This window comes from Hyperoodon ampullatus (assembly GCF_949752795.1).
Source record: "Hyperoodon ampullatus genome assembly, chromosome: 8".
NCBI lineage: Eukaryota > Metazoa > Chordata > Mammalia > Artiodactyla > Ziphiidae > Hyperoodon > Hyperoodon ampullatus.
The window spans coordinates 72,615,229-72,687,317 of record NC_136921.1 but is presented as its reverse complement, the minus strand read 5'-3'; the positions used below and the strand labels follow the sequence as shown (position 1 = coordinate 72,687,317).

General features: G+C 40.6%; 1 protein-coding gene across 1 annotated transcript; it reads left to right on the top strand.

Moving 5' to 3' along the window:
- Window positions 1–27,094: 27,094 nt before the first annotated feature.
- NR4A2 (nuclear receptor subfamily 4 group A member 2) lies at window positions 27,095–31,561 on the top strand (the record flags this gene model as incomplete). The annotated part of the gene is made up of 6 exons (XM_079709964.1): window positions 27,095–27,960; window positions 28,755–28,884; window positions 29,279–29,442; window positions 30,378–30,580; window positions 30,966–31,144; window positions 31,305–31,561. The coding sequence occupies exons 1-6, from the start codon at window positions 27,097–27,099 to the stop codon at window positions 31,559–31,561; spliced, it is 1,797 nt and encodes a 598-aa protein (XP_079566090.1). The 5' UTR covers window positions 27,095–27,096.
- Window positions 31,562–72,089: the final 40,528 nt, after the last annotated feature.

Genomic DNA, 72,089 nt, shown 5'->3' with positions numbered 1-72,089 from the left:
AACCTTTACTATTTCTCAGCATTATAGCAATAATTTTACATGCATTCATTTATTTACTTCTCACTACAACCCTATAGGGTGGATAATGGTATCCCATCTTAAAGATAAGTAAATTGTGACCAACAGCTAGTAAGTGTCAGAGTTGAGTTTCAAACTAGATCCATTTGACTGCAAAGCCCTTGATCTTAATCTGTATCTCATTTTGCTTCCGAAACACACATTTTAAGCTGGGTAGAATCAATAAGTAAAAGCCTGTTATTGTTGGATATGGATTTTTGCCACTTTTGCCAGACAGAAAGATATGACATTTCTACTGCTGGCAATAGGTTTTCAAGAGTTCCTCTTAAAAATGCAAATCTGGGCTTCCCTGGTGGCGCAGTGGTTGAGAGTCCGCCTGCCGATGCAGGGAACACGGGTTCGTGCCCTGGTCCGGGAAGATCCCACATGCTGTGGAGCGGCTGGGCCCGTGAGCCATGGCTGCTGAGTCTGTACATCCCGAGCCTGTGCTCTGCAACGGGAGAGGCCACAACAGTGAGAGGCCCGCATACCGCAAAAAAAAAAAAAAACAAAAAACAAATCTGTACTATTAGAATAACATATTAAAAAAATAAACATTCTTAAGCTCTTAACACGTGTCCTTGCAAAATCATAAAGGAATGGGACAAGGGCAGATAATTTTGATAAGGTTAAGGAGTGATAGGTATAGAGTAAGGGAGGAGCAACCCCAAGCAGGGGTAGCGAGCACTACCTCCAGGAAATAGGCAGCATGAAAGAACTGGCTATGTATGGTAGGACTCCTAACAAGGGACAAGATGAGAGAACATCTAAGACAAGATTTTATAGCTCCATAATTTGCACAAGGCCAATATTGCTGCTTCTATTAAAATATTCAATGGTATGCCATTAGCAAGTATGATAAAATTGATTTGTATGAATTCAAAAACTATAGTAGCTGCTCTAAGCAATGACTGAGTTATAATCGCTATTGTCAAAGAGCTTATAATCAAAGAAGCATTTTTTCCCTCTTTCACACCTATTTGCTCCACCATTCTTTACACAATGTCAGATTTTACCCATGATCTCTTGCAACATGATTCTGAATTAGCCTTATACCCAGAACAGGGATGCTAAGAGAATTGATTGCTAATTAGTTCTGCTGCTCCTTTTCATTGCAGTTACATTCTTAAGTTACTATACTCGTCGATATATGACTCATTCGCAAAACTTAACTGCGATTTTAGTTAAATACTTAGTTACCATCATTGTAATGCTAATAATTATAAGGATGATGATGATGACAATAATAATAAAATGAAGTGGCTTTAGGGTTAGAAATGTGAGTCTAAAAATGCTATCTTCATGATCTGTGTTTATCCTACATCAATAATTTTGCATCAAATTTGCTCAATTTACAAATCAAAAATAGATTTTTCTGTCAGCAAAGACTAGTCTTGTATCTGAAAATCAAGCACAGCTTGTACATCATCATTAACCATAAAGGCTCTGAAATCAGAACTTAGCTGCCAATTTTGTTGATGATGCATAAGACGAAATCGAGTACAGCTGGCTCTTCTGTCCTATGCTAGCTCTGCAGTACTGACATTAGTGAAAAATCTGTTTGTTTTTTGTTTCAGGAAATTAAATAGCTATGACTAAAATGCAGCAGAGGGAACAGATATATCTGGGTAATAAACAGGTTCTATTTTTATTTTTATTTTTTTCCCTTGAAAATTCACTTCGATTACTGCAACACTAATTTGACCAACTGCAATGACCTCAAAGAAAACATGTGAAACTTAAAAAAAAAAAAAAAACAAAACCTAGAGGAACACTTTTTTTTAATAAATGGGACCAAATTACACAAATCATTTATAATTTAAAATCTGCTGAGTAAGTATAATTTTCTCAATGATTATTCCTCCTAATAGAGTGTCTATAGGAAGATTACACCTTTAAAAAAATAGATTTATTTGCTGACATGTCAACTGCCTTATCAGAATAGGCACTTCATATGATTTAGGCCCAACTTTAGCACCTTAGTGGTGAAGAAATAAACCAATTTCTAAATATTTCCTTAAAATGAGGAAATGAGAGAATTTTCAATAAGGCAATATTAAGTTAATGGCATAAAACTAAATTCTAGATCCCTAAATTTATTGGAAGTTGTTGAATCAAGGAGATCCTCCAGGCAAGCATTAAATATGCTGTGCCAGCGTGGGGTTGAAGGAAGGACTGAACACACACACGTTAACTGCCACTACTTCAGGAAATCCTGTGAAAGAAATCTTAAGGACATGTTTTTTAAGACACACACCCACAAAAAAAAAAAAAAAAAAAAAAGGAGGAAGATAGGAGATAACAGCAACATGCTTTTGAAAACTGGAAAATAAGTGAATGAAACCTGAGAGACTTAGCAGACCTCAGAGAGGGGAAACTAAGCTAGTAATGGGGAAAGCTGAGAAACATCTCCATTAATACAACAGAATTTTCCTAAGGTTCAGGAAATAATAGCCCAGGTACTTCCAAAACTGAAAGTGAAGGAGGGAAGGTCGGTGCTACAGGAGTATTCGGTGAAAGCTGACTGAGAAGCAATCATCTCCTTTGATCTCCTTCCCAGCCCGATGCCAGTGGGAGACTAACTCTCCTCACCTTGGAATAAGGCCCCGTGGTTATTTTGGACTAATAAAGGCCAGGCACAGTTGAAGACTTGAATATTCTATTGAAAACACCACCTCAAGCACCTTCCCCACTCAGCTCCCAGGACACTGGCAGCCAAATCTTGACCCTCCACGAAGGAGACAGGTGGACTTTTCTCTAGTACCTGGCCATGCCACCTAGGAAGACCTAAAAGTATTGCTAACGAGGATGCCCAAAAAACAGCCTTCCCAGATCACCTTGCAGTAAAGCTCAAGATCAGTGAGTTCCATATGCATGTATGCATTCAAAGCTCCCAATCAGCTTTTAGTTTTTCATTCTTAATCAAAAGCAGAAAATCAAGGATTATAAGACATCTGAGAAAACCTCTAATATGGAGGAGCTGGGGGCTTGGGGAAGGAAGGAATAGGAGTTGTTATTAAATGGATACATATTTTTAGTTTAGGAAGATGAAAAAGTTCTGGAGGTGGATGGTGGTGATGGCTGCACAACAGTGTAAACGTACTTAATGCCACTGCACTGTACATCTAAAATTGGTTAAAATAGAAAATTTATGTTATATATATTTTGCCACCATAAAAATAAATAGAAAAATAAAATATATAAGAATGTCAGTTGGAAAATAAAGGTGAGGAATTTTCTCAAAAAATATAGCAGAAACGAAATAAAAACAAGTAGAAAAGCAATAGAAAATTGAAGGACCAGTCCAGGATGTCTAATATATAATATATAATGAATATATCTTCAGAAATGGAGATAAAAGAAAGCATGCAAGAGGAAATCATTACTGAAATAATTCAAGAAAATTCTCCATAACTGTAAGACATTTTTTAATTTCCAAAATGAAAGGCCTATTCAGTGCTCAATATAATGGATGAAAATAAAATCACATCAGGGCATATCATTGGAAAATTTTAGAACAATGAGGACAAAGAGAAGATCACCAAAGTTTCCAGAGAGGAAAAAATTGGGTCAGAAATCACAATGGTACTGTATTTCTTAACAGTAAGACCGGAGCAATGTCTTTAAATGTCTGAAAAAAAGTATTTCCCACCTAAAACTGTATTATCAGCCAAACTGTTAATCAGATTAAAGAAGTAAAGAGATTTTCAGAAATGTAGGATCTTTAAAAACTTACCTCCTAGACACTCTTGTGCTGGAGCTATTGGGAGATATATTCTTTTTTTTTTTTTTTTTTTTTTGCGGTACGCGGGCCTCTCACTGTTGGGGCCCCTCCCATTGCGGAGCACAGGCTCCGGACGCGCAGGCTCAGCAGCCATGGCTCACGGGCCTGCCGCTCCGCGGCATGTGGGATCTTCCCGGACCGGGGCATGAACCCGTGTTTTCTGCATCGGCAGGCGGACCCTCAACTACTGCGCCACCAGGGAAGCCCAGAAGATATATTCTGAGAGAAAGAGAATGTGTGTTGGCAAGGAGGAGGAGTTGGGGGGAACACTAAGAAAAAGAGGATTACATGTGCCAGAGGGAACAGGGACTCCAACACAAGAGAAAGGGGAAGAGAAGCCCTAGATAAAGAGGACAGCATTACAGGCTAACTGTGGTTCACCTTGCATACAGGCCATAATGGACCTCCTTAGACAATTTTTGGTGAGGACAGGGCAAGGCTCTTTATCCACAGCCTTCCTTCCCTCCACACAGAACAGCTGTGCATAGAGAAAAGTGGTAGAATTACTTTAAATGATAATGGTATATGAGGCAATAAACGAGTATATTCCTGACTTAAATTGTTACACTGAATGCTGTCAGCCGTATTTGCAAGGGCCTTCTGATCCCTGCAGACTACAATGCAGAAGAAAATACAAATCTGCCTATATACATTAAATTTTCTCATATGAACATTCTCCTGCATAGGCGTCTGTACGTGTGTGTGCTTGGTGTGTGTGTAAAATCTCTGAAGGGATATACAGGAAGTTGATGACATATTTGCTTCTGGGAAAAAAAAGTGGGGGGCTGGGCAAAGGAGGATAAAGAAAGCTTACTTTTCAAGATATATCCTTTTGTTCCTTTTGAATTTTTATCACAATTCAAAGACGAATAAATTACATTCTTTAAAAAAGTATAGTTTTAAGCAAGAAATTCAATTTCTAGGAGTTTATACTAAAGAAATATCTATCCTTAAACCAAATGATGTAGGTGCAGGGATATCTTTGTGTTAGCAAAACTTTGGAAACAACTTAAATATTCATTCACTTGGTAATGATGAAATAAACTATGTATATCCCTGCAAGGGAACAGTATGCAACCAGAAAAAATAATTTAAAAGCGCTTTATGTACTGATACAAAACTGTCTCCGAAATAAGTGGTTAAGGAAAAATAGACAAGATACATACTTTAAAATGTGTGTGAGCTCACATTTGCTTGTATACATGTAGACTATCTCTGGGAGAAAATACAAACATTTTATAACATTAGTTTAGCCTGAACTGCATGGCAGGGGAACAGGGATATGACAGAAATTATTCTCTGTACACAATTTTGTACCTTTTGAACTTTGAGCCATTTTAATATGTTACCTTTGAAAACCAAATTGAATTACAATTTTGAAAATGTGGGGCATTTTTAAATAGCCTAGATTATTTTCATCTCGATTCTTTCTTTTTTCTTTCTTGCAAAACCAGTATGAGATCTTTCATCTAATGATAACACTCTGGTTGTAGTTCTGCAATGCTTAAGAAATAAAATCTGTTACTCCTGCTGGGATCAGATCAGAACAGTTGTCAGCATATGTGGGCAGCAGTGGGTGAAGAGCTTTTGGATTTAAGGCATATAAACGAAATACCAAAGTTGAATGTATTATAACAACATTGTTGATATAGGAGAAATTTTATACTAGTGTCACTTATGAAGACATCAATGATGCACTTCTCTATGATACAGATGAGGACAAGACTCTATATATCAGCTTCATGCTATCCATTCAATCAAGATAGACCAAAGAAATGAAAAGAGAGGGATAATGGGAGCTCCAGACTGGATTTCAAAGCTATGTCTGGGTCCCTTTTCAATAGCATGACTTACTGGGATAGAGGAGCATATTTTCTGTTTCCTCCTTTCTCTTCTACATATTTATAAACCATCACGCATATTAGAAATGTGGGTATGAACTTAACTCTATAGAAGACTTTTTAAAATGCTAAAAATAACTAACTTTCAGGAAATTAAGTGAGCTCTGTGTGTAAAAAAGCCCCCGGTGTAATGTGATAAAGATAAGGTGTAGTGGTAAAGATCCTTGCCCAAGAATTGGTCCATTTGAATCCAATGGTTCAGAGACCCCACCATGCTCTCTATCATATCCTATGTTACTCTCTCTGGATTCATCTAGGATCAGAAATATTTGATGAGATTACGGAATTATTAAAAAAGCATATCCCACAAGCCTTTGACTATATGAACATTTAATTTCCCAAACAAAACTGACAGATTTTCCAGGACATCACTGCTTCCACTGTGTTGCCAACTGTCTCAATACTGAAAACTTGAGTAATCTTTAAGTGGGTAAATCTTAAATGGAATCCCCTTAGCATGACAAATTACTTTAATGGCACCTCTTAATGACTTTAGTGGCACTTCTACTAGCTTTGAATACCTAGTCTTCAAATGAAAGGTGCAACTTTCGATAGAAATCCCAAGGACAGTAAACAAGCAGAAAGAAGGTTTTTACAGGAGGTTTTGGCCAAGCACTGGGGAAGGTCAAGGGCCAGAACTCTTTAGAAACACAACCATGGCAGTTGTGTGGAGTAGGGCCAGGCCAGGGCAAGGAAGCCACTGGTGACAGGAGATGACATAGTCAGCTGTTGCCAAAATCCAAGTAAAAAGTGACGAAAGGTGAAAGAAGAGCAAGGAAATAGATTGTGAGGGGAAGGGAGTGTGGGGATACAGTGTTTAGAGTTAAAATGGACAGGAAGCTCTGACACCTCTGGCAAAGAAAGTTTTTGCCCCACTCTCCTGAGTTACCTGCTCATCCATAGCTCCTTCTGGGCCTTGGTCTCCTCCACGAGGCTTCAGAGGCCACCACTCACTTCCCTGCTGCTTGTCAGAAGTAGGGACCACAACCCTGGTCTCAGGGAGGTGCCATGTGCAGAAGGTTATACTTCCCGATGCTGTCTTCTTTTCCTTGATTGTCCCATACACCCACCACTCAAGTCTGTGCAGGTGTTAATAACGACTGAAAGTTAGAAACAAATGAAGGAAATCACAACATAGAGGACATATTACAAACTGTTCACTAAATAAAACTTCCCAACCGGTCAAAGGAAAAGAGCAACAAAAAAACTTACTACTTACACAAAGATCCCCTTAAGAGCATATCCCGAACTCCTAGCCTTTCTTCCTTGTCTCAAGTCCCCCGTCTCAAGGTCCACTGGTATTGACTCTCCCCTTAGAAAATACCTTTCTTCATATCTCTACAGTACATATCTTTACCACCTTACGCCCTACTCATGGCGTTTAATCTCATGGAGGGTCCAGCCCCTTTCCCAGTCAGTGCAACCACAGGATATTATTTGTAGCAACACCTTTCCCAAAGCTTGAATTAGGCAGTATGAAATAATACTACAGAGGGTCTCTAACAGCACAGCCCCTGTGGAATTTGCATTTCAATCTGTACCTATTGGTAGCAGTGAAGATTTCGCACCTCGTTCTCCTTGCTCATCCACTGGATTCTACACATGCATATCTCCCAAAGGCAAATAATAATTATCAAAGACAATTCACATTAAGGAAGAGAAAAATTTTCCTAAAAACATAATCTGCACTGAGTCTACCCTAAATGGAGATAACTGGCTACATTTTTATTCAGAGTTATGTTGATTCTCACTTTGTTCATCCTCCTGCTTCTAACCTTGCCCAGATTCCTATAGGTCTGTAAGAAACAGGATGCATTACATAACCTTTTCAAGTGACAGCAACTCCCTTCCTACACAAAGATGTTGAATTCATGGAATTATTAAAGAGTATAGATATAAATGTCGTGTGTGTGTGTGCGTGTGTGTGTGTGTGTGTGTGTGTGTGTGTGTGTAAAGTTGGTGGAGGGTTTTTTTTCCAATTATAATTAGCTTGGCTCTTTCAAGCATCTGATTTCATTCGCTATTTGAACTCATATTCTGTAATCACAAATATTGCATAGTCCTGGGGAACAAACAGACTTGCACAGGAAATAAAATACTTAAAGGAAAAGAAGGTCTTAAATTTGAAAAAGAGAAATTTAAGGTAGCCAAATTAAAAAAATGAGAATTCTTAAACTTTGTAATATAAGGTTATAGTTTGTGCAAGAATAAAATAAAGAATGCTATCATATGATGCGTTCTGATAAAATTTAACCTTTCACTCTCTTAAAATTTATAACTTTGCTATTCCTGTTCCTGTGGTAAATATTTTAATTCACAAGGATTAGGTGGACTCTAATATTCCAGCTCTAAAAATGTATGACTCCTTCTGCTTCCACATTCATTTATTTCATGTATTCAATAATTTCCACTATTCACAAATAATTGTAGATAGCCTAATGGCCAGGTCCTAAAAATTCCAAGATAAATTAGAGAGAATTCTTGCCCTCATGGAGCTTGGTTTAATATGGGAGACAGAGAAATAAACAAAAACTTGCATATGGGTCACAACAGAAGGATGTACACAGTGTGACAAGTGATCAATTTTAGAGTTTGTGGGTGGGAGGTATAATAAGCAGGGTAGTGTTGGTGTCAGGCAAAATTTCACAGAAGCTAAAGCCCCTTAACTGGGAATTGAAAGGTAGACAGTATGGGAAGTTCATTCCAGCCTGAGGAAAGAGCTAGTGCAAAGGTACTAATACATGAAGCAACACAGGAAATTTGGGGTTAGTCTAACTAATCCTGTTAGTTGACTAGGAGTGGAAACTGAGGCTGAGTGAATCAAGAAATAAAGAGGTGAGAGATGTACAGGGCCCAAAAAGGCTGCTGTGTTTCATGTCTCCAGCTTTTATCACTAAGCTCTCTGTTGTGGTGGTAGAGGGTTTAATGTCTCTGTGGCAAGAAGAGTCTCATCCTCCCTGAAGGTTTAACCCAAAATGGGCATTCCCATTTGATTTTTTTTTTTTTTTTTTGCGGTACGCAGGCCTCTCACTGTTGTGGCCTCTCCCATTGCGGAGCACAGGCTCTGGACGTGCAGGCTCAGCGGCCATGGCTCACGGGCCCAGCCGCTCCGAGGCACGTGGGATCTTCCCGGACTGGGGCACGAACCCGTGTCGCCTGCATTGGCAGGAACCCGTGTCGCCTGCATTGGCAGGCGGACTCTCAACCACTGCGCCACCAGGGAAGCCCCTCCCATTTGATTTTGACATGCCACTTCCTATGTGATAATATGAAATGCTCTCTCCCCCTGCCCAGTAGCAGTAGCATAATAAATTATATCCTAAGTGTGTGCATCAGTATTAGTCTTCAGGTAAGTTCTGTACTTACTATGCCCCAGCACTAAGGCCTTGAACAGGTAGGTATTAGGGATAAATGTATCAATTAGGAGTCTTTCCAATGCAAATGCCAGAAAATTCAATCCCAATTGACTTTAGCTAAAAGAGAACTGATTTACTCACATAACTTGAGAGTCTGATAGGTCTCACTCCAGAAACAGCTTGATCCAGGCTCAAATGTCTTCAACACCCAATTCCCCTCCATCTCTTGGATCCATTTTCTCTGTGTTAGCTGCATTCTCTCGCAGACTCTTGCCTGTGGTGGCAGTTTACATCTTTCCATGCTCAAGCACAGAGAACAAAAAAAGGGAGAAATCGTTCCTGGTGGCTCCCACACATGTCCTGACCAGTCACTGTGGCTACTTGGGGCGCTGACTGGTCAATGGGTGGAAGAACTAATGTAATCGCTGGTACAGACGAATGAGGTCCAGGTAGCATTTGTGTGATGAGTAATCTGCCATGACACACCTGCATGCTAGAACCATGATCTCAGGGGACTCCTTTGCTAAGTCTACCCTGGATTCTGTACTTCAGCAACTCCTCCAGTATCAGCTCCCAGCTTCTTGCTTCTTCCTCAGGAATCATTGAACATGCACTGTTTCTCTCTCCCCTTCTGCGTGCCTGTGGGTATCCTCTTCTGAGATTCAGGAAAACCCTTTTCCCTCTGAAGGTCCTTCAAGATACTTAGTCTGTGTCCTGAAACTCTTTTCCCTGAGAATTCAGGATTCTATAAAACAAAGCCAGAAATACACATAGATTACTTTTGTTTGCCTTTCTTTTTGCCTTTTCTTGGGACAATGAATACCTAGCAGGAGACCTGCTTACAGAGGTGGGAAGGGAGGAGAGAAGCAATAGCAGAAAATACAGGGAGAAAAAAAAGTGCTGACATAATGTAGATTTCAAAATATTATCCCAAGGACTCACAAACATGGCATTTCAAATTGGTAATTCAGAAAGTTCCAGTTTTTCTTTTCTTCTCTATTTTCCCTTTCTCTCTCTCTCTCTCTCTCTCTCTCTCTCTCTCTTTGATATGAGAAAACAGAGAGACCACTGGCAAATAAGCTGGTGAATGAGTACCCCTTATACAAGATGTGTGATGTAATTGTCTTGACAAGTATTATATGCCACTCCTCTTTTTAGGATGGAATTTATATATCAGTCACAGCTAAGTATAGCCCTGTTCTGACTAATGAACAGTAAAGCTTATAATATTTTGTGTTTATAGTTTTGAATATTATGACCATGGAAAACTGATTTTTAAAAATGTGTTGGGTTTCTTTCTGCTTTTTTGAGGACTGAACCCTTTATTAGCACTTCTAAATAGCACATTTAAAAGTAAAGAATTTCTAGCAAAAGAAAATCAAGGAATAATAGAGTTTTCCATGTATATCATCCAATAATGCCTTTCAATAGGATGCACAGAGTCAGGCTCCAAACAGAAAAACAGAAAACTGCTCTAAGTAGTCAACAGAGGGGGAATTTAATTCGAGGAATTTGTAAAAGCAGGTGACAGAAGGGAGAAGAGAACCCCAAAAGAGGACAGTGATTCTGAATAGGATAAAGCCACTATGATTCTTAAGCAGGAGGAATAAAGGGAAAAGGCAACGTTACTGGAGCCCAGGGTCAAGTCACAGGGCATTTGGCAGGAGCTAGAGCAGGGAGGCTGAGTGAGGAATATCCTGACTTTGCCCCATCCTCCAGCTCTCTCCTTTCCTGCTCTTGCTTCCCACTGGTCACACCCAGCTGGCAGCCAGCTCCTAAGGGAAGGCAGGGCAACGCTGCTTGCAGGATCAGCTCCCCTGTGATATAGACCAGAAAGGGGGAGAGAAGAGCCAGGAATGGATCAGAGAGCAAACAGGCCTGGAATCCTGAAGCCTCACAAAGAATTTTTTTTTAATTCACTGTTAACAAATCCTGGTTTGATGTTATAATTTATACAGGAAGAACAAAGCTGTTTATAATGGATCTCATCAAGGAGTTACCAAAGGCTGTACAGCTTGGGGAATAAACCATTAAAATCAGGGAAAAAAAAATAGAGAGCCAGTTATGTATGTATGTTCATATTTTGAACTGATGTTGGAAGCCCTATTAATTTTGCCGAATTTAGTCAACCTTCCTTTTAAGAACACTGCCTGCCTTAATTTCTTGGCTTTTTAAATGCAGAAAGCTCCTAGCTCTAAAACTTTGGTTTCCCCTTTCTTTTCATTTGAAATACTGAGGATCCATTATCACTTTATCGGTAGCTTTCTGTTTATCTATTTAAAGATTACTGAATTTGCTTATACTATAACTTCAATGATATTTCCCAAATGAATTTTCTATCACCAAAACTATACTGCATAGGAAAGGGTAAATGTTTGTGCTCCTTTCTTTGAGGCCTCGACCTGGCTGGCACAACTCTCTAAACATAGATCAGGATTAAATGAGTAATAAGGCAAGAGTGCACAATAGTTTCTTGAATAAATTCTTCAATACTGTTACCGTAGAGGAGTCTTTTCAAAGGATTTAACTTCAGGTAGACAGAAACTTTGGAAATATTAAGAAATATCCACATTCTAAAACATTCACTGTTTAAAGAATTGTAACAAGTTTTATGGTGTCAAGGAGATCCAAATAAAAGTTTTCCATATTTTCAGTCTCCTATTTTCACAGATTTCAGCCTGATTGTTCTGGATTTTTTTTTTTTTTTTTTGCTTTTGCTCTGAGAAAACTGGTTGTTTCACTGTACTTCTACTGGTCCTAGAACTAAGCCTTCTTTCATCTCTCTAAAATTGGTCATGTTTCAATTTTAGCCTGGATACTCTAATTCTCATTCTGTTAAACTTTTAAGGGTAAGGATAATGGAGTATTGAACTGGTCACATGAAAAAAAGATAAGAAATAAGCAAAAGAGTTTCAATTTAAAACTATGTGACTTTATTCCTGTCCTGTGGCATGGACATATATACCCTACCAAATGTAAAACGATAGCTAGTGGGAAACAGCTGAATAGCACAGGGAGATCAGCTCTGCGCTTTGTGTCCACCTAGAGGGGTGGGATAGGGAGGGTGGGAGGGAGACGCAAGAGGGAGGAGATATGGGGCTATATGTATACATATAGCTAATTCACTTTGTTATACAGCAGAAACTAACACACCATTGTAAAGCAATTATATTCCAATAAAGATGTTAAAAAAAAAAAAACGATGTGAGAAGTTGGAAGTTTCAGGAAAGTAGCAGTGAAAGAAAAATACCTCTTTATAAGCTACAGAAGAAAGAACTTTAAGACAAAATTAAACTAAATCAGAGATACAGAACACTTTATGGGAAAGGGAGACAGATGTGTTTTTGGAACCGGGAAAATACTGGTTAACTTTTAGTTGTGATCACACTTTGGTGGTGTCTATGTGAAGCAAATGCTTTGGCTCTAAACTTGTTTCTGCCGCTTTTATGTTTTCTCCCTTCACCAACCTGGAGACAGGAGAATAAGGCAAATTCTGACTCTCTGGTGAGGGTCAATCAGATGACTTTTGCTTGTCTCATAAATACTGCTCACTGATAAACAATTTAGTGTCTTTCAATTGAAAACTTCCTCCTAAAGACCATACAAGACAGGTTTGGGGGCAAAATTGGAGAAAGTGGTCCTAGTACATTTTGCTACTCATAATTTATTCACTCACATGGTGAATATGATGTTGGAAAGGGCCTAAGACATTATCAGACTGTAATTGTGTTTGCTGTCATGTGAATGGAGCAAAAAGTGACAACTATTTTTCCCTCTTATTATAGTTGTAATCGTGCAGGTGAATTCATTCTTTTTCTGAAGTGGCCTCAATACATTTTCTTTCTGAAAAAATGTACAAAATAAGAAACTGAAAGAAGACTGAATTAATCATTCTACATTTGGTTATCCTTTTCCCATGAGACACTGGGTATTCACATTAGTAACTTTATACCTGAACACAGTTATATCCTTTAAGAGTCCTAGAATGCTAGTGTTGAGAGGGGCTTAGAAACCACTGGTCCTTCATTTTGAAGACGAGGAAACTGAAGCAGAGACAGACTGCGATTTCTGCAAGGTGGTACAGAGAGATACAATGAATATAGAATTAAAACCTGAAAACCGGCCCAGTGAACCCTTCATTACACTACTTTGTCTTGACTGTGAACCAAGAACCACTTCCTCAGCCCTTTTAACTCACTCTATCCGTGCCTGGTCACTTCAGAACTTTGCTTGCTTCTGCAAACTATGGATATCAGCATCCCAGAAAACGTGGAGTTCATATATGTGAGATCTTCTGCTCAAGAGGAACTCCTGTCTTACTAGTCCATTAATTGATGGTTCCGGGAAGACAGACTGCCTCCAGTTGTACATGGGCACCTTAATAGGGAGGAGTGTCCGGGTGTAGGACAGAACGGCCTAAATATGCAAGCAAGACAGAAAGTCCTCAGAAAAAAATTTACCTATAGAAAAAGCCCCTTTTAAATGGCAGCCTTGATGAAAGTCTAAGACGTTGAAATATTATAGACTTTGGAAAATTCAAATGTTCTACGTTCAAGGCCTATGGTATGTTCAAGGCCAAAAAGACATGCAAAAAGGCTCTGGGACTGAGAGCATGAGTCCTGGAACCCACGCCCAAGCTGCTTCTACTGGGCACCCTTTATACAACTCCCCAAATGAAAACAGTAACGTAGGCCTGGCCCGACAAAAACCTAGATAACTAATTCCGGCGGATTTTAGGAAAGGAAGGATATAATCCAGATACAGGGTAGGATGTAGGCAGAACCCTATGAGATGCAAACACAGGCATATACTTTAAAATACGCTAGATCAGAACGTTTAAGAGGGAAGTGTTGTGTTTTGTTTTGAAGTGAGGGTTTACTGCCATGAACACACCCGACCTGTATTAGAACGGGTGTGGGAAAGCGTCGGAGCAAGCATCAAGTTGTTTAAATCAGTCTGGGAGTAAGTAACACAGCGACCCATTCGCTAAACTCGTCGCCAAGTTCCCTCCCCCGGCCCGTTCCCCGGTGTGTAAGTAGCCGCCCTGCCGCCCCGGGGGAGAGCGATGGGTCCCAACCCCCGAGTCTCCTGGCGGGCTCGGGGGACGCAGGCTCTGCGAGGTCTTTCCCACACGCGCGCTCTGCTCCGGGCAGGGCGGGTCGGGGCGGGGACAGGGGAGCGCTGCGAGAAGCGCCCAGGGCGGCCTGGGAGGAGGGCGGCGGGCGGTTTCATTGTTTCCTTTCGCCCTCCTCCTCCCGCGCCTCGCCCCGGCGTCACTGGAAAGCCGCCCGAGCCGCCCGGCGGCGGGTTATTTATAGAGCGGGCTGCGCGCGCGTCACGGAGCCCGGCCCGGCTGACGGGGCCGCTGACGCGCTTGGCCGCGGGGCCGAGTCCGCGGGGCTGCACGCCGGGCGCCGGCGACAATGGGCTTCTGTGTGTGCAGCTGCCGTCGCCGCTGGGGGCCGGGGGGAGGGGGGCGGGCGGCCGCTCCCCGACCCCCCCTCTCTCTCGCCCGAGACCCCCGAAACGTAACCGGCCTCTTCTGCCGCTGGCCGGGCCCCGCCGGCTGCTGCTTTTTTCTTTTTTTAAAAAATTTTATCAGTCAGTTCTCCTTGCCCCAACCTCCGCTTCCACCTCCCCCGCTCCCCCTTCTTGGCCCCCAACATGACGAGAGAGTGGGATTTAGCCGGCCGGGGGAGACCACTTTGTGCGTCCCGGGGAGCGGGACCCGCCCAAGGCGCGCCCAGCGGGGGACGCGGTGACCGAGGGGCCGGGAGCGCCAGGCAGGTAACGTATCCTGGACCTGGAGTGGGGGCTTTGTTTGGGGTCGGGGGAGGGGACCTGGGGTGGGTGTGGATGCCGGGCAGCCCTTCCGGGTCTCCTGTCTCCTCCCCCGCTCTCCGGACCCCTGGCCTGCCCGCAGGAAGCCAACCTGGGTGTGTAGCGCGAAGAGCGAAAGAGAAACTTCTGCGTGACTAGCTGAGGCTCCTCCGGAGAGGCCCGGATACTAGAGGACCCCCGCCCCCCTCCGCGCAGGCCCCCCACTCCGCGCAGGCCCCCCCGTCCCCCCTCCCCCGCCCACTCCCACCCCTTGCTTCCCTCCCAACGCCGGGGACATCTGAGTCCTCCCCCCCACCCCCTCGCCGCGGGTTCGGTCCTCGCCCGCCCCCGCCCCGCCCCGCGGAAGGAGGGGCTGGCGAGGATTTTAGGGACTTCCTGGGATGCGGAGAGCAGCTCTGAACCGTCCCCTTTCAGCAGCCGGTAGCTGGGGAAGCTGGCTCCGGAGCCTCTCGCACGTGGCAGGCAGGCAGAGAACTTGCTGTGCCTTCTAGGAAATTGCAGTCGATTTGTAATGCAGTTTCGCTAATTGGGAGTTCAAAATTAAACTTTAATAAAGCATTTGTGTCGTCTCGTCTAATTGTGAAAGCTTCCATCCGTCCTGGTACATAGACTCTAAGTCTCAAGTTAATGGCGCTAAGCTAGATTTCCCCCCCAAGTACAATTCCGTCAGCCGGCGTCGGCGCAGCTGGATTTCAGTTAGGTACAGATGTTGCTAATGGCAGCTTAAGCACGGATGGGCAGATAGCATACGGAATGCAACATGTTGCCATATGTTTCCTTTAGCCTTTCACCTCCAGGGATATCAATCACGTATATTCTGGGAGGAACTTAATGACTCTCTGAATGGCAAAATGAATTACCTGGTACAATTTATATCCCTTGACCTGATACGTTATAACAACAGGAAGGTAGCATCTCACAGTTTCTGTGGTATAAATTGAACTACAGAGCTACGTTTCAGATTTGTAACATCTATTTGTAGTTTGAGGGGCTCTGTCACACCATGCTGGCTGTAAAATCCGTTTCTGTCTTGCCCCCTCCCCCCCACCTCTGGCTGATAGAAAGTTTATAAAGTTTAGCAAAACTGTTGTCTTGGTAACTGCCAATCAGCTGACCAAATACTAATCGATGAGGGTATGGAGAAATGGAAAATATGATTTCCAGAGCTAGGTACTTAAGAGCAGTCTTTAGGAATACCGTACTTTCTGAATCAGAAAATTAAAGGACTCCTAAGAAAATTATGTGTTCTGTGAGTCGTTTCAATATAACTCCTAAAGCCATTTATTAACTATTTGAAATTCTGTTTTTTTTATACTTCAGTCATTCTTAAACTTAGGAAAGTAAGTTATGGAAAAGTACTTAGAAATATGAAATATAAGAAAGATAAGAAGGACCTCCTTAGTAAACTAGTTTCTATACCCTTCCCTCCCTGCCTCCATGCCCTCAACTATGTGTGTACTTTCACTTGAATCCTGGATGTGGTAATACTGGTCGTTTGTTATTCCCCCACCCCCACCCCAAATGTCAGTGACAGCATACTGAGCTCACTGTCAGATCCTAGTGGAATGATTCTGTAATATTTCACAGGTCTTCTAAAAAAATACCCTGGTGATTAATAAAATATTTAATTGATTGGCTCTAATTTCAGATTATAAACATGGTTGTCTTTTACTGTATCCCTCCTTTTTCCTTCACTAATGAGGAGAGGCAACACTGAAAAACAAGAAATAAGGGTAAAAAAAAAAGTAAAATAATTTAAGATAACTTTGTTTTTAAACTTTTACCTATTAAGGGATATCTAAAAGCTATAGACATACTATCTTTTAAAAGATTTTGCATCCAGCAATATGTGAACCACATTAATTCATGTGAACTGATAAACTAGCGAAATACACAAAATGGACATAGTCTGAAAATATACATATTTTCAGTCATACAAGTTTCATATTCATTTTTAAATTACAAGATAATATTTCTCCTTTCTTTTCTCTTTTTGTAATGACTGATGATTTGTTACCTAGTGCTTGAGTTAGGGCAATAATTTTGATAATGATTATCAAATAATATAAGATCTTTTGTGTATGTAAATGGCAGAAAATTTTATACAGAACAAAATAAGATATATCTGAGTTATGGCAACCCTTACTGGAGACTGTTTTTGGCAGTCTTTTAGTGGCTGAGGTTGTATTTCTCTCTGTAGCGTCAGCATTCAATGAGTTTTAACCTTGATCAGTAGTGAGGTTGTCAGTAATGACTCCATCTCCATGACTTCTGAATAGACAGTGAATGTGTCCTTTAACCAGTCACACAGAACTCGCCTTATAAAGCTGTTATTGTCATGAGCAGATATTGCAGGCTTCTGTCAAGCCCCATGATTATTAACATGTTCTTCAAAAGCCAGGCTGAAAGTCCTGCTGTGCTTTATTTCAGAATTCAAGTCCATTAGTACATAAAATCCTAAGCAGCAATATTTGCTTTTCCTGAAGTTATATTACATACATTGTGAATAATTTCGGGCCCATTTGTAGACAAAAACTATGTATATTTGTTATACATATATAGTAGCAAAAGCAAGATATGTATCTTGCATCATGACTTATTTTAAACAAAGATTTGATGGTTGTCCATTGTTACTCTAGATGAGGTGGCTGGCTGCCAAGGGGATCCCTATAGCTGGAAAATAGTGGTATTGTTATTGTCTACCAGGGAATCACTTCCTGTTTTTTGAGCTCCCAACTTCACCTACCTCTTTCAATATGGCCCTTCCATATTGCTGATCTGAGAATTTGTTTGAATATGAAAACTTTTGAAAATGTGTTTGTATTGGCCAAGATTTTCACCAGAGTTTTTGGTTGCCTGCTGGTTTACAGTCTTAATCTTGAGCCGGCAGGTATATTTTAATTGAAAATTAAGAAATACTGTTAGGACAAGGTATATTGCCCATGCTCTAAGTAATTTTAATTGTGATGTAATCCTAGATGCTTTCTATTTTTTTTTAACCTATGAATGTATTTTAAAATATTTAAGATAGGACAGATTTATGCCTTTCTCAAGGTAATATAGGACAAGTTATGGATAGGCATTAGACCTCTAATGGTACACTTCATTTGAGTGAGTGAGTGTGGGGAGGAGAGCCATCAGGAAAGAGTATATAGTCCCACTGCACTGGCCCTGTTTGCTTTTCAAACTTAAAACCACATTGCTGCATTGGAAACTTGTTTCTCTCTTTTATAGCCTTTCATTTAAACATGTTTAAAAAAACTGTCAATCTGTAAATACTTAACCAGCCAAGCAGGAAACAATCTTTTATTCTCGACTATATGCAGCTTTGTTTTTACCTGGATTAGTGTGGTGGCCATGTAAATAACATAAAATTTTGATTTGGTGTTCCTTACTTTGAAGATGGACAGAGGCTTCTTTAATTAATCTTGCTCTATTTCATGTTCTGTATTCAGATATTGAAATACAGTATTTTTATACATTTATAAGATTGTGTTTGCATTTATTTAATTTATGTTTCTTTTTTTAAAGCGTGTAGCCTTGAATGTTTGTTCTACTTTTTTTTTTCTTCACATCATTACTGTGGTACTGCTTGATGTAACTTGATTAGCTCCCTCCCCAGTCATGATTGGTAATTAAAATAGGCATTAAAATTAGTCACTTAGCAATTTTGCTGTTCAATTGGCAATTAAATTACTTAATTGCAATTAAAGTCCTAATTTTAATTGGCAAAATGATAGATGTAGATTTAAGATAATATGTATAAATACTTTAATAAGTGTCTATATAAGGATTACTTAATTACTCAACTTCAAGTTTATGCTGTTAACTTTAGAACTTTTAAGTGAGCAATGAAATTTATATTACATCTATTCAAAGGATATGGTAATTAGATTTATTACTTATCACTATAAGGGTCCTTGCTATAAGTTACTTTTGTAGTGTTAAAATTGTAGGCTTGATAATTGCAGAATTATGATAAAAAAAGGGCATATATGTCTGTCATAATATATCAATAACATGTCTTCATTTTTTATTAAATTGAGAAGTTTCTATACGCCAGTTAGTCTGAGGAAAAAAAATCAAAAATGGTTATTTTATCATTAAAGCTAAAACAAAAACTAACCAGCTATGATATACATATGAAAACTATTGCAAAGTGTATGTATTTTATCTACTAAAAGAAAATTCTATGTAATACTGTGATGGTTACTAATGTTATCAGCTACTTCTAGAATTTCAAGTGTCTGAGATATATTCTTAGCATATAGCAACTTATTTTCAGAATCTTTAAAGTGTCTTTCAGGACTTTGTACATTTTAATGACTCCCATGTTTAGTGAAATCAGCAAGGAAATCTAAAACCAAAGTAACACTTCCTTGCTTAATCAAGAAGAATTCTTACATAAGAAAATATTGGTGATTGCCAGGGGCTGGGAGGAGGGGAGAATGGAGAGTTATTGTTTAATGGTTATAGAGTTAGAGTTTTATAAGATGAAGAGTTATGGGGGTGGATGGTGATGATTGGTGCACAACAGCATGACTGTATATAACATGACTGAACTGTACGCTTAACAAATGTAAGATGGTAAATTTTATGTTATGTGTCTTTTACCTAAACAACAACAAAAAGAAAATTTTAAGTGGTTAATTTAAAGTAAATATTTAGGAGATAGTTACTGAGAGTCAAGAATTAGAGAAAAGATGAAGGATTTTTATTATGCAAATACTTTTTGAGTGGCATGAGGTTTTACCATATGTTCAGTTTTAGAATTTTAATTTATAAGTAGATGCTTCTAGAAAAAAAGAGTGCTGTTTTCTTCTGCACATCTTTCCACATTTCTAGAACTGAGTACTGTATCAAAGCAAGAAACAATTTTTAAAGTCTTTGCATTAAGTGGTTTGGAGTGAAAAATGGGCTGGGTAAAACTGAGCAAAAGCCACAACTACCCAAAATGTGAATTACCAGCTGAGCATTTGACTTATTCTCTAGGCATCTCATAAAAGAGGAACAAATGATTGCTTGATTAGTATCTTATTAATGCAAGTGAAATGGCAAAGCAAATAACCAAAAACCTTCCATATTAAAAAACGATTTTGTATTTTCAGAAACTGAGTTTTTTTCAAAGTGAAAATTTCTTTCTTCTATCACTAATGTAAAACTTCCTGCTGAATGGCAACAAATGCCATGGAAATTGTCCAAATATAACTTAAAATATGTCTCACTTTATGCTTAGCATAGGCTCCATTAACTAATATTATTGTGAAATGTCTTCAAGTTACCTTGATTCTTATAGCATAACAGGTATATCTGTTTACTATATTTGAATTGTAAGAGCTAAGGGCTACTCTGAGTACATTTTGGGAGAATAGTGAAATATATCCCTAAAGACCCCTTTTCCATGCATTAAGATACAAAACCCTATGGAATTAAATCCATGTTTGCTTTCTAAATTATACCAAAATCTCAATTTTATTAAGTATAATCTGCCTAGCCTTGCATAAAATAAATACTTTGGTTTAGATGTGAGTATGCATTATTTACATTGTTTTTTTATGAAAATGTTTTTTCTATATATGTACCAATATATTCTGCTTAATATTGGCTAATATCATAAAAGATAACATAGTAACATTATTTTCCTATATGCTGTTTCTGAGGTCATCTAATACTGTATATTGATAGAAATAATACTTTTGTAATTTATTTTTAGTTGGTTTCAAAAGAAGGGCCTACTTATGGATAGGATCAATTTTATTCCCATTTATTGTAAATTGTTAAGAACACCGACCTTCATTTGGGGTAACTTTATGTATTTATACATGGCAATAATTTAAAGTTATATCAGACTCTGGGCCCTGAAAGAAACATTATTGTTTTTTAATCGAGTTATAAAATAGTTTATATTCAAGAATCTATTTATGTTCAAGAATCTTGCAGGATTGCAGTCATATAAATGCAGAATTTCAGTTTCTTTTAGCCTAGAGCATCATTTGAACATATTCTAAAAGGTTGTTCAATTCTACATTTTGATTCCATTATATGTGTAATTAAACCTCTATTCACAAAAGCATTCTCTTATGTACTAGCAAATACACCCACAGGAATCCTCTTCTAAACTATAATTTATTTAAACATGTAATCATAAGATTTTAAAACATGCTTTCATTTTTCCAAACTAAATGCCAAATTTGAACTGCTTGGTGATAAAATGAAAGATTTTATTACCATTTTGACTTTTTTTTCTCCCTGTGAGCTAACAGTGAGTTAAACATGGACAGGAGGAAATAAAGAAAATCTGTTGTGAACCTAATTCCAGTGTTAAACTGTTTCCCTTTTTGAGAAATACAGAATAAAATCAAAGATTTGTAGTTATTTATGAATTCCAGCAGAATATGAATATTTTGGCTTGCAGCAAGCTCTCCTGGGGCTTGGCCTAAGTAGTAAATAGCTAGTTGTGTGTGTATGTGCTTGTGCGTGTGTGTGTGTGTATGTGTGTGTGATGTATCTTCCTGAACGTTGTGGAGTCAGGCCCCCTACTGACAGGATCAGTCAATTACAGACATTGGCCCTTCTACTGAGGCTGTTCCATCAGAATCTGTGGGGACACAGGAGTCTGGAGCTTTGAGCATGGTCATTCTTTACACTTTCTAATGTCTGCTGGATCCTTTTCACCCCGAGCACATCTGAGCCCTACCAAAAATACCAACCCAAGAAATAGCTTACCCAATAATGGGTTTAAGTGAGTTTATCCGCCTTGCATCCAGTGTGTCTTCCCAAGAAGACACACGTCCTAGGAGCTAGAATAGGAATTTGAGGAGAGAGAAAATTCATATGGATTGTAGAATAGAAGGCAAAAAAAGCCACCTTTTTTTTCTCATTTTGATGTTGTATTTATTCAATCCATTTCCGGTTACTAATGATTGTTATAATAAGCTGCTGTGAAAACTGCGTCTCGATCTTGGGTGCCTTAAGACTTGAGCAAAAGCTCTGTTATCAAGAAGCCAGACTCGACAGGTTGCTGTTATAGAATAACCCATCACATTACAATGTTTGTCTTCCTTGGAGCTCACTTTAAGAACTCCAGCACATTTTCCCACTTACTGGGAGAGAATTTTCAAATTGCCCGCAGACTCAACCCAGGCTAAAGCCAAGTGTTTTTTTAAATGGTTTAAGGGAGGAGGAGCGTGTGGAGGGAATGTACCTACTTAGACGTGAGTATTGGTGTTTGGAGAATGATGGTTACAACCTTAAAGTTCTCCTGGCCCCCGCCTTCCTAGGAGTATATTAAAAAACAATAACTGCCACTCCAGCATGGCTGCGCTTGAATTTCCGACTGCCTGAAAATAGCTGCTGGGAGCCTGGCCCACCCCTGGGATCAAGGAAAGCTCCCCCAGGCCGCGCGTCCTGCTCCCTTGTGGAAGGGGAAGGGAACCCGGGAGGGCGCCACCGAGCTAGAGCTGCTGCTATTTTGGGCCCAGCCCGGCGGGTGCGTCAATGCCTGAGCCCCTGCGTCACCGCCACCCCCACCGCTTTCCTTCTCCCCTGCTCTCCAAACTCTCACTTTTTCCCTTTCGTTCGCGTGGAATCGTTTCTGCCCACAGGGCGCTGACGCTACCCAGCTCATGCTAATAGGCTATTCTTCGCCCTCCTCCTCTCATCCCCCTACTTACACACCTTCACCCGCCACCGCAACATTCCCCCCCGCCGCCACCCAACACACACACACACACACACACACACACACACACACACGCACACGCGCGCGCGCTCTCACACACACTTCCTGGTTTTATTTTTCCTCGCGCCCGCTAGGGCACCGCTGAGCCGCCGCGGTGGCTGCAGTAGCAGCAGCGGCAGTCGCAACATCTGGGGGAAACTTAAGGTGGTCACGTAGGTTTTCCCGAGGATGCGGTGCAGAAGAGCCTGCGGCTTCTTGGGGCAGCCTCGGGGCACCTGATGGCAACGCCTCTCCGGCCGCCGGGGAGCAGGAGGCGGCGGGAGAGGGCAAAGGCTGGGGTGCAGATTAGAGCTGAGCGGCACCGTAAGGCGGAGAGCTCCACGGCGATTTCGGCCCGCCTGTACTGGGAACACCAGGATGGGGGTGTGCAAAGGGGCCCCGAGCCTGGAAGCGAGCTACGCCGAGGGGGAGGGGCGGCTGGAAGTCTTCTTGGGCGGAGGAGGGGGACGCCTGCGAACCCTCCCTCCCCCTTTAACTCCCCAGCCCCATGGGAGAAGCCCCGAGGCCCGTCCAGCTCGAGCCCAGGAACCCGGAAGGGGGCTTGCTCCCGGGAGAAGCGGCGTTTCTTTGCTAGAAAGCGCCTTGAGCCCTCAGCTTGGAGGTGGATTGACTTGCGAAGCGGAGTCTGCGGCGGCTGGGGCGGCTGCGGGGGTGCGGCGAGCTCCGGTCGCCCGCCGGGCCCCACTCCTGGGAAGGCTGAACGCACACACCGTACGCCTCGCAGAGATCTAGAACCACCCCCCTCCCCGCCGCTTCCCCCATGTTTAGTCTTTCCCTCTTGGCTCTCAGACTGAAGCTTCGAGAGCCCTTGTGCTTCAGAGGAGGGTAGATTTATTTCCCTAAAACTCGTGGAAAGACACGAGTTGATGGGCACCCAGTAGTGTCAAAGTATGAGAGTTGGTAAAAGGTGAGGCTGGGGCACCTTTCTGCAGAACACACCTGTTGCCCGGCGCTCGGCTGCATTGTCTGAGAAAGGAAAGTGGGTGACGCCTCACTTTGACTTTGGGGGTCCCTGAAGGGCTGGGTCACTGGCTACCCTCTCCTTTCCGCTTCCCTCCCCACGCACCACGTCTTCCCTCGCACGTGAGCACTGCAAGGAAAGAAGGGAACATAGAAAATAGGCCATACCTACTCTCTTCCACCTTGGTGTGTGTGTGTGTGTGTGTGAGAGAGAGAGAGAGAGAGAGACAGAGACAGAGACAGAGAGAGACAGAGAGAGAGAGAGAGAGAGAGAGAGAGAGAGAGAGAGAGAGAGAGAGAGAGAGAGAGAGAGAGAATATGCTAGATGAGAAGGCCGGGGACAGGAAAAAAGAGAAAAGGGGGATGCACTGGACTAGGGAAATCCCACCCCAATTGCCTGAGCCCTCCGAGCGTCTCGTGTCATGGGACATCTGTACTCGCTTCCGCTAACGGGGGTGGCAATTGTGGGTGGGCGAGGTTAGAGTGCTGCCAGGCACGCCCCGTTCTCGTGCGATTCCAGGTGCTGGCTACCTGGCCCACGCCTGGGTCCCCTTCCGCTCGGGCTTTTGTTGCACCCTCCCCCACTTGTGAGCTGCCGGACCGCTGCGGCGGCGCGGGGATTGGCCGGGGGTGGGGTGGTGGGGAGGGGAGATGTCGAGGCTCTGTGGGCTGCGCGGACCTAAGTGGAGAGGTCACACCTCTTTCGGAAAAGGGAAAAAAAAAAAAAAAAAAAAACCTAGCTGGCTACCAAGGTGAACCCTGAACGGTTCCCACCTTAAAATCGGCCCTGCTCGTGACGTCAGGTCGGAAATATACCAAAGCGAGCGCCGGCCAGGAGTCTGGGGAGCGCGGCGGCTCGGCGATTGGGCGGCAGGCCGCTGACGCGCGCTGACGCGCGGAGACTTTAGGTGAATGTTGGCAGCGGCAGCGCGAGCCACATAAACAAAGGCACATTGGCGGCCAGGGCCAGTCCGCCCGGTGGCTCGCGCTAGGCTCCGCGGTCCCGCTCGCCTGCCCAGCCGCCGCCTTCCCCTGCTCCCTCCCCGCTCTCGGCGCCTCCGTTCCCTTCGCCCCTCTCGCCCACCCCTCCCCGACCCTGCCACCCCGACTCCCGGAGGGAACTACACTTTGGCCGAGTTGAATGAATGAAGAGAGACACGGAGAACTCCTAAGTGAGTAGGTGCAGCCCGTACAGCTCGCGTTCTTTTATCCTTCTTTCTGTTTTTGCACGTCTCTTCTTCCCGCTTGTGTGGTGCAGGTTCTCTGGAAGTGGGCGCCGAAGGCGCGGAGCGCGAGTGGGGCCGGAGGATGGGGAGTAGGTGTGCGCAGCTACAGAGGGCATTTGTCGGAACTCCTGCTTTGCCACCCAACAGAGGCTTCCAGGCTCCTCATTGGTGGACGTGAAAGGGAGGCTTGCACAGTTTCGGGAGCTGCGGACTTAACACGCGGAAATGTGCGCAAAGTTTGCTCTTGGTGCGGAATTGATTGTGGTCTTTGGACACGTAGACTCCAAGTCCTGTGTATACGAGGGACCTGGACGCTGCCCACAAAGTGACAGGGAGAGTGAAAGTTCTTCAGTTTATGTGTTGCTTGGGAACTGTATCACCGCGGCTGGCCAGCGTGCCCGTGTCTCTTGGGTATTGTTGAGTAAGGAGGGGCGGTTGGTAGAGTGACCTGTTACTAAGTTGCTTGAAATTTCTGGTTTTGACATATGCCGCGCTTGTGTTTGTGAGTTTGTCAGAGAGGCAGAGACAGAGAGACAGACTATTTAGAGTAGTTATGAAGCTGCGAAGTTACCAGAGGGTTAATATCCAGCACAGGCATATCTGTCAAGGGTCTCCTTTCTTTCTACTTTTTCTGGTTACCCTCCCTCCTCCATGAAGCAAGATTATGAAGGGGGGTGGGGGAGGAGAACAGAATTGGATGTTTGGCTTTCTTTTTCATTAGTAATACAATCGTCTATGCTCTAGAATGCCTTCCAAGTGGGAACATCTGAAAAGTACTAGGACACAAGAATGCCTTGTTCCAGCAAGTAAGCAGATTGTGGAAGGCTGGATAGGAAAGGTGCTCAGCTTGCTATGTTGAGAGGTGCTTCAAACACCGGTGCCACTATTGGATATGCAGCATTTCCCTCTCCCTGAAACTGACTAAGATGCTCCTGAAAAAATAGGGTCCCCTGTTTCCACCTCTTGGCCATTAAAGATGAAAGACAAATTTCCTGGAGAAGTGAATGCCCATTCACCTGTATCCCCAAACCCAGTACTCCATCAAAAGCTCTTAGGAAATCCAGATGCTTCCATTAAGATTGCCTTCAGGGCTACCAGGCCTTGCTAACATTTTGTAACTCCTAGGGGGTGAAGGAAGAGATTGTTTTCACATTTTATATTCTTGACTTCTACTTCCTTCCCTGCTTCCTAGATGAAAAGCCAGTTTCACCACAGGAAAAAAAAATTCAAGAGAAGGTTCCAGTGCTGTATTTTATTAAACCCCAGTTTCTTCTTATTTAGTTTTGAATTAAACTAAAATGGAAATGACACTCCCCTCCACTGCCCCCAAACACCCAGTAAAGGGGCCAATTTATTTCATCATAAATAAGTACATGGAATACCTTTCCTTCTTCAGAGGTATTCTCTGCAAGGATCAACACAGTCAATGGGTGAAAATTTCTGTTGTTTCCAGCCATCTCTTTTAGACATTCATTTTAAATGCTGTTTGATAAAGGCTACACACTAATTTCCAATTAAACAATCAAGAAAGGCATAGAAGGGCCTGCCTGGTGATACAGATGCCCAGCCAAATCTGTCCAGAAAGTCACCCTAAGGCTTCCTGTGTCTTTATTTCAGGGAGGAGATCTGCCAGGCTGGGCTCTCCACTGCTTTTCTAAAAATCTTGGAAACTTTGTCCTTCATTGAATTACGACACTGTCCACCTTTAATTTTCTCGAAAACGCCTGTAACTCAGCTGAAGGTTAGTGCAACTTCATTTTTTTTCTTTCCCTCCCCCGAGTTCCGTAAACGTCAAGAAACAGGGCAATGCGATCTTTCCCAGCAAACCCTGTAACTTAAGTTTTTCCCCCCCGACCCATCGCCTTCGGGAACAAGTTTCTCATTGTGCAATTCAACTTGATTTCTGGATTGAGCTTGCTGAACCCGAGCTTCAGAGGAAAGGCTCATTGAAGAGGGATTACCCATGAAAGGGGGCGGAGGGGGAGGCGCTGGAAATATCCGGGAATGGAGACTGTAATAGCTTTCTAGTTCTGGGTCTTTATTGGATCAGCCTTTCCTTGTCCTGCACCGTTTCGCTCCTCAGTATTCGCACTCTCCGCCCTTCCTCTCGCGCCCCTACGTGCTCTCTGACCGCCGCGGGCTGCCGGTGTAGCTCCAGGTGTACCCGAGCCCGGGAGAAAGTGTTCAGTTGACCAGGCTGAGTGTATATTACCCTGTTTCATTTCCAGCCATGCCTTGTGTTCAGGCGCAGTATGGGTCCTCGCCTCAAGGAGCCAGCCCCGCTTCTCAGAGCTACAGTTACCACTCTTCGGGAGAATACAGCTCCGATTTCTTAACTCCAGAGTTTGTCAAGTTTAGCATGGACCTCACCAACACTGAAATCACTGCCACCACTTCTCTCCCCAGCTTCAGTACCTTTATGGACAACTACAGCACAGGCTACGACGTCAAGCCACCTTGCTTGTACCAAATGCCCCTGTCCGGACAGCAGTCCTCCATTAAGGTAGAAGACATTCAGATGCACAACTACCAGCAACACAGCCACCTGCCCCCCCAGTCCGAGGAGATGATGCCGCACTCCGGGTCGGTTTACTACAAGCCCTCCTCTCCCCCGACGCCCACCACCCCGGGCTTCCAGGTGCAGCACAGCCCCATGTGGGACGACCCAGGCTCCCTCCACAACTTCCACCAGAACTACGTGGCCACCACGCACATGATTGAGCAGAGGAAAACGCCGGTCTCCCGCCTCTCCCTCTTCTCCTTTAAGCAGTCGCCCCCCGGCACCCCCGTGTCTAGCTGCCAGATGCGCTTCGACGGACCCCTGCACGTCCCCATGAACCCGGAGCCGGCGAGCAGCCACCACGTGGTGGACGGGCAGACCTTCGCTGTGCCCAACCCCATCCGAAAGCCCGCGTCCATGGGCTTCCCCGGCCTGCAGATCGGTCACGCGTCGCAGCTGCTCGACACGCAGGTGCCCTCGCCGCCGTCGCGGGGCTCCCCTTCCAACGAGGGGCTGTGCGCCGTGTGCGGCGACAACGCGGCCTGCCAGCACTACGGCGTGCGCACCTGTGAGGGCTGCAAAGGGTTCTTTAAGGTGAGCCAGGACGGGGGCGGAGGAGACAGGTAGGGGCCCCCTAGTGCCCGGAGCCTCAGAGTGCTGGCTCCACCGGGGTGCAGGCGCCCGGCGCCAACTGGCCCCTGACCGTCCGACTCCCGGGGTCCACGGGGGCTGCCCTGCAGCCGCCCCTGGGCTGCGGCGGAGGCTCCTGGGTGCCTGGGAAAGGGAAGTTGGAAGACCGGGAGACCCGGGGTCGCATCCGCCGCACGCAGCCGACCCGGCGAGCCCCCGCCCGAAGTTGCCGGAGCTGAGTTGGAAGAGGGTCATTTGCATGTGCTAGGAGCTGTCTTCTCTGTTCAGATTGAAATTGGTTAGGACAGAGAACCGTGTCTGAGCTAACCAAGTGGAACAGAATTCCCTATGGTCAAATTAAGTGATCTCTTTATTTCGCCATCCTGATTGAATAATCTTATCATTTTAAATAGAGAAGGTCTCTAAGGAATGTAAATAATATGAATGCCCACGGATTTGTATTTACTGAGCGTCTCCTTCTTCTCTTGGCATATAAAACACAGCAAGGAGCGGCAAGGTTAGCTCAAATGTTAACGCTATCAATTTTCTTCTGTTAAATGCCCTGGGGGAGGAAAAAGAGAAGAGAGAGAAAGAAAAGGAAAAAGAAAAAAAATAAAAAGGAGTTGTGTATGTGTTTGTTTATGGGGAGGGTGTGTGGATCCCGGCCGTTCAGAAATTGTGTCTGGATTCCCTGAATTGTTGGATTTTCAAGAGAAAAAAATATTTTTTTTTCCGGCCTGTATTGTCTCCTTTTGCAGCGCACGGTGCAAAAGAACGCCAAATACGTGTGTTTAGCAAATAAAAATTGCCCAGTGGACAAGCGGCGCCGGAATCGCTGTCAGTACTGCAGATTTCAGAAGTGCCTGGCTGTTGGGATGGTGAAAGAAGGTAGGTTGGGGCCAGCAGCCCACTCCCCAGTCTGCGCCTTTGGGGAGCTTCTGCTCCTGCCCCAAACCCACTTCCCAGAGCCGGGGCGGGGGCGGGGGGAGGTCTCCGGCTTCCCCCGCACCGGCCTCTGGCCTCTACGACTCGGCAGCTGCCTGCTAGCCCATCCTGCCCTAGGAGAAAGCCGCTAGGCCCTTCCCGCCTTTAACTATACGACCCATTGGGAAGATGACATGAAACAACCCCCCCTTTTCTACACTTCTTGTCAGTAAAGGCTTTACAAGCGCTGGGGCGCTGCCCCGCCCCGCCGGGTGCCCCGCGGCTGCGGCCTTCCTCCGGGGAGGGGCCCAGGCAGCAGCTGGATCTTGCTTGCCCTCACCCGGCGATTCCTTTGCAGTGGTTCGCACAGACAGTTTAAAAGGCCGGAGAGGTCGTTTACCTTCGAAACCGAAGAGCCCACAGGAGCCCTCTCCCCCCTCGCCCCCGGTGAGTCTGATCAGTGCCCTCGTCAGGGCCCATGTCGACTCCAACCCGGCTATGACCAGCCTGGACTATTCCAGGGTAAGAAGCTGGCGCGGGGGGGGATCCTTCGGACAACTGACAGATGGGCAGGACCCCTTCCCCACACCCATCACTAACCCCCAGGCCCAAGGGATAAAGGAAGCATGTGAGGCTGTGGCTTCACAGCCCTGGGCAGGGCCACAGAAGACAGATGGCGTTGCTAGGGCTGCAGACGTGAGGACAGGGCAGAGGAAGGAAGAGAGGGTAGGCCACAGTGGTCAAACCTCTGTGAGGCCCCTTCCCAGCACCACAGTGCAGACACACACACACACACACACACACACACACACACACACACCCCAGTGCCTCTGATGCCTAAACCAGAGGCGGTGCAAAAGCCCCCACTTGGGTTCTATCACCAGTCCTCCATTGAGATGCTTTAATCCTCATTCTCTCTGGTGCCGTCAGGGTGAGGGATGCCTCCTCCCGGGTCAGGGAAGGGGAAGAGAAGGGGGTATGAGGAATGGCAGTGAACGGGGGAATCAAGTGGTCAGATTCCTTTTTTACCCCAGCCATGAGAAATGTGTGCGCTTTAAATGGAGGAAATGTGCCGGGCAAGCCTAGAAGCAAACCTAGAAGCCACTGCAATTTTATTGAGATTTGCAAAGGGCGTCTCTGCTCGAGACCCACTCTGGGACTGGCATGAATACTAACGTGTCAATTGTTTTGTGGAGATAAGAGTGAACGTTTCCCAGGGCTGGTTGGCACCGTATTTAGTCTATATGGAAATGGTAATTTACATATTTAAAGCAGCGACCTCATAGCACCATCCCTAATTGAATTAATTGCCCCGGAACATCTAATTTCCTTACTGGTCAGAGAGAGGTTTAAATTGTTATAAAAACCTGGCTCCCCTACTAGAAACGAGGTTAGCAATTTCACGGGTTATATATTTTAGAGAACCTCATTAAGTGCTTTTTAAAATGAAATTCCAGTTCCAGGCGAACCCTGACTATCAGATGAGTGGAGATGACACCCAGCATATCCAGCAATTCTATGATCTCCTGACTGGCTCCATGGAGATCATCAGGGGCTGGGCGGAGAAGATCCCGGGCTTCGCTGACCTGCCCAAAGCCGACCAGGACCTGCTTTTCGAATCGGCTTTCCTAGAACTATTTGTGCTGAGATTAGCATACAGGTAAACGGAGAGGGCGATCCAGAAAGGCTGGGAATGGAGGAAGAGAGGAATCAAGAAAGGAAAAGAAAGAGGAAAAGGGAAAGAAAAGGGGGAAAGAGAACAGAACGGGAAATAAATGAGGGGGAAAGGAGAGTAGATAAAAGGAAGAGAAGGGAAGGAGTGAGGGCAGAAGCCTTAGATGAATGGAATGGAGGTGGGATAGGGGGCATTCTTGATTGTTATGAAATTAAACCCTTTCAAGGTCCACTGGCCTACGTTTTATTAACTCTTTGGTAATTAGGTGCCTCTTAAATCCCTCATTTATTGCTCTTCAAGTAATTAGTTGTTTAGCTTTGTTCTCTCTCTCTTTTTCTCCCCCTCCCCCTCTCTTTGGTATTAATTGCAGGTCCAACCCAGTGGAGGGTAAACTCATCTTTTGCAATGGGGTGGTCTTGCACAGGTTGCAATGCGTTCGTGGCTTTGGGGAATGGATTGATTCCATTGTTGAATTCTCCTCCAACTTGCAGAATATGAACATCGACATTTCTGCCTTCTCCTGCATTGCTGCCCTGGCTATGGTCACAGGTCAGTACCACAGGCACAGGGCACTTCTCCAGAACTGCCCAGTGGGATTCGTCCCGGTTTTCCCTTGCTGCCTGCCGACCCCCCCCCCCCCCCCCCGGTCCTGTCAGCTAGCTAACTGCTCGGTGCATTCCTCTTTTGTTTCCGGTTGTGTTTTCTGCAGAGAGACACGGTCTCAAGGAACCCAAGAGAGTGGAGGAGCTGCAAAACAAGATTGTAAATTGTCTCAAAGACCATGTGACTTTCAATAATGGGGGCTTGAACCGCCCCAACTATTTGTCCAAACTGTTGGGGAAGCTTCCAGAACTCCGTACGCTTTGCACGCAGGGGCTACAGCGCATTTTCTACCTGAAACTGGAAGATTTGGTACCACCACCAGCAATAATTGACAAACTTTTCCTGGACACTTTACCTTTCTAAGACCTCCTTCCATGCACTTCAAAGAAACTGGAAAGAAACCTAAAACTGTCCAGAGGGGGCAAGTCACAAGGGCAGAGAGATCCCCCTGAGCTGCCTCAGCTCTAGCCGGCCCCCACCCCTTCCATACACCTTGGCCCTTGATCTCTAAAGAAAACAAACAAACAAACAACAACAAAAGCAAAAACTGTTACTATTTCCTAACCTGCAGGCAGAACCTGAAAGGGCATTTTGGCTCCGGGGCATCCTGGATTTAGAACACGGACTACACACAATACAGTGGTATAAACTTTTTATTATCAGTTTAAAAATCATTTTATTGTTCAGAAGGAAGCTTCTTAATGTATGACGGAAAACATTTGGCCATGTTTGGTTGTTGCAGTTAAGACAAATGTAATGCACATAGACACATACACACACACCCACATTGTAAGGGGACCCACAAGTATTGCCCTTTAAAAGACTTCAAAGTTTTCTGCTGTAAAGAAAGCTGTAATATATAGTAAAACTAAATGTTGCGTGGGTGGCATGAGTTGAAGAAGGCAAAGGCTTGTAAATTTACCCAATGCAGTTTGGCTTTTTAAATTATTTTGTGCCTATTTATGAATAAATATTACAAATTCTAAAAGATAAGTGTGTTTGCAAAAAAAAAAGAAAAAAGAAATAACCACAAAAAAGGGACAAGCATGTTGATTCTAGGTTGAAAATGTTATAGGCACTTGCTACTTCAGTAATGTCTATATTATATAAATAGTATTTCAGACACTATGTAGTCTGTTAGATTTTATAAAGATTGGTAGTTATCTGAGCTTAAACATTTTCTCAATTGTAAAATAGGTCGGCACAAGTATTACACATCAGAAAATCCTGACAAAAGGGACACATAGTGTTTGTAACACCGTCCAACATTCCTTGTTTGTAAGTGTTGTATGTACCGTTGATGTTGATAAAAGAAAGTTTATATCTTGATTATTTTGTTGTCTAAAGCTAAACAGAACTTGCATGCAGCAGCTTTTGACCGTTTCCAGAGTGCTTATAATATACATAACTCCCTGGAAATTACTGAGCACTTTGAATTTTTTTGTTTTTTGTTTTAATGTCTAAGATTGTCAGTTAATATATTATTTTATGTTTGAGTAAGAATTTTAATATTGCCATATTCTGTAGTATTTTTCTTTGTATATTTCCAGTATGGCACACGATATGAGTCACTGCCTTTTTTTCTATGGTGTATGACAGTTAGAGACGCTGATTTTTTTTCCTGATAAATTCTTTCTTTGAGAAAGACAATTTTAATGTTTACAACAATAAACTATGTAAATGAACAGAATTTTGTCTTCTTTCTGGGTTAGGAAAAATGATGACTAAACAGCAGTATACAATAGACAGAGTTGGAGATTGATTTGGGATAGGTCACTTATTCAACATCTGAGTTTCTGACAGCTTAGACCTATTCTGGCAAAAGGAACTGGGAAATTGAACTAATTATCCAGTGAATTCTGTACAGTATTTTTCCTTAACCGGAATTTTCCAGTGTGGCAACCTACATTTATCAGAATCAGGTGAGAATATCTCAACTCTTCTGATAACTTTGCCAGTAAGTGCAGCTTTCAGAAGAGAAGTTCAGGAGACCTAACAGCTTTTGAAGTTTTGCAAGGTTCGAAGTCCTATCAAGTTTTTGTCTTGCACAATGTTTAGAAAGTATCTTTTTAAGACTCAGAAAGTCAACATGGATTTGTAGTGTATTAAATATAATCTCTGATTTTTCCCACTCCTTGTAAAGGATCTTGGAGGAAGAGCCAAGCATTTTGGTCCCTTTGGGCCTTGGGTCGGTGGTCTTTGGCATAGAGCAGAATAGAGGCATTTCTTACAACTTTTTGTTTTCCTCCTTCAGTGAATAGTGATGAGGTTCAATCTGCAGTTTTAGAATAATATTTCCGTCTTAAAAGTTTCTCAGGTAAAGGACAAAATATCCATTTGTCAGGTCCTGGGTCTTGTCAGATACAAACAAGTTATACCAAAGTCTCTAGGATTCCACCCAGCACCAACTTTTAGCAAAGAAAGTAACTAACACTGTAGAAGCCACTTCTGGAACCAGCTTCCTCTCAGCGACCTGGTCCTTGGGTGGTGGAGGTCCAGCCAGTTTCGCCTCTGGACAGCTGTGAATTCATAGAAAGTGCAGGATGGGGGTGGTTTTCTTCGTGGGCCCTGGTGGATTTCAATTGGCCTCCCGGTCACTGAAATTTACAGAACGTGTTATTATTTTTAAAATGCAGAGTTAGAACAGTAAATTTCCAGGAGAGTTCTCAGGTTATTTTTACTTTGCCTTTTCTTCCTTAAAAAAAAAAAAAAAAAAAAAAAAAGACATGTTTTGCGGGTCGGGCAGTAGAGATAAGGCAGGTCTCCGTGGTAATTTAAGGTTATTTACAAGAGATACGTTTCTCTACAGGTAACTCTGAGGGGCAAAAGTGTGTGGCCACATAAGAGATTAATAAGCAAAATGTCCAATGTCCTAGCTTCCTTGAAAAGATGGGGCCTGCCATTTCCTTTGATTTTCACAACTTCTGCTCAACTAAAGCCGAACACTAATAAGCAGAGAGAAAGAGAAAGCTCTTTAGAAATGCTGGGAGTCTGCAGAGCCGTCAGCAGTCATCTCCCAGGTGTCTGCAACCCCGAGACAATTACATTCCGACTCAGAATCCTCGAGAGTTGAACCCAGAAACGAACTCTGTTGCAGGTTCTCCCTTAAGGAAGCGGCTGTGCATCACCCGAGGCCAGTGGGGTGTCAGGTAGTGCGCCTCCCGAGAATTTGGGGTGAAAGGAGGGAGGGATGACTCTCTCCCATGCCCGCGTGCAGACTGCACCGGCTCCGCGTATATTTAGTTGTAATTCCTAAATTGAAAAGTGGCTAGTCCTTTTCCTGCTTCACAGTTACCGAGTCAGTTTCCAACTCCCGGCTGCGCACTGGGTTGCGCGGGGAAAGAGCCTCGCACGCATCTATCCTGCAGCTTCCGGTATCCGTAAGGCTGAGGACTTTTCCTGTCCTGGTCTTTCTAGGAGTAAAGCCCAAGAAAAGCAACAGACATGATGCGTTGCAAAAGACAGAAGTTTCATGGAACTCCTATAGAAATAGATTAAAACTTTATAATGGGGGCTTCACATAGCCCTCCTCTCCCCAAGTCCTCTTAAGCATTTCAGTTACTGTGTGTTGTTTCAGCAATGGAAATATTTTATCATTGTTCAGAAGACATGACCATACACTTCTCAGCTCTGAAAGAGGGTCTCATTTTAAGTCTTCAAGGTGTCTAGACCCACGTCGAGTGGTTACTTAGAACGCCCTGAATTTATGGAGAGTTGCCCTTAATACAAAGCACGGGTGAGCAGCGCTCCTGCCTGTTACTTGGTGCGCTCCGCTTCTTTACCGTCCAGGCGACTGCCACAGTCTCTCCAAGAACCCAGGCGGCCCTGGCTCTGACTTTCCGCTTTCGCGGAGAGAAAGAGGCGGGGGGGTTGAATTTCTGGTCCTGATTCTAACGAGAGAGATAGCCTGGTCCAGAGAGCTGATAGCACCCTGCGGTGACAGCGGCACCCAACGACCTTACCTTGTGTATTTCATTTCGGTGCTCGACTCCATCCCTAGAGAGTTGGTGTGCCCCCTCCACTAAAAATACCGGTCATAAGTCTTATGGGACACTGGTTCTTAGAGTGCAAGGAGCCGGACAAGGAGAAGCAGATATTCCTGCCAACTTAAGAATGTCGCTTGAAGATTGCATTTCACTTTGCCATGAGAATCTCTCGGCATTATCTGCGCTTCAAAACTAATAGTCAATTACCTAATTGTATGTTAAACCTAGGCGTCGGCAGTGAATACTTCCAAGCTACAAACACGTCTGTGAGGGGAAAGTTTTATTTCATCGCAATATTTTGATCACAGAGTTTTCCGCTACAGGATGCATTACCATCGCGCCAGGCCCTATCCAGGGTAGCGCTACCAGGGCCCTTCCAGGCATGTCGCGGGATGCGCATCTTTGCGCCACCAGCTCCCTGCCTAGCTCCGCACTTGCGCCCGTTTCCTTTTTTATCCGCCGCGCGGCAGCGCGGAGGTGGCTGCGGAGAGTGAGGGCTGGGGTCTCCCGGGCCGGCATCGCTTCTCTCGGTGAGGGAGGCTCCTGGTTCTGTCTCGAAGCCGTGTTGCTCGCCGCCACCTCAAAAATGGAGACAGGTTCTATCGAGGTGGGAGGGGAAAAGAGGGTATCTTGTTCCGCGGATTTAAAAACTTTTTTTCCCAGTATTATTTCGACGGTTGAACAAGAGGTCTGGGAGTGAGTATCTCTAAAACATGCTCCTCCAAAAGGGGTTTTAAGGCTTCCCCCCACCTCCGCCTGTGCCTGCTATTCGGGAACAGGAACTGTCGCTACGTGGGCGCGCCCGGAAATTCCTCAGTAGTCCAAGCCTCCTGTGCGCCCCGCGAGTTTTAGAGTCCCACCGGGGAGGGATGGAGTTTGGGGTCCCAGCCTAAGCCCAGTCAACGGATCCTCCCCATGGGTCTCAGCCAGGACTGAAAAGAGCGCACCCAGTAGCAACAGTTTTCGGGAAAGGTTCGGCCAAGATCTATGCATCTGGCAGAACTCAGCCAGGGGATCGCGTTTAGCAAAGCTGCATGTTTTGGGGTTCAGTCGATACTGGCTGACTTTACTAGTAAAGCAAGATAAGAACTCCAAACAGGGCCGTCATTTTTTTGTAATTCGTTTTTAATAATAAAACAAACACGCACAAATCCACGTTTCATTTTTACTTTTGAATTTTACTAGAAACTCCAAATTGGGTATTACGCATAGCCATTTAGGATGGTGAGGCTGTCGTTTAAATCCATCTTCCCTCAGTCTTTCTGTTTCCTGAGCACGACTGGAGACGACCGCTGGGGCCGCAGGGTCTTTGCTCCGACTTTAATTTTGCGCTTCTTTAGGTTAAGTCCCACTTCCGTAGGAGGGCGCTTGCCGGAGCGGGACAGAGGGGCCCCACCCAACGCTAGGGGCGTAAGGAGGTGGCCGCACCCCTGGTTCTTAGCCGCGACGTGCGCTCCCTGCCCAACAGACAGTGGCGGGAGAACTCCGGAGAGCGAGGCTCCGGCCGCTTACTCCCTACCCCCACGCCCTCCCCCTAGGCTCCCCCCTCCCAGCGTGGTCTGGTTTTGAGGCCCCAGAATTACTGGAGAGGACGTGGCTCCGTTTGTGGTTCGGGGGTGCGAATGCGGGGACGCACGCGCTCCAGCTTTGCCCGAGGCGTTCTGGAGACTTAGAATTTGACTCTGAAGGTTGCAGCAGGAGACTTTGCCCAGGGAGCCCTGGACCAATTAGGACGAACTCGCTCGGGTTAACTCTGTTTCCTCCGTTTCCTGCCCTGCCCTCCCCAGCTGCTCCTTGCTTCTTTCCCAGCTGTTCCACGTCCCCCAGGGCCGGAGGCCGCAACAGGTTCCAGTCGCCGCGTGGCCAGGTCCGGTGCGACAGGGCGCGAGCACGTGCGGCCGAGAGCGCCCCTGGCTTCCCCTGCACCCACAGATCAGTGGTCAGTCTTGGGTCTCCCCTAGTTGTGAGCCGAGCTGGAGCGTCCATCCACTCCAGATTTTCCTGGGGAAAATCTTTTTTCCCTGGTTGTGGGCTCACAAATAGGAGGGGCAGGGGCGCCGGGGCGCGAGTCGGAGGCGCATCCGCCCTGCGGAAAGGGGCCCCAGGACCCCCCGCACACGTGTGCCCCGCAAGTGTGCTCCCAACCCCGAAGCTCCTAGGAGACATGGTGCGCATCCGGCTCTGCTTTCAGGTCTCGCACCACGGGTTGTGAGCCCTAGGCCCGCGCGCCGGGGGATGCGACTCGTCAGGTGGCCAGATGAGTGCAGCGCCTGGAGGGGCCTCAGGACATCCAGTCCGCCTATCCGCCTGCCGCGGGCGCGCTCCTTCCTCCCCTAAAGACGCCGCGGACTGCGGGCTGCTGGCTGTCCTCTTCTCTGCTTAGCCGAGCTCTGTAGTCCTCAGCTGGACCTGACAGAGCACCGAGCAGGGACTCGGATCCTTGGAGAGATCGGCTTCCACGCTTTCCTCCGCGTTTCTTCTTCGTCCAGTTGATCTCTCTTACTCCTATTTCTCTATATTTCTAGCTAAAGTTGTGTTTAGAGAAACTAGGATTTCCAGGACACGTGCCGCCAGTCCTAACAAATAAGAGTCTCCGAGTTTCTGTAAGAGACTTCCCTGGGGGCATTAGAGGGTGGTCGAGGGGCAGCTGCGCGTGTGAGAACTCCGTTGGACACTAGAAGGGCTTCTAGAGGGACTGCTCCTGCTAAGAGAAGCTCGGGTTAACTATCTTAGATTAACTTGGACTTCTGAAGAAGGTACGAGGTAGAGAGGGAGAGAGGACTCTCCATCAGTAAGCTGCAAGTAGGCCAGTGTTTTTCAAACTGAGGGTCCTGACCCACTAGTGGTGTGTAAAATCCATATAATGGGTTACGATCAGAATTCTCTTTCAAAGAAATAAATGAATAACAGAATAGAACTCACGAGTGCTTTGTACAGAATAGCCAAAGTATAAAAAGTCTAAGCATTGTTAGCTGAAACTTTTCTTGGCCCACAGTATAGAATATATTTATGCGTGTGGGTCTCAGGTAAAAAGTTTGAGAGCCATTGCTGACCGAACAGACTGTGCCGGAAGTGAAGGAGGGGGGTTGCCTGTACTGAGAGATGCTGATAAGGGAATTTCAGCACTGTGGTTTTGTGGTCAGTCTTCTCTTTTCTGTATGTTTTATTTATTTTTTTGTCCCCCGTCTCCTCCGTGTTCCTCCCCAACTCCAACGAAATTCCACCTCTCTTTATCCTCTGGCCCGTTGAGTGCTTGGAGCCCGGCTGGGCATTGTGAGTAAGGACCAGGGGACCAGCACACAAAGCCACTCCCTTTGCCTTTCCCTCAGCAACCTAGCACCTGGGAATAGAGTGAAGCAAGTCGTGGGGGAAGCTAGAGAGAGGGTAGGGGAGTGACCATCACATTGTCCATTCACCACGTGCCTGGCCTTTTCATTTATTGCCCAACGCTGGGAAAGAAGCAAAAGCTTTTGAGGAAAATAGGTAGAGATAGGGATGGGTAAAGATAATGAACCTTACTGAGAAAGATCAGATGAGTGGGGACTGAGGAGATGGAAGAGGAAGGGGAAATTTGAGGATTTATTTAATCGAAGTGCTAGAATTGAAGGCAAATAGAGATGGGAAAGAAGACTAAAATGCCCTAGAAATACAGGATGCCAGGGTACCAGCAATAATATGGATGGGCTTCAAGAAAAAAGAAGAGACCAATAAGAGCAAACAGAAGGGGCACATAAAGGATGCTGGGTGTGGGTGGGCAGATATAAGATAAAGTTGGATGTGGAGGCCATAGTAAAAGGATTATGGAAGGAGAGGGTGGCTTTAGGTGTGGGAAACCTTGGGTTAATGGGGACCATACAGAAGTTTCAAGTTATGTCATAAGGAATTAAAAGGAACAAAACCATTGACATGGAAAAGTACTTCCCCTGTCATTCCATTCTAACTAAGGGATATTGAAAGCAGGCTTGTTTCTTAAGGGGTGCTGCAGTCTCCAGTCTGGGGTAATGTGGATTCTTTTCAAGATTCCGGCCAATGTGAAAGGCAGTACCAAATGGCAGATGAGGCCATGGTTTCTGAGATTGTGCCATCACAATAACTCTACCTGCCATGTTGCAAGGCTAGATCTCATCTCATGTAATCCTCTCAACTCCAACCTGTGAGGTTCGCATTGTTGCTTCCATTTTACAAATGACATGAGACTCAAAGGTACTGTTAAATATCTTGGCTTCTAAGTACATGGAATAGCTGGAATTTGAACTCAGAACCAGGACAACAATTCCAACTGCCTTGCTTTTGTGCTACCTGGCACAGAAGGATTGTACCTTTTTCTCCCATAACTTCTGCCAAAACTGACTATGAGTTTCTGCTGAGAGTTGAGAATGTTGTATTCAGACTTCTAGAGGGGAGAACTAACATGAAATCATAGTGGGTAGTGATAATAGTACATTGCTCTTCTCTTTTATTTATGAGAAGAATCCCTTCTCTCAGAAGGGATTATTTTGATTGTGTTTTGGTTGCTTTCACAGTTAATGCATGAAGGAGTTTTGAGTTGCTTGCTTTGCTGCCCAAGAAAAGAATGGGAATGATTGCTGTATTTGTTTTTGTCATCAAGAAAGTCGTATTAAAGGTAATATGAGGAAAAATGTTTTTCCTCCTCAAGCTGTTCGAATTTCCTTTTATTAATCATCTGATTTTTAGCCAGCTTCTACATCTCCTATCAGGAAAACCAAATTGTACATCAGTAAGCTCACTTTAGTCACAGCCCCAAGCAGACCACTTTGTAAAAACTGGCTGTGCACGAGCCATTCACTCTTTCCCTGACTTCTCCTGTATTTGTGGTCTGCAATGTTTACCTGTTATGAACATTTTCTTAAAAGCTACTCTCACAGTCCACCAAATGGCATAAATGGATTTTGCTTAGAGTGTCAAGTGGAGAGTAATATTTCTCCAGAAGACTATCTGCATCCAAGTTGGCATGGTCAAAGGGCTGCAAAAATAGTCTTATTATGTTACAAATTTTATTAAAATATAGCACTTGACAAACAAAATATCGTGGATTTAGGTCAGCTGTTTGTTTATACAATAGATTTTGTTCGTCTTTGACATTTAATTTAAGCTTTGCTTATCTGAGGGCTGGGAATAGGATAGGTATGTTCTGCATGTGTTATGCTTCTTGTTTTATAAAACATACTTGTCTGCAGCCCTCTGGAAATAATTCACAATCAGTGACTTAGGACAAGGAAGCCTTGTGACATGTTCTGAAAGTGCCTTTCTGAAATGAAGTTCTGAAAAGTTGAATTATGGAGACCCTAACAGGGGTTTTTATTTTTGAGGAATGAAGACAGCTACATTTGCTTTCTTGGTCTTTTGCTGAATTATCCTCCCTGTATAGTGAATGGATACAGCTAAAAACAAGCTTCCAGAAATCCATAATGAATCTATGTGATGCCAAGAATCCGTGTTCTGTGTAATGGTCCCACTCTCAGCAGTGCTGGGCAGAATGTGGCTGGGCCACATGTGTGGAAACAACATCAAAAACATTTGACACTTCAGTGACTTATTTTTAATATATCTGAGAAAAGTGAAGTCTGTTGCTGTAAAATCTGCACTTGCAGATGTGTTAGCCCTAAATAACCTTTAAAATTGGTCATGGTGTGGTGGGAGATCTTGGTATTCATGAGTGTTTTGACATGTTTGACATTTTATGTATGGTGTACTGCTCTGTCTTGCATTTTTTTCCCCCAATAGTGCATGTTTTCCTACTAAAATACAGCTCTTGGTGTTTATATTTGGGGTCTATAAGTCTCCTTATTGGATGAATTATTTGTTATTATTTATGCAAATAATGTTTTAAATGAATTAACTGGTTTCTATGCTATGGCCAGAAAAAGAGAGCTATATAAAGAAGAGATCATTTGATTTTTAGTTTTAAAAGAAAAAATATATTTGATACATGTCAAACATACCAAATTTGCTACAGTCCTGGATTAGCACATAAGGAAAAGCAATTCTATGGAATGATTATGCTTTCAGAAGCTGAGGAATTTGTGTGCCAGAATCTGGTGTAATGAACAGAGGTTTTGAAATCTGTCTGAGTAGCATTTAAAATTGTCCTGTATTCAGTTATTTTTGGAAGGGATGTAAAGTATCTCTAGTAGAGAAGTGCCAATTGAACTGAGAAATTTAGGTGGCCTTGAGGTAAGTCTACTGTAAAAAATCTACATACCTAAATATAGATAGAATCAGAGATTTCGACAGCATTCTCTGAATAGGACATAGGTTTGATACTATGGTCATCTTTCCCTGTACCATCTTCTATGTTAGTTCTACAGGTAGAGCTGAGTAAATGAATTCAAAAGTGAATGTTTGGTGAGGAATTTTCTTCAAATTTATGAATAACATATTACGAAAAGGATTATCATTTGTTTTCTGAGTGGTGGAAAAGGCAACAACTTTGACTGAAAATCTTTTGCTATCACTTTTACCTTGTGTGATAAACATGGGTGCTACACAAAGTCTGTTCTAATGTCTATTCAGACTTGTCTAAGGATGGATGAATTTGGCTGAAAGTTTTGTAATTCAGAACTAATAAGTTGCTAATTACTCTTTCCCCTTTAAAGCTGATGTTGCTAATAATGTGACTTCCCTTTAAATGTTATTCTCTTTAAGACTGTAACTGACTCTAAGGCTTTGACATTTTTTTTTGTCCCAGATACTTCTCCTGTTTTTAATCTCCACCTGTTGTCACATGCCAGGACCGTACCGTACCTCCAGGTGGGAGGACAAAGGGGCAACTTTCTGTGTCCAGGGTGTCAGTGCTGCTTTTCCTCTGGAGTGGAAGTTTTATGTGCACTTTCCTATGTACCCTCTCCCTGGGGACTAACACATCACCTCCAAGACACACACAGCAGTAGTGGCCCGGGGTTTGACAAGAATACCATAAGTTTACTTTCAGTTAGCACAAGTATTTAATGTCGCATCTTGCAATTCAAATGGTATCAAGAGACCAATTTGCACGCTATCTGCTACCTACTGGTATCCTCCAGTTTCTCTCCTGGACTCACGAGGCCTTACGTCTTTCACATCCCTTGAGGATCTTTCTGAGCAAAATTTCTTTCATAAAACACAAAACAACAGAAAACTTTAACATGAAAGGTACAGTGCTGTTCTTTTAAAAATAGTAGTTTGATTTGTAGAGCAATGTGAATGATGAGAGTCTAACACTAACAAGATTGTGAATCTCATTTCCAGTGTTATGAGTTAGGAAAAATGCAAGGCTTCTCTTCAATGTGCAGTGTTTTGTATGTTTAACATTGCTTTCATCAAAATATGTACTGTTGATTCATTCATTACATATCTTGTATGTACTTAACAGAAAAGCAAGAAAAAGAAAATCAAGTGCTTGTCTTTCCTTGAGTTAATTTCCCTTGACATGTATTCAAAATAAGCATTCCAATGTACCATAATATAAAACAGTTATGGAATTTGATGACTATAGGAAAGTTGGTGTGGGTGAGAAATGCATCATTCATTAGATTGCAAGTAGCAATGTATGATACAGAAAAGGCAAGGTACTATAAACAGGAAGCTGTAAATAAGCATTTTTTTCCTTTCTGTAACTAGAATACAAATACTTGCATTATGTAGACATATTCATAAATTTTGATGAAAACTTAGTGAAACAGGACCATAAATATGGAAAGTAAGCATATTATTAAATGTATATGATTTTGCAATGAATGCTTATTATTTTTAAAAGTCTATGTTCCTATGGCTTTCACTTAGAGAAATCAATCTCCCACTACTATGAACAACCTAATCATTTTTTTTCCTCCAGCTAATAACGGTAACTTCCAAAATTGAAGACTGAACTGCAGCAGTCAAACTTAACAACCCTCTGATCAAATTACAAAACTGGTGACTGAAAAGAACATGAAACCTGTGATACAGTTTCACCAAACCTTTTTTGAAATCTTATTCAGATTAACAAGAGCACTGTCACATGTGCTGAAAATTGGTTGAAAGAGCATACATAAAATGAACTGTTGTCTGGCAGTAAAGCTGGCTTGTGTGGAGTGATTCACTGGGGGTGCTGTTATAAGGCTTGTATTTAACCTTATTATTAATAATCCTTATAATGGGCAAAGATCACATTAATTACACTCACAAATGGTACAGAATGGAGAACTTGGTGAGACCGGAGAAATACAGAGGCACAAAGAGAGGTCAGGCATACACAGAGAAAATGAAGCACTTCTCAGCTGAGAAAGATGAAAGCAAATATGTCCAATACATGTCTCAGCATAATGGATTTGAAATACAGAGTATGAGTGCAAGCGAAAAATTTGTAAAATGCTAATGCTCGGAGTGAAGGCTACATAAAAAGTTCGGTAGAAATAGTCCACGTAAAATTAGAGCCAAAAGTAAAAAAGTTTGTATACTTTTAAAGCTGCATGCCCAGGGACTTCTCACCATCAGGACAAGAGAGGTGAAAATCCTTTTCTGAAGAAAGCATTGAGGAAGCAGTGCCAGAATCCTGTGTGCAGTCCTGAACTTCCCAGCACCAGAGGGATGTTGACAAATTGGACAGATTTCAGAGAACCACAACAAAAAATGATTAAGGGCTGGAGCAATTGACTTAGGAGAAAAGATTAAAAGAACCAGTTATGTATTGCTTATCCAAACAAGACAAGCAGTAGAGTGGGGAGGAGACAAGAAAACCATGTATGATTATTTGAGGAGTGTAAATACCAAGGTAGGAGTTGAATTGCTTAGATGGGTCCAAAGTGGTGATAACTTTGAGGTAAGGGGAAGAAAATAAGTAAAGAGGGATTTGGTAGATTATCAGAAAAATAATTTGCATGATGTTACTTGTAAAATAATGGAGGCAATTTTGAGGAATTAGTAAACAGTATTCCATTATTATTATTATTATTTTAATGCAAAAAGGACCACTTATTCACTACTGGAAAAACTTTGAGATGAGAAAGAGGAAAACAAAGAAAAAACAATAGTTTACTTCAATTTAGAATGTGAAGAATTTTATATGTAGTTTAAACTAAATATGACACATTCAAATAAAGGTCAGAGTGAATCTTAAATGAAGCTATCCTAAAAATAGAATCTTCCCTACTTTCAGAGGTCTTCTTCGCAGTAGATCTATTCTTGACCACATATTCTATAGTAAGCTAACCCTACCTTGGTTAATGTAATAAGAGGATTTTAACGTTTTCTTTTAGTAAAATATTCCTCTCACGGAATTGTTCTCCTCATAATGGAAGTGATGCTGATGGAACACAGCCCAGTATCAAACATATAAGAGAAGAAAGGCGTGCTCTCATTTATCTTTTATTAGTATTTTTTCTGGCATGCCCCTCTGAAACTTGGAGCAGCTTGGAAGGGAAAAGTACAAATGGAAAATGAAGTGGCCACTTTAAATTATAATAAGCAAGGAGGTGAGGGAAAGGATATTACAAAGCATCCTGCTCTAGAAGTCAAGCAAAGGAAAATATTTCTTCCAGTGTCAATGAGAAATAGAAACAGATCTAAAAATATTAATGGCAAAAAGACGTAAGTGAACTCAAGACTCGTAAGGATCTCCTGCTTTCCCTGTCGTAGTAAGAGAGTGATTTTTCTGTGCTAGAAGATGCAGCATGTGAGGCAGAGAGATGCAGAAAGAGAATCTCATTAACACGAGCTCTCCACTCCCCATGCACTTTGAAACTGCCTGCTGTCAGGCTGCTGAGAAGCCAACATATGCAGGCTTCTAGGGGTGCCTGCTGCAAAAGGCTGCGTGTAATTATTTCTGGATAGGATCCTATGTATGATTCCACGATAATACTAACTTATAGTCTGTCTCTATTTGAACTGATATTTCCTATATGCCTAATTTAAACTTCTAACAGTAAGGTATCATATTGGGAGCACACAGGTATTTTCTCTTAAGCCGCGTAGTAAACGTTGATGTCTGGACCCTGGTGGATTTACTGTGCTGATTGGAGAAAAAAAAATAGCCAACATTTGTTTGTACCTTTTTTTGATATGTTGTTTATAGCTGATACATAATAGCTTGTGTCAATTATGGCCAGTTGGTTTTATCTGGAGTATCTTTACATTTCTAATGGGTGTGTTTTATACCAAAACTCACCAGATAATTTTAGTTTCAAGATGACATATAAAGTGTCTGTGTGGTGCCTCCTTAGTGTGCTGCAGGAGATCCCAACTGTTCTTTTTTATTATTATTTGTTAAAAAATGTTTTTAAAAATGCATTACCCTAATAAAAGTCAATGAACTATATTTACTAGACAGTTTTATTAAGTGAAGAGGATGCTATAAGATTTCAGTAGATTTCTTTTTCATTTTGTAAATGGTTATAATTTCTGATTTTATTTTAGAAAACTCTTCAGCCTGGAGATTTAATTTAATCATTTTTGCATTAAAAAGCGATAGAAAAGAGATTACACAGGTAGACTATGCTGTAAGCAAACATTTATAATTGCTAAACTGCTTTACTTTTGTTACTGTGTTAAGGATTTAGTGGAAAAATGACCTTACTTTTGCACAAAAAATTAATTAAAGTAAACAAAGCTGCTATCATTGACTTTTTCTTGTAAAACTAATGATAAACTTTTCTAATGAGGAACATTTCTGCTGTAACTGTGCATTTAAAAATACCACTGTGGATAAAGGAGGGGTTGATTTTTATTTTCAGTCTTATGATTAGCTTATTTCAAACACTCTTAATTCTTCTGATCATTTAAAGGAATGTTGAATTTTAGATTATTCTATTTAACCTAGGTTCTACAACTAATGGCAAAGTCTTTTTATTATTCTAATTTATTTAATAATCAGGAATTTGTTGTAAGTGATATTAAGGTTTTTTTAAATCAATCACTTCTTTTTCCTTTTTAATCTTGTCATGGCTCCACAGTGGAATCTTAGTCCTAACCCTCCCATTTGCATGCTAAGCCTTTTATTTAGTTTAATCTTTGTATTATTTTGAGCTCGGGTTTTTGACCACAAGACTTCCTGACATGATTATGCTTCTTTTTTTTTTCTTTCTGTGCTGTTTGTGTTTCCTTTCAGTCTCTTGTTTGAAAGCATAGGACAAGTCCAACCAGGTCATGTTAAGGAAGCTGAGAGTTAGACAATGACAATGTATAAATGAGTTGTCTAGATCCTTGCAAATTCACCAGATCATTGCACAGCATGTGAATTTTCTTTGGATACAAGAACATTATTATTAACTATGACATAACGTGTGTAATCTTTATAGTGGCTACTTTGTGAATTAGATTGATTTTTAAAAATAAATTTACTTTATTTTTATTTATTTTTGGCTGCGTTGGGTCTTCATTGCTGCACGCAGGCTTTCTCTAGTTGTGGTGAGCGGGGGTTACTCTTTGTTGTGGTGCACGTGCTTCTCATTGCGGTGGCTTCTCTTGTTGCAGAACATGGGCTCTAGGCGTGCCGCGCCTTTAGTAGTTGTGGCTCGTGGGCCCTAGAGCACAGACTCAGTAGTTGTGGCTCACTGGCTTAGATGCTCCCGTGGCATGTGAGATCTTCCCGGACCAGGGATCGATCCCGTGTCCCCTGCATTGGCAGGCAGATTCTTAACCACTGCTCCACCAGGGAAGTCCCTAGATTGATTTCTAGGGAAATAGATTGAGGCAGTTAACATCTATTGTCTTCTTAGGAAGTTAAACACCTGTCTGTTTATAGAATTGTAAAATGAACTTAAAGTGGTCTCACAAGGTTGTCTAAGGCCATCTTTCTTTCACTTGGCCAATCTTGTCTTGCTTCCTTTGCATGTCAAAGACAAGATCCCAGTTTATCTCCAAGTGCACAAAGGGAATTGTGTCATGGAATGGGGATTTGAAAAAAATTTTTTTGAGCATTTTAATATTAGATGCTAATTACTTTGAATATGCCATTAAAAGGAATGAAAGATTTTTCTTTTGATAATTTTCTGGTACCTAGTGAAAATCCTTAGGCACTCAAGTGTTTTACCCCATAGTGCATTAACACATTTATATTCCAGATAAACGTCTCAGAAATGACTGTTTTTAGGCCCACTTTAGGAAGGGCATATTTTGCATATAAAATATTATGATACAGTGACAGAATATTATAGCATTTAGTGAATGATTTCGTGAATACTCTCCCAAGTGTTTTCAGGATGCCAAGTGTATCTAAATTACATTATGTACATTTGGCTTACTTATACAAAATGTATTTATTTATAGAAAAAGTAGTTTTTTGAGATGATTCTTTAACATATGTGAATAACTACCATTGATTTTTTTCCAAGGAATAAGATGTCTTTGCGTTGGTATGAATATGAGAGTTTTTGACAATGGTAAGCTTTGTTGCTTAACACTTTCTTCGTGGGTTTATAGATGACTTATATTCTAAAGATGTGCACAGTACAGAGGAAACGCTTGAGGTAGTAGACATATATTTATTACATATATAGATACCAAATTGCTCTGACACTAATTAGGGCATAAATAATGGCATACCTAACGAAAGGCAAGCAAAACATTGGTTTAGTCATTAAAGTAAAACTTACTTCTTTGCAGGTTCAAAGTTCATGTTTAAAGCAGTCTAGGTCATATAGATAAAACATAAGCAAGTAGACCTATACACAGTGCCTGGTCTTTTGTCGTACTGAGTGCATTGAACTACTACTGAGAGTCTAGGATCTGGAGGCTTGTGGAACTAGGGAGAGTTGACATATTTAATAGAGAAAACTCTTGTCTTAGAGCTTTTTATTTTCCATAGGTGTCTACAAGACTCTGTACCTATTCTGCTCCCATCGTTCTTTTCTATTTGGAGGTTTTTAGGGAAGAGTGAACCCACCTTGTGCTAATATCAGGAGCCCTTCAGGAATTAGATTAGTTGCTTAGTTTAAAGCTCTATGTTTTAGAAAAATAAAGGGAAGAAGCAAGCTCCAGTGGAATGATGGCTTTAGAATCTTTTAGGAGTACCCTGGGGAATAGTTCTGACATTTGGATATAAATATGGGAGTTGACTAAATGCAAGATTATGGCTATTCCATGACTCAAGAATCCAATGCATTGTATCATGTACAAGATACGGTGAGATTCTGGGCACTTCCTGTGAGCACTGAAATAAAAGTAGCAATCATCGTAAACAACCAAACAACCCAACAAGTATGCAGTATGCTGAGCATTGCTAACTACTAGCTGTGTTACCTTGAGCAATTTACCTAGCCTGTCTATGCCTCAGTTTCCTCATCTGAGGAAAACATCATGAGATAAAAATAGTCTGGCACATGACGAATCCTCAGTAAGGTGTGGTTATTTCTATTGCCACTATCTCATTAGGCTCTGAGAATAGAAGCACTTTTAATTTCAATTCCACCTTCCACTCCAATTAATTTTGTAGTTGTACTTGGTGGTTTGTAATACTGTTCAATGTGGAGGGCCTTTTTTGCATTCATCTAATTGACCAATCTTGACTGCAAATTCTCTATGTGCTAGTGTAGGGATGCTGAGAATACAAAGAAGAAAATCCATAGTCATTGCTCTCAAGTCTATTATAGTCATATAAGAAGGACATATGTGAAAACCAACACTTTTGGCACAGTATGTTAATAACTCTACGCAGGGACCTCTAAGCCATGCGTTGGGATGGAGTACCCAAGTATCCCTGGGAGAATCTCTTGCAGGGAAAATCGGAGTTTACTTCAAAGACAAAAGGGAATGTAAGATTAAAGGCTTAGAGATATGAAAAGGCTAGGGTTTTCTGAGAAATGCTGGCATATAAAATCTGAGGGAGAAGATATTGGCAGGTGAGGTTAGACTGATAATCAGAACCTGGATTCTACAAGGCCATACAAAGCATTTTATATTTTATATTTTGACCAGTTGGCAATGAATGAAACTTCAACTGGGAAGTGAAATCATCACTTGGGTGGAGCTGGGTCTTAGCATTGAGACTGTGATCTCTGGGAGAGCTCTTGCTGATTGATATTACGTGGGACTGGGAGGTCTTTGGTGATCTAATATCCTGAACTTGGCTCTCCCACCTCAGAGGCTCAGGCCTCTGGCCAGAGCACCAAGACCCTGTCAGCCACATGGCTGCTAGTGTTGGAGGGTCTGCTGCAGAGGCAGGGGGTGGCTGTGGCTCACCACGGGGACAAGGACACTCAAAATGTGTACGTTTATATTTACATTTTATTTGTATTTTATTGACAACTTATGGTAAAAACAAATGTATTGCCTATTGTTAAAAAAAATCATGTTTGTAGCCTCCCAGGTATCTCTTTCAAGGTTATAAATATTTACTAAAGAAAGACTCAATCTCTACTCAAAATAAATTATAATTCAGGGGCCGGATAATATCATGTTTAGAACTGTAACAATCAAAAATCAGAGAACAGAGCCATCACTGCAGATGCCCTTGTGGAGTAACTGTATTCATTTTTATTGATCCCCACCAGGCAATGAACTTTTACCTAAAATTATTTTTTTATTTATAGTTTAACTAGAGTCTTGAAGTTTTTCTTTTTGATCCTTGCAAAGATTTCCTGGTTAGCCAATTCATAAAAGGCAGCTCACTTGGAGCTAAAGGGACATTGTGAGGTAGAGAATGAAAGGATATGGATCTGGAGGCAAAAGAAGGAGCTGGACCACCCAGAACCTTCTAAGTGGTGTTAACATTATCCTGAGGGCATGGGTTGCCAGTGACCCAAATTACCAAGAGACATTGTCATTCTTATTGGAAAATGATGGCTTCTGTAAAGAAAACTTTACTCTGGAGTCAAAATGCCTAAAGAAGAACTTCACATTGAAAATAAGGTTTCATTAATTAATTAAACACATAATTATTAGGTTTCTGTTATGTACCAGATAGCACAGGGGATATAAAAATGAAAGACACAGATGCTTAGTCTAACAGAGCATTCACAAGAATCAACAGATACACTACATAGTGAGCAGTGCTGGAATGGAAGTATGCACATTGTGTTACGGGAACTCAAGAAGAAACATGTTTACTTCACTTTGTTAGGAAATGAAAAATAATCTATGTACTATATATATATTTTTTCTATACAAGTAAATTATAGAAGTTATTTAAAAATACTTTTAGAGTTTGTGTGTCTGTATGAAATCTTCACAAGGTATATAAGACTTTTCTTGTTTAGAAAAAATATTACACATGTGAACTTGAGATGAGCTTGACATGTTCGTTGTTCTGAGTTGGCCTAAAACATTTTAGACCTTAATATAATTTGATGTATAGAATGACTATATTGCAAATCCCCCCACAGAAGAAATTACTGACACAAATATAGATTTATTGTTTTGCACAGTCTATTCTGCTGCTCAAGACTCTTAGTTTTAATTCACTTAAAATGCATTGAGCTCCTAGTATGTATCAAGGAATATGCTAGAGCTTGGAATTAAAATGAAAAAGAAAGACATAGTCCTGGTTCCTCCAGAAAATACAATGTAGTGGGGAATATAGATAACTAAACAGTCAGTCCCACACTGTTGTGTTTTTCTAGTTGATGAATGTTTTCTTCTTTTTCACTGGTAGCTGTCACTTCTCAGTACTGGGTTGTTTCAAAATCTGATTTGAGATGATACTAATTAGTAGTTGTGGATGAGTAACAATGTTTTTCTTGTTCAGAAGCAACCTGCTTTGTTTATTATTCCTAAAAAGATAACATCATAAATATGGGATTGGTTTACATATAGAATGTCTTATTTATTCAGTTGGCTTGTTTAAACCTTTTGGGAACAAGCCAGTTAAAAATAAATGAATAATTATTTACTACTGTCATTGATGGAGTGTTTATTATGTGTCCTTTACATGGAGTAACTCATTTAACCATCAGAACAACCCTGTTAATAGGATCTTATATTCCCTATTTTACAGAAAAGGGAACAGAAGTACTGAGAGGTTAAGTAACTTGCCCAAAGTCACACAGCCAACAAATTGGAGCTAGAATTTAAATGGTGGTAGCCAGGCCCCAGAACCATTGCTCTTAATCAGTACACTATACTGACTCCAGAACGAATATATACATAAATATTCCATTGTATGTAAGGGAAATTTTTAATACCAGAGGTCTAAACGATAAAGCTTCGATTGTCGTTGATCACAATAGAATCTGATTGTCACAAAAAGACCATTACCCCAACAGACCTGCTGTAGAGCATGATAATTCTACCAGAAGAATTATTCCTTTGGTATGAGACAGATATTCTAGAGGGTCCCTCTAAAGCACATAGTTATCTTGCTATGAAAACAGTAATCTTATGGAATGCACCATCACATGACCATGGATTACATAGCTAAATAATTTAGCTATCTCTTAAATAAGTTTGAGGGCCTAAGGAGATAGTACTTGGGACAAGTAAATTTTTAAGAAGATAAGAAACCTGGAACCCTATCTACTTCTTATGGAGGATAACACTGGGGCTGAAATGCATAGGAAGCCTAGTAGGGCTCAACACAAGGGTGGTGAGTCCTTTCCTCAGCCCTCTGGGAAATCTGCTCTAGTCTATTCCAGGAAAATGGTCTTCCAAGTTCCATTTTCTTATCTTGTCAAATCATGATAGAATTTAGAATTTGGAAAATAACATTATGGACATTATTTAACTACATGGAAAGTATATGAAAGGGAACATAGTTTTTCTTTAGCAGATATACTGTGCCCTACTACACTCTTTACCTGACAAGTCATATTTTTCTTTTTTAATTTCTTGCAGTTTATAAGCTTTAAAACAATATATGAAATAGAGCCTGGGGACCCCAAAACACTGAAGCTAGGGTTCATAAAGCATTTATAAGAAAATGCTGATACAGCTCTTGAGGCCATCCCTGTTAACCCCCTGTTGCTATAGATGTCTGAGGAGCATTTTAATATGCCTATTAACAATGTAAGTCTATTTCATTTTTGGGTCAAACAGCCAAAAGAATATTTCTTTTCTTCTTTTCTTCTTCTGATTGTCCTACCTGGGCTGTAACTAGCTGAACATTTACAACTCTGAATGATATAATGCAATTAAGACTCTCTATAACATTTTAATTTGCATATCTCATTATATAGAGTGACATCATTAGAAGACATGTGTTGAAGCTTTCGATTATGATATGTGAATGTATTATGGGATGAATATGCTCTGCCGAACCAAGATTGTACAGATTCACAGGCATACTTAGGCTAGCAGGTGCTTCTTGAGCAAGTAATTTCTATGAGCAAGTGCCAATCATATTTTTTATTTTGCTTTCCTTCTTTATGAACACAAGCACAAAAGTCCAAAATAAGGTATAAATACTATAAAATAGAAGTTTTAGAAGACAGGAATTATTCAAACACAATTAGCTGGGCTCCTTCAACTGTTTGTCCCTCCAGAGCTGCCCTTGCATTTGGGTTTGGCCAATAGGAGGCACCAGCAGTAGAGAGAGCTTGAGGCTTTTATTTTCCTGACTTCTTCCATGGTGGACCAAGATTTAGCAGTGACTGCATTTGGAAGAGGATTTCCATGAAATGAATGAAGCTTAAGCTTCAGAACCACTCACAAATGCAAGGCTCTTTCCAAGGTCCAGAGAGGGGCTCCAATAATATTTGTACAATCATATGTTTTTGTTAAAAGAAAAAAATATTCTGGCATTAAGAAGTATATTTGAAAAGAAATTTTAGAATATTTCAATAATGCATCACAAGTTTAAAAATTCTAAGCAAGAAATATGAGATTCCTGATTCATCACTAAACACACTTGTTAAAAAAACAGAGATAAATTAAACAATTAATGAAATATGAAATGATAAATTGAGTGATTAAATCAGTAGAAGTAATCCTGATAATGAGAAATAGAACAAATTTTTTTCAGATCTTACTAAAAGCTGTAATTCACAAAGAAATAAATTATGAATAGAAAGAATGAATAGGCTCTTGAATTGTTTGATAATTTAATTAACAAAGAGGAATGAATCATACAGACACATTGGAGAAAGATATAAATTAGTTGATGCTTTGACATGAATTACTGACATTGATAAAGATAATAGAAAACTCACAATAAGACACTATAACGAGGACAGTTAGGACAAACTGGTTAATGACTATTGTCAACTCAAACAGTATTTAATACTAGTTGCTACACAAGAAAACTTGAGATGACCTGAAATCTTATAGCTTATATATGACAGACACTTGATGGAAGGTTTCCAAAATTTGAATACAAAACAAAAAAATTACATAAACATTAACAATAGGAATTGTGAAGCTATACATTGTAATAGTTGATTCTAAATGAACAATGATGAAAAATAAATTTCAATCCATCATGCTAGAGAAAATACTTATTTTTTCCCTATTAAAAATCGATCTTAAAAATTATATGAAGAAGCAATCAGAATAAGTAACCAAAAGAAGTCAGATAAAAGATGTTTCAAAACTGTTTCTGTTAGTTAATAAATAAAATAATTACTTTCTAGATTTTGTTGTGTTTGTGGTATTTATTCGATTTAAAAATTTTGAGATTTTTTAATTTTAAAATATCCACATTCATGCCTAATTTTATATTTGGAATTTTGCTTAACTTTTTCTTTAAGTGGGTACTTCAAATTATATAAACTTAAGCCCTATAAAACCTGAATCATGGTGCCTCTCCACATTATAGCTCTAACTGAAATCTGGTGACAGCTCTCTCACCTTGACTCTTTGGGCCTAAGGGTAGTAACCCTTTCCTGATTTTATGATTCCCTGAGGAATTCATCATCTTTTGTTGGTTTCCTTAAACCATGGTTTCTCAACCTTGGCACATTGATGTTTTGTCTGGATAATTCTTTGTTATGGGGGCTGTCTTGTGTGGTGTAAAATGCTTAGTACCACCCTTTGCCTCTACACAATAGATTCCAGTAGCACTTCTCAAGTTGTGACAAGCAAAAATGTCTCCAAACATTGCCAAATATCTCCTGAGGGGGAAAATCATCATTCCCAGTTGAGAACCACTCTCTTAAAACCGCATAAATGGTCCCTTTGATTAAAATCCCTTTGATTATCCCTTTCAGCCTGCCATTTTTTTTCTAAGACAATTATCAAAATGAGAGGAAGAGATAGGAAATTCTGAGAGAGGGTAAAAATATGTACTGTATCATTTTTTTCATTAAAAAAACTATGCATTATATTTCGGTATGTGAAGTAATAGTCTGAAGCAAATTATTTCTAAATGCTAAGTAGCTTAAAAGGAAGAAAAATATGCAAACATATAACAAATATAAAAAGGATAAAAGGAAAATACATTCCAGAGGGGGAAAAAAAGCATAATGTCAATGTGGTGAAGAAAAATAACTGAAAATAATTGAACCTGCTCAGAAGATTCAAGTAAATAAAACAAAGGGCATTATGGAAGAAACAAAAGAGAGGTAGGTTTAGATAGCACTTTCAGTGATGGCAAAGTGAAGGAGGTTGGCCAATCCTCTTCCTTCAAATCCAGATGTTGTTTTTTTGCTATTGAGTTGCAGGAGTTCCTTATATACAGTTGACCCTTGAACAATGTGGGGGCTGGGGACTCCAACCCTCTGTACAGTCAAAAATCAGTGCACAACTTATAGCTGGCCCTCCGTATCTGCAGTTTCCTATCCATACAGTCAACCAACCATTGATTGTGTAGTACTGTAGTATTTACTATTGAAAAAAAACCCATGTATGACTGGACTATCACAATTCAAACCTGTGTTGATCAAGGGTTAACTGTATTTTGGAAATTGTTATCAGATATATGGCTTGCAAATATTTTTTCCCACTTCATAGGTTACCTTTTCACTCTGTTGATTGTTTTCTTTGCTACATAGAAGTTTTTTGGATGGATGCCGTTCTACTTGTCTTATTTTTATTTATTTATCTTTTTTTTGCTTTTACTACCTGTGCTTTTGGTGTCATATCCATGACATCATTGCTAAGACCAATGTCATGAAGTTTCCCCTATGTTTTCTTCTAGAAAGAAGTTTTACAATTTCAGGTCTTTTAAATCTTCAATCTATTTTGAGTTGATTTTTGTGTATGGTGTAAGATAAGGGTCCAGTTTCATTCTTTTGCATTTGGATATCCAGTTTTCCCAGCATCATTTGTTGAAGAGACTTTTCTTTCCCTATCATGAATTCTTGATGTCCTTGTTGAAGATCAGTTGACCTTATATGTGTGGATTTATTTCTGGACTCTCTCTTCTATTCCATTGGTCTATATGTCTGTTTTTATGCCAGTACCATACTGTTATAATTACTGTAGCTTTGTAATGTATTTTGAAATCAAGACATATAATACTTCCAGCTTTTTCTTCTTTCTCAAGATTGTTTTGGTTATTTCAGGTCCATTATGATTCCATAAAAATTTTAGAGTTTTTTCCTATTTCTGTAAAAAATACCATTGGGCCCTTGATAGAGATTGCATTGAACATGTTGATCACTTTGGGCCAAATGGATATTTTAACAATATTAAGTCTTTCAGGGCTTCCCTGGTGGCACAGTGGTTGAGAATCTGCCTGCTAATGCAGGGGACACGGGTTCGAGCCCTGGTCTGGGAAGATCCCACATGCCGTGGAGCAACTAGGCCCGTGAGCCACAACTACTGAGCCTGCACGTCTGGAGCCTGTGCTCTGCAACAAGAGAGGCCACGATAGTGAGAGGCCCGCACACCGCGATGAAAAGTGGCCCCCGCTTGCCACAACTAGAGAAAGCCCTTGCACAGAAACGAAGACCCGACACAGCGAAAATAAATAAATAAATATTAAGTCTTTCAATCCATGAACGTGGCTGTCTTTCCACTTATTGTGTCTGTTTTAATTTCTGTCATCAATGTTTTGTAGTTTTCAGTATACAAGTCTTTTATCAATACTTCCTTAGTTAAATTTATGCCTAAGTATTTTATTCTTTTTGATACAATTGTAAATGAGACTGTTTTCCTAATTCTTTTTCCAGATAGTTCCTGATTAGAGTATAGAAATGTAACTGATTTTTGTATGTTGATTTTGTATACTGCAACTTTACTAAATCTGTTTATTAGTTCCAACAGTTTTTTCTTGGTGGAGTCTTTAGGGTTTTCTATACATATGATCAAAACCACAATGAGATATCACCTCACACCTGTTAGGATGGCTACTATCAAGAAACCAAAAACAACAAGTGTTGGCAAGGATGTTAAGAAGTTGGAACCCTCGTACACTTTTCGTTGGAATGCAAAATAATGCAGTCTCTATGAAACAAAAGTTTGGAAGTTCCTCAAAATATTAAAAATAGAACTACCATGTGATTCAGCAATTCCACTTCTGGGTATTTATCTAAAAGAATTGAAATCAGAATCTTGAAGAGATATTAGCACTCCCATGTTCATTGCAGCACTATTCACAATAGTCATGATGTTGAAAAAATCTAAATGTCCATCACTGGATAAATAAATAAAGCAAACGTGGTATATACATACAATGAAAAGTTATTCAGCCTCATAAAAGAAGGAAATCCTGCCACATGTGACAACATGGATAAACTTTGAGGACATTATTCTAAGTGAAATAAACTTGTTACAGAAAGACAAATACTGCATGATTCCACTTATATGAGGTATCTAAAACAGTCAAATTTACAGAAGCAGAGAATAGAATTATAGTTCCCAGGGGCTGGTGGGGTGGCGGTGGGGGAATGAGGAAATGTTAATCAATGGTATAAATTTCAGTTATGCAAGAGAATAAGTTCTAGAGAACATGGTGCCTATAGTTAACGACACTGTATTGTACCCTTAAAAATCATGTTGTGTTCTTCCTACAGTTAAAAAAAAAAAACTTTAAAACTGGATAAAATTCTCAGAAACAATCTCTAGAAATTAACCAAAGGCAAGTAGTGAATTGAGAAATGTTTGTTTACAAAAAACTGCTGAATGTTAGGTAAAAACAGTGGGAGTTTGTGATGTTCTTGCCTGGGGCTGTTTCCTTCTCAGTCATCCTTCCCCACTATTCCTCAGGCTGGTTAGTACAGTAATAAAACCAGGGCAGGACTAGCTGCGAAAAACATCAGATTCACTGCCAGAGAGGAGTGGCTCTACTTGGAGCAGAGAGCAAAAAAACCCCAAGCTCATTGGTGTTGTCAATAAAAATAGGAAACTTGGAAGAAAATGAATGGAGAAAACCTACAGTTCCCCTAGGCTAGGTGATAGCCCTGTTTAGGCAAGAAACAGACAAGCTGACAAGCACAATATTTAATAGGGAGATACTGGAAATGAGATAGTAACTCTTGGGCTAGATAAGCTCTACACCTCACTGGCTGACTGGGAGGCTGTTCACATAAGCAGGAAAGACCAAAGAGAGACTTGTAAAAAGTAAAAGCCAGGGAAGACTTAAAAGAAGCTCTCAATCCACACACAGCTCCATCAGCAGAAGGTAGAAGCCTTATTAGCTCAAGATGTTTGGACACATTCTCTGATCAAGCATTGGTTGGCTGCTATGCAATCAGGATGACTCCTGGGAAACTAAGCTAAAAAAAAAAATATATTGAGCAGAGACATCAGTTCCCACTCTGCAAGGAGAAGGCAGTTTCCACAGATTAAGTCCAGGAAAGTCATTAAAAAGAAAAACAAAACAAAACAAAACAAAAAACAGCAGCAATAACCCTCAGGAGGGGAACAGAATCCAGAGTTGCTAAACCTTACCTAAGATATCCAGTTTTCAACAAAAATTTATGGAACATTCATAGAAACAGAAAAGTATTTTCCTGAATATTTTTCCTTTACTCAGGAAAAAATAAACAGCCAATACAAACTGACTCTGGGCGCAGATGTTGGATTTAGCAGAAAAGCTTCAAAGCAGCTATTATGAATAGAATTAAAGTAACTGTGTAATTATTTTTAAAGACTTCAAGGAAAATAGGGTGATGATGACTCAATAAATACAGAATATCAATGAAGAATAGAAGCTATAAAAGAGAACAAAGTGGAAATTCTGTAGTTGGAAAGTATGATGACCAAAATGAAGAATTCACTGGTTAGGCTAAACAGCAGATTTGAGATGGCAGAAAACTTAGTGACTTTGAATATATAGCAAAAGAAATTAACCAATCTGAAGAACAGAAAGAAAAAAAATTGAGAAAAATGAACTGAACCTCAGAGATCCATGAGATAATATTTAAATGTACTAACACACATGTAATAGAGTGTCAGCAAAAAGAAAAATAAGGTAGAAAAAAGATCTGAAGAAATAATGTTTGAAAAAATTTCAAATTTAATGAAAAACATTAATCTATGGATTCAAGGATCTCAATGAATCTCAAGTAGAATACACAAATATATAAACATCTGGATACATCATTGTCAACCTGATGAAGGTGGCAAGAGAAAAATGCTTATCATACATAGAGGAACTACAACATGTTTAATAAGTGACTTCTCTTCAGAAACAATGGCAGCCAGAAGGACATGGATTGGCATATGCAAAGTGTGAAAGACATGAAAGACCTTTTCAACCAAGAAAGTTGTTCAACAAAATAGTTCAACAAAACTATTCTTCATACATGAAGAAGAAATAAAGATGATCCTAAGTGAAGACTAAGAGAATTTGTTCCTAGGTCTGCCCTACAAGAAATACTAAAGTAAATACTTCTTTAGGATGAAAGGAAATGACACTAGATAGTAACTTGAACCTATAGAAAGAAATGAAAAGCACCATGAATAGTAGATATGTTGGCAAATATAAAAGTCTGTATAAATATACATTTTTCTTTTTCTTTTCTTAATTATTTTAAAAGATATGATTTTTAAAACAATAATTATAACACTATTGTTTATTTTATAATACACATAAGTGAAATATATGCATTTAATAACACAAAAGAAGAGGGAATAAGTGGAATGATATTGGAGCAAAATTGCTCTATTTTACTGGAATTAAGGCAATATTAACATGAAGCAGATTGTGAACAGTTCAGATGCATATTGTGATCTACAGAGCAACGATTATTTAAGAAAATAATTAAAATATGTATTTAAAAATATTAAAAGAGTATGCTAAAAATATTTTTTTCTTTGTTGACCTATTTTATTTTATTTTTTAAAACATCTTTATTGGAATATAATTGCTTTACAATGGTGCGTTAGTTTCTTCTTTATAACGAAGTGAATCAGTTATACATATACATATATCCAGATATCTCTTCCCTCTTGCATCTCCCTCCCTCCCGCCCTCCCTATCCCACCCCTCTAAGTGGTCACAAAGCACCGAGCTGATCTCCCTGTGCTATGCGGCTGCTTCCCACTAGCTATCTATTTTACATTTGGTAGTGTATATATGTCCATGCCACTCTCTCACTTTATCCCAGCTTACCCTTCCCCCTCCCTGTATCCTCAAGTCTATTCTCTAGTAGGTCTGCGTCTTTATTCCCATCTTGCCCCTAGGTTCTTCATGACCATTTTTTTTTGGTGGAAAAAAAATATTGATTTAACACAAAAGAAAGCAGTGAAAAAAAAGAGCAGAGGAATGAAAATGGCATATATAGAAAACTAATAGCAAAATGGCAGATGTAAATTTAACCATATCAATAATTACATTAAATACAAGGTTGGTTTAAGATAAAAAGGAGTAAACCACTGATACATGCTACATTGTGAATGTACCTAAAAACCATGCTCAGTGAAAGAAGTCTGACACAAAAGACCACAACTTGCTTGGTTCTACTTAAATCCACTTTTCAGAAAAGGCAAATCTATAGGGACAGAAAGTAGGTTAGTGGTTGCCTGGGTTTGAGTGTGGGAGCAGGGTTGACAATAAGTAGGCATGAAGGATCTTTTTAGGGTAATAGAAATGTCCTTAAACCGAATTGTGATGATAATTGCACAGTTCTATACTTTCACTAAAAATAACTGAGTTGTACCATTATAGTGGTCTATAAATAAAACTTCAGCAAAGCAACTTAAAGGAGAGGTGAGTCATCGTGTTGGTAGACAATTGATGCTTTTTTGTACAAACAAAACGGAAATGATGTTTCAATTTAGCCACAGAACTCTAGCTGTCTTAAGAAATCATCAATATATTTTAATTCATTGTCTTTGACTTTTTTTGTTAATATTAGCAAGTTATGCTTTGTAGGCAAAAGAGTTAGTGGTAAGTAATTATCCTTCAAAATTCTGAGTGTGTGTAACCCTGGAAGTGTTGGAGTGAATTGACCTTTAGGTTGGAAAGGAATACAGACATTCTCCTTATCATTTCACCATTTTGTGTTTTATGGTTAGGTTTGCCTAATTTTATTACATCCATTTCATTTTTGATTTTCTAAGTTCAATGACCTGGCTCAACTCTCCCTTGGTTCAGTCCTCCCATACAGCTTGACCTGGTAATGATTGTTAAACCAATTTTGTTAACATAGATAACTATATATATATATATATATATATATATATATATATATATATTTTTTTTTTTTTTGTTAACAGTATATATATGTATATACATATCACACTGGCTTGCATTTATTACTACATTGAGTTCTGTGTATCTGGTCTAGTTAACGCTAATGGGACTTAGACATTAGCTTGACTTAGTTTGGTTTGGCTTGGATTTGCCCAAACATGTTCTGTGGTCATACATCAAGTGTCTAACATTCATTTGCAGTCGTCAGCCATGCCCCTGTCAATCAGGGGTTAGATAATGTGACTTGGGAAGCAGATTTCTTATTAGAATACTGTCTGATCAATCTAATAAACTGTAACTCAGTTCAGTTTAGCTTATTCATCCCCAGGGTGCAGTGTGACTTTCTCTAACTTGTTGAGGTAAGACTTCAATCCCACAGCACTTAATGGGTCCCAGATGAACTTACCCAACAGATCTCCTACTAGTTGCACTAGGTGCTGCCAATATGTAACCTCCGGTTTAGTCTCCTAAACTTACCTAATTACTCAGTTACTCAAACATCAGGTGCATCGTTCCAGAAATTCCAACCACAGAGCTAATGCAGAAGCTACTGAAATTAATTATAACCATTGAGATGAATACTCGAAGTCATCTGAAAATTTTAATAGGAAAAACATACTAGAGTTGGCTAGTGAAGGTTTTCTCTTTGGTATGATCATTAATGTGTGTGAACACAGTGAGCTATTAAATATGTTGTAACAAAATGATATAATTATATCTTAACACAAAAATTTTTAGAAAGGTAAAACCAAAGAAATTTTGACATGAGTTTTCATTACTGTGTTTCTGAAACACTTTTCTAGACTCATGTTAGCTTTTAAAACAGAAGTATTTATGTTCCTTTTTGCCAAAATTGTTTTCTATTATCCCTATTCTCCCATTCCACCTCTACGTTTGGGCTCATCAAATTTTTTTTTTTTTTTCTATTTTGGAAGTTTGGAGAGACATAGGGCAGTAAAAAGAATGTGGATTTTCAAGTCAAACAATCCCAGGTTAAACTTTTACTTACAGCAACCAGTGTTGTCCCGTTAGGCAAGTCAGTAATATCTCTGGGCTTCAGTGTCCCTGTCTCAGGATGTGGGTTGTAAATCTATCTCAGAGGGTACTGTGAGAAGTGAAAGCAATGTCCATAAAATGACCGACACAAGTAGGTACATGACAAATATTGGCTGATGCCCTTTCCTTTATTTTTGTTTCCTTTTTCTTCGCTATTACAACCTTTGCATGTCTACATAAAATAAACTTATTGGTAGTCATAACGCCCCTTTTCTTCCTTAAAAAGCCTCTCCCTGTTTTGCAGAGAAATAGGCTATAGTCATTCTTTCATTTATTCAATGACTATTTATGTGCCCCCATTATGTGCTGGGCAGTGTTCCACATGTTGGGTATATAGTTATGGACAAAATTAAAATCCTTGCCTTCATGGAACGTACATATTAGTAGTTATGAGTAAGCACATGTGTTTAGCTCTTTTAAAAAAACCTGAGTTGATATAAAATTGATTAGTATTTCCACACCTTTGAAAGTGCTACCTTAAATTGTCAATGAATTTGGCATGAATGATTTGACTTTAGAAAACAGTGGCTGTCCTCATGTGAAGTCTGGTACCAGATGTTTTAGACAGTTTGGAGATACTTTAAAAAAATAAAATAAAGGAATAAACTAATACTTGTCACAAATCTTACCTTTTTTTCTCCTTAAAACAACCATTAAAGGCAGGTCTCATTTTTCTTCTATTTAGCATAAGGAACCAAAGAGGAAAAGATGGAAAATCTTGTCTAAGTTATATAGCCAGAAGGTAGTGGTTCTGTTTGTCTTCAAAATCCATCTTCTTGATACTATGTCAAGATAATGTAGCAGTAGTAGCTAAGTAGACTAGCACCAGTTCCTAACAAAGGTGAATAGGATGGCCCCTGCTTTTGATACCCACAGGCTTCTCTATCTGTACCCTGTTCTTTCTTCCTGCCATTTTTAAGTGGATTAACCAGGATTATCATCAGACACAGATTCTCCATAGAGCAGAGGTGGGATAGATGATTTCAAGAATTACTTGTCTTGTGATTTATGATTTTTATGGGTTAGTAGCTTAATGTTTTATTCCATTTATTTGCATTTTTAATGAGAGGATAATGTTTAACCCAAATGAATGAATCTCTAAAGAGAGAATTTCAAGCATGATGGCACATGGGGACAAGGGAAATACTTTACGGATGGAGCAGGAACGACTTTCCAGGCCCTGGTCTAGCCCTACAAAGTAGACAGTTACCCACTCCGTAGGCTCTGGTCCTGGATGTGAATTACCTAGGACTTCAGAGACATTAGTGTTTGGATAAACTTTGACGTTCTTGTATATAGGAAAGATAAAAGATATGTTGTCTATCTTACATCCTACTCCACTGTGACCGTTTGAAAACACCCCTCAGGAGACAAGAATCAGTGATTCATAGAGTATGGGCACTGAAAAGGTTTTGCTGAACTGGGTGGGTTTTACCATTAATAAATTAAACCATCCTTCTAAAATCATCTCCTAAATGAAGTATTTCTCCTATATAGATTCAATTTTCTTAAAAAGTGTATCAAAAGACAAAGTCACCAGTACCATATCTCTATTTCATCACAATTACATAAACTTTTGAATGAAAACAATGATAATTTCAATGGCAAAAACTGATTTTAAAAGGGTACATTGAATACAGTCACAGATATATTCTAATACCTGTTCAGCCTAGAAAAACTATAGCAACACACAGAAAATGTCACTTATATCCTAAGATCTCCAAATAAAAAATCTTTGCACCAAAAACTGTCTCTTTCCTATTATTTGGTCAGCACAGAAGAGAAATCGACTTCCATAAAGAGCCAATATCGCCAGCTTTCCCTCTTTCCTAATTATACGGAAAGTTACTCTGAAGTCAGACTACTTTTATGCATTAATTAACCTGATTCCCCCATGCAAATATTTAACAAACATCCAGGAAACAAATATTCAGACATCGATTGAATTAAACAAATATTCAGCCATTGATTGAATTAAACTGAACCCATAATCCAGATTCCACATGCTGTTTATTTTTTTCCTCACCTGAAGTGGACGGATGGGTGTGGGTTTTCTTACACTCCTGGGGTTTTGAGCATCATTTGATGTAATTGATTTCTCTACAAACTGGCAGTCTGATAGACAAGGAACATAATTATTTCTTAGTCAGAGAAATGGGCTACAATCTGGAATACAAGGGCTGATCTTTCTCAAGTGAAATCTATTTCTTTCATTCAAATCATGTTTAATCTTTAGAAAATTATAATAAGACAAGGGGAGTTACAGAGAAAACTCAAGATGTATATAATACCCAAGCACAGTTTTGCTTATGTTAATAGAAATGTTTGAATACCATGTCATATCTTGACCAACAATTAATAATCATGGTTGCCTTGTAAACAGGTAGATGGTTTGCCCCAACTTGATAATAAATTACATCAAAGGAAAAGGAGGAAAGGGCAAGGTAATACATTTTTTAAAAAATTCTGTGATAAGCCTTAAAAAATAGGGTCTCTAAAGATTTTTTATTATTATTATTACCCTTCCTTTCTTCTCCCTTAGCTCTCTCCTATCTTTTATTCAGAACTCACTTATTGGGCTTCCCTGGTGGCGCAGTGGTTGAGAGTCCGCCTGCCGATGCAGGGGACACGGGTTCGTGCCCCAGTCTGGGAAGATCCCACATGCCACGGAGCTGCTGGGCCCATGAGCCATGGCCGCTGAGCCTGAGCGTCCGGAGCCTGTGCTCCGCAACGGGAGAGGCCACAACAGTGAGAGGCCCACATACTGCAAAAAAAAAAAAAGAACTCACTTATTGAGAATGTGCTACATTGCAGGCTGTGTACTAGATACTAGTTAAGCTAGTCTTTACCTTTTAAGAAATAGTTATTGTACATAGCATTTTGAGAGGGGGAAGAGGGAGGAGGGGCAAGAGGAGGGGTGAGAGCAATGAGTGAGGTGGAGAGAAAGAATAGAGATGAAGGCAAAGACAAGGGCAAGTTGTTAATGTTAATTCACATTGTATTGAATTTTATTTCCCCTTGAGTTGGTTGTTTTATTCACTGACCAAGTATTTACTGAGCAAACACTCTGTTTTAGGCACTGTCCTAATCCCTGGGGATGCAAAGTAAAGAAAGACTTGCCTATTCACGTCCTCAAGGAAGGTACAGCCTAGTGGGGAAGAGTGGGGTCAGTAAAATATGCTGGCCAGGGGCTGGGGAAGTGTGTGACACAGAGCCATGCACAGAGAACTGTGCCAGCCCAGGAGGAAAGCCTCCAAGTCAGACGAGAAAACGATCCTGAATTTACGATGAGAAGACCCAAAGCAAAACAAAACAAAACACTTTTATTTATCAAGTTGGCCTAGATAAAAAGGGAAGGATTTAATGAGGAAAACTGAATGACATGGCTACACTTGTTAAGTCTCTTCAGCCTGCAAATCCCATGATTAACTTAAAATATAGAGAAGTGGACTTCCCTAGTGGTGCAGTGGTTAGGAATCCACCTGCCAATGCAGGGGACATGGGATCGATCCCTTGTCTGGGAAGATCCCACATGCCACCGAGCAGCTAAGCCCGCGAGCCACAACTACTGAGCCCACATGCCAGAACTACTGAAGCCCACACACCTAGAGGCCGTGCTCCACAACGAGAGAAGCCATCGCAATGAGAAGCCCGTGCACCACAACGAAGAGTAGCCCCCTCTCGTTGCAACTAGAGAAAAGCCCACGTGGCAACGAAGACCCAACGCGGCCAAAAATAAAATAAATAAATAAATACATTTATAGAAAAAAATAGAGAGGAGTAAATTTACAACTTGCTATGCCATGTTTTAATGCTTACAGACTGCCAGCTCACTTTACAGATATACATCCCACAAGATGATATTGTGCTGTAAGTGTAATTTATAGGCTTATAAGTATTGTTCAGTTTCTTTGACAAGTCCCAAACTATTTTATCATAATGGCAAAAGATCAATAGTTCAATGACTATTTTTACCACATTGAACAAACTGCCCGATATATTGTCTATTTGCTAGAGTTATTATTATTTTATTCTAGTGAAGTGGTTTTTTGTTTATTTGGCAGTTCCTAACAAAAACATCAGCTCTGCCAGTCATACCATTACGTGGTGGTAACTTTGCTGCAAAGTTGAGGTTGGAATGTCTTTCCTCTTTGAGAGCACAGGGGAAAGGGCAAGCAATGCACTTTACGTAATTTTCTTTGGTAGGCTGGGGCACTAAGTGAACTGCTGTATCCCACTGTGTGAGCTGTGCATAAGATGGGAGTATATTTAATGGCTGTCAAAAAAAAAATCCTTCAGTTTCAGTGTTGCTTTAGACAAGCCTTCAAAGTAGCCCTGGCACGAATCAATTAACCACTACCTTGAAGTAATTTTATAACCAAGAAAGCAAATATTATAAAAATAGAATTTGCATATATTATAATGTATAATTTTATCAAAATAATGTTAATAGTAAAACAAAGTACAGTAAATTAGTTACTAGAACTGTTCGATGATGGTATATAATAAGAGTAAAATAGTATAGATTCTTTTTATAACTCTGCAAATTCATATCTACTTAATATAGCATTTGACTTAAGGTACCATTCATCCTGCTAGGAGAGAAGGCACTCTTAAGTAAGATATTAATTCATGAGCAGAGATATTCTAGAGATTGTTGAATAGATAACATAATGAAAATCCTGGAACTACTTCTGGCTTTGCCCTTTCAGCTTCATTATTATAAGAGAAAAGTGGTACTGATTCTTCCTAGCAAATTTAATAATAATTAGGTAATTGAATCTCCAACTTAGAGCAGTTTTTCCTTCTTTGGTATCAGATATTCAAAGCTTCTCTGAAGCCTTAGTATGAGGAGTTTCCTAGGAATGAGTTTTATCCCAGTTAAGTCCTTCATAGTAAACCCACTTTCATTAGATAGTGAGAAATATCAGAATACTGGCTTTACCACTCTCTACATGCTGTCTGTTAATATGAGACAAATCTATCTTTATTTATTAATGAATTCAAATTTAGACTAGGACATTTATTTTATTATAAAATTTTATTATAAATAGCTTTTATTTTCTAACATATTTATTTTATTTTTTGTCATCTAATTATAGCCATCTAATCACCCTGCAGTTTTTGACTGGTGTCGATTCGGTTACACACCACAAATCCATTTTCTTCAAGACTCACAGGTAATTTTGTCATAAATCTATGTGTACTTTCCTAATTTCTAGGCTAGTGAAGATAGAAACATTTGATGTTAATTCATTCAAAGTGACATGACAAGAAAAACTCCAGGTAATAAATTCCCAATTTACAAAAATAGCATATATGGCATCTTAACCAACAATAAATTTATCATACCATGTCTGTAAAAAAAAATCACATTCAATGGAGGAATAGGGAACACAGAAAAGCTGGTATATAAATGTTGTAAAAATACTTACAAATTGTTGATAAGTGATAATTACTGTGGCATTTTTGTTGTTTTCTGGATGAGATGTCATCAAATAGATTCAGAAATGTCTGTTCTTTTTTTATCAATATACCACATTCAAATACCATAGTAAAGAAAGATCTGTGGTAATTACTTATAGCCCGTAAGAAGCCCATTTTATTTTGAGTTATTTCACTTACATCACATGCAATCAGCTTGAGCCTGATCACTGTTTTAGTCTGTGCAGAGTGATTATGTCAGGAGCCACTATACTCTTGGCAAGATGAAGGCTCACGTGGTTTTTGACTGAATCTGTGAGCTGGCTCTTGTGAGAACTAACAGGGTCATCACACATTTCCGTCTCTGCTAACAGTGTTCTTCCTCACATTGTCCTACTGGTCAACTCATGCTTTGTTGATAGAAAACTTAATTGTTAGTCTCAGGGAAGGTTTCCCTCCTTCCCTCAGTTTCTGCTTCCCTGTAGGTTTTTTTTTTTTTTTTTTTTTTGCGGTACACAGGCCTCTCACTGTTGTGGCCTCTCCCGTTGCGGAGCACAGGCTCCGGACGCGTAGCCTCAGCGGCCATGGCTCACGGACCCAGCCAATCTGCGGCATGTGGGCTCTTCCCGGACTGGGGCACGAACCCGTGTCCCCTGCATCAGCAGGTGGACTCTCAACCACTGCGCCACCAAGGAAGCCCGTAGGGTTTGTTTTTGTTTCCAGTTTTATTGAAATATAATTGACATAGAACACCGTATCAGTTTAAAGTGTACAACATGACGATTTGATATATGTGTATATTGCAAAATGATTACCACAGTAATTTCATCACCTCACATAGTTACAAATTTTTAATTTTCTTGTGAAGAGAACTAAGACTTGATACGGTTGATCGGACCTCATGGAAGACCTGTGAATGGTTGTATTTGCCTCACTGGATTTTGGTCCAGGCATCTTCCTGACTAGACTGTCTCCCCTACCAGACCGAACACTTTGAAGACAAGAACTCTGTCTTAATCATCTGTTTTTCCCCAGTGCCTAGAACGATTTCTGTCATGGTACAAGATAGATATTAATACATATTTATTGCATCCAAAAACAATGTAAATTGCCATCTTTATAACAAAAAAGATGGTTGTAATTCCTAGAAGTGATAAGGAAATTTGGATCAGTAGGCATGATATGATTAAACGTTTTGAAGGAGTCATGACAACAAATGCATTAGACAGATGTGGCTCTACAACCCTCTGTTTAAATCTTTAAGGTTTTTTTAAAAAAAGGATTATTTTATTTTTTAAAAATTCTCACTGGTTTAGGGCCTGTGTGACTTTTCTTCTCGTATCAACTCTTTTCCTGTTTTTTGTTATTTGTGAATAAGAAGGAAACATCATACCTAGGTGCATAGATGAGTGATGAAATCAATACAGCAAAATGTTAACAATTGTAGAATTGTAGTGGGTATATGGGTGTTCGCTGTGCAATCTGTTTGACTTTTTTGTACGTTCTAAACCTTTCATAATAAAATGTTGGGAATACCAAGAAAAAAAAATAGATATCAAGCCATAAAGGGTGTGGGGTACAGGTATCAGGAATTCTTTAATAAAATCAACTTTACTTAAAAAAAAAAAAAAGCCACATCCTGTAGGAATACACTGAAAACTCCATCAAGCTTCCAAACACGAAGAGTATTGCCAAGTTATGCACATCTTAAGATTTTTCTCTTATAAAGCCAAGAAATGTGAAACTTATTAGCAGTTCTCATGTGTGGTTTTATGAGGAAAAGGAAAATGCAGCAGTTAGTTTTCCTATGTCAATGAGGCTTCAGTTCTGAGTCCTTTCCCAGCTTTGCAACCAGAGAGCCATGGCTGCGGATTCCTCACTCATCCAGACAGCTGGCGGAGCCTCCTAAGACCAAACAGTTGCTTTGACAAAAATCTTTGTTGGATCTGCCTTACTCTTTTCTTCTCTGTTAATTCTCACTTGTGTTAAAGAAAAACCCATGCTTATGTACTGATAACTTGGTAGATTTTTCATAGAGCATGCTTTCCTTTCATATACATATAACCCATCTCCTTTTCATTTTCTTGTGCTTGACTTATGAATCAACCTGGACTTTGCAGGCCCTTATCATATTTAGAAAAAATGTCTGAAAACCAGTGTATCATCTCTAGAGCAGGAGCTCCAGCTCTCTGATGGATGACACTGCAACGGGGACACAAATCAGGCACATTAGGCACCTAAAGCTGTATCTATGGTGTCAGTGGATGAATAGTATCGTACCTTAGAACTTGGTTTTGGATCATTAGAGGCTGTGTTCATTGGAGGCTGAATTTAGGCCACAGCAAAAAAGTTCTGATACAAGAAAGCTTCCCACTCATAAGCTGAATCACTTTGGATTACATGAGGATTTAATTCCCGCATCTGTAAAGAGAACTCCACCAAAATCCATGTATCCAGTTGTTTATGGAGAAAGAGTTGTAAGAAGCAGGGATAAGAAGGAGAAGGTTTCATTCTAGTTACATAAAGTTTAATTACGGGAGGTAGTTCTTTCTCTCTTTCTCTTTCACAGTTGTTAGGGGTTCAGGACAAGGTTTTTTTTTGTTTTTTTCTTTCCCTCTGAGAAAAACTTTTAAAGTTAACATAAAGTAAAATAGACTATTTTTTTGATGTATAGCTTCATGAGTTTTAACACATATATTGTTATCTGTAACCATCACCATATGTAGGATGAAGAATAATTTCCTTACCCCAAAACATTCTCTCATACTATCCCTTTATAGATCCTTTCTGCCCCAACTTCTAAGCTCTGGCAACCACTGACCTGTGTTGTGGCACTACAGTTTCATATTTTTGAGAATACACTAGTCCACTAGCAAATTATAATATGATGTAAGTCTTGTGCATGGACCAGTCTGATCAGCAAATTTTAGGGGTGGGGAGCTAACGGGGGACGTGGTTCAAGGGAGAGGAGTTGGAAGAATTACTTCCTCATCAGTTGATATACCTTTCTGGGTGCCTGTCTTCAATCTCATTTTCTCTCCATATTTATACAGAAGAGCTAGGAAGAGTAACTAACATCTTTTTTCCATTGTCCTCCAGCAAAGATTCTGGTAAGGAAGTATTAAGTTTATATAATGGAGGGGAGAAAAGAATTCTCTTTTCTTAAATGTTGAGTAGACACAGTCCACTGACAAATGAAACCAGGCATTTTGATAATCATCTTAGATGGTATTAAGGCAGGTACCGCTTGCAGCTCTTAAGTAGGGTAAGAGTGTCTTCCTACCTATAGAGGGAGCTGCCTTGTGACTCAAATTCTCAAGACTCCTGATCCTGGGTGTGCATCATGCCAGGGAAGTGAAGAGCTGTGCTGACTGGGCTATGGCCCCTTTTCCATCACGCTTAGTCTAATTTATGTAGCACAATCTAATGGCTTCAGCAACTGCAGCTAGCAATGGCCCAATTGATAGAAATAATTGGAGTTAGGCTTCATTAATAGAAGTAGAGCATCCAGAAAAGGGGGGAGGCAGACAAACTTGTTCCATTTATGCTGTAAAATACCTAGAGTATTGTGCCCAGTTTGGGGGCTGTATCTTACAGGGAACATTTAACATACTAAAGAAATATAATGAGTTGAATAAATGAGAAACACGTTAAGGAATTACATGTGATTGGCTTGAAAATGGAAGACTCACAGCTGTATAATTTTTGTCTTCAAATAGCTCATGTAGAATAGGGTTTAGATTTATTCTGTATTACCCACAGAACAGTGATTCTTAAGTTTTATGAGTCATAGGCACTTTTATGAATCTGATGAATACTTTGGACATTTGATGCAGAAAAATGCATAGATATCATATAATATTATATATATGTATACATATATATATACTTAAGGAAATTTTAGGAACAATATGTATTCATTTTTAGGAAAGCCTCAGATGTGCCTTCCTCCAAGAGGGTGGATATAGAAAGACCAGAGTAGCAGCTTTTAACTTATTAACAGTAGAACTTTCCAGTGATTTGAGCTCTCTGGAGCTGAAATTGGCTGTTTCAGGAGTTAACAAGCTCTCTGTTACTGGGCAAGTTTAAGCATGAGCTGGGAACACTTTGATGGTTATGTTGAAGAGGAATCTTATAAATATGGTGGAGTTTTGGCTACATGAACTCTAGTTCCTTTAAAACCTTGAGGATCATTAGATTCTATGAGTTTTATAGTAAAAGCCTCATATAACATGAATGTTCTATAAGGCATATCGTAATCCTGTTCACAGACCCTGGCATTCATGTACAGCTTTATAGATTATTTGATATATTTTAGGACTTCTGCATGATTTCCTCTTGGTCTGCCCCATAATTTTCATTATCTCCATATGGAGTTCTTTTTGGGTTTGACTCTATGGACCAGTACCCAAATTCATTGCAGTAATAAAGCTTTAAAAAATGGGATATAAAATCATGTGTTAGTTATCAAATTTCCTTAGCCCATTAGCTCCTAGAGAATAGAAACTGGAGGTTTTTAGGTTGATCTTGTAGAGAGACCTGCTCCATATAGGGTTACCAAGTTTACTCTGTGACTCACTGCCATACTTTGCACAATCATATTTCAAGGAGCCTTTAAGCCAATAGCTCTAATGGGTTTACAGTGTTTTGCTGGAGGGAGGGAAGGAGGGAAGGAGGAAGGAGAGAGAGAGAGGGAAACTGGCTCACTTTTAGACAAAACCTCTTAATACCGACCTACTATATTGCTGAACTAAAAGAACAGATTTAGTTTCTAGTTTTCAATCCTTGGGATTTTTTCTGACCCTAGAAGCAAAAGTGTTGCTTAATGATAATTATGTTGCTTGGGGCTTCCAGATCAAACTGGGATAGAACCATATCTTTCTTGTCCAGACAAGGCACAGGGAAAGAATGAATAAGATCCTCTCCCAAAAGGTAGAAACCCCATGAAAAATAGAAACAGAGATATATTGCTGTGGAAGCATTTGTTGTTACATAATTA